This window comes from Erigeron canadensis, chromosome 1 (genome assembly GCF_010389155.1).
Source record: "Erigeron canadensis isolate Cc75 chromosome 1, C_canadensis_v1, whole genome shotgun sequence".
Lineage (NCBI taxonomy): Eukaryota > Viridiplantae > Streptophyta > Magnoliopsida > Asterales > Asteraceae > Erigeron > Erigeron canadensis.
Genome location: NC_057761.1, coordinates 24,278,840 through 24,349,858, shown reverse-complemented (window position 1 = coordinate 24,349,858; position 71,019 = coordinate 24,278,840). Strand labels below are relative to the sequence as shown.

Sequence of the window (71,019 nt, the reverse complement as noted above, 5' to 3'; positions counted from 1 at the left end):
GTACCATAATTTTTAAAACTCATAGAATACACCATAATTGTTAAAACTCATATAACCCGAAATAGGAACACAACTAATAATTATGGTTATGAAAAATGCTTAAAGAAAGAATAACATTAAGTTTAATAATAAAAAACCAATGATAAATAGTTAATAAGTTGAATCTCTTTATATAACTAAGAGAGGATATAAAAAATCCTATGTGTCACTTTTATTTAGCTTACCAATAAGATTTTTACTTAGTTATCAATTGTTAGATAAATTGTAGTTTTTAAAAACTTAAATTAATCTTATATGGATACTTAGTTGGCATATTTATATAATAAATAAATGTAATATATGTGTACACATGAGCATCATATATCGACGTGGGATTTTTTTTTTTTTGATAAATATATATAATTAAATTATAGATGTTTATGAATATTTGGTAATAATTATACGAATAAGACTTATCTAATGGGTATGATTTTTAAAAATAAAAAATTCACATAAAATAGAATATAGCTTTTTATTTATATTTTGATTACATTATATTAAATATTAGATACAGATGTACATTTATGCATTATAATGAATTATGTGTTAGTTAAATTAAATGATATTTATTCATCATATACTATGTTGCACGAGTAAAAATTATAAAACGTTTTACCCTTTTAATTAAGCAATGTATTTTTCTGAGGTAATGATCGATAACTACATCTCTCTATATAACTAAAGAGAGAATAATTTAAGGCTAATGTGACATAAGTGTTTATACATTAATTCAATGATAATCATTAATATGATTGTTTATTATAATATATTTAATTAATAAATAATAAAATTACAATTTATAAATATTATGTTCATTGTTCATGATTTAACATATTTGACATATATGATATATAATAATCTCTTAATATAACTAAATTAAGTGAGAATATGTTTCTCCTATGTGACACTTTTAGTTTTTTATCACAATGGATTTTCAGTTAGGTGCCATTTTCTCATTTAAATTATTAAATCTATGTTGTCATATGTGATCATAATTAATCATCAATTTTAATCTTAATCATCAATCATAATCCTGATCATTAATAACTTTTTTTTTTATATATAAGTATAATTGTATAAAGATGTTTATATGCATTATATTATGTTTTTTTAAACTAATTCAATAATAAAATTGCTTATTATATTATTTTTATTTCTTTGAAAAGTATTCATTATATCATATTTAATAATTATATAACAAAAGAAAGATTTTATGATTTATAAATGTTTATGTTTCATTAGTCATATTTCTACATATTTGACGTATATCACATATTGATAAACTATAATTTTATTGTTTGTAATAGTCGAAATCTGACACAAAAGAAAGATTTTTATGATTTATAAATATTTATGTTTCATTAGATATAACTTTACATATTAACGTATATCATATATTTCATAAAATATAATTTTATTGTTTGTATCAGTCGAATCTGACAGTTATTTATATTATCATAAACTATGAATAATATGTAATTATCAGTTATTTTTATTTATCTTCTCAGTTATCCCGCACAACGTACGGGTTTAATCTAGTTGTGTATAAACGAAAAATTTTTTTATATAAAAACGATATCTCTATCATATATAACTCGAATGGATGGTCACCTTTTTAAATGAATGATGATAACTCATAACTCTCAATGATTTAAATAATCATAACCAATTTTTTGAAATATGTTAGAAAAAGTTGGAGTACAAATAGGAGAAAAAATTTTATTTGAAAAAGAAATTATGGGAGAATAGGTTATAGTGGCTTCGAAATTGTTTAAATGAATTAATTTAATTTTATTAATAATAAGTATATTTATGACATCATAAATTGATTTTTTAAAAATAAATTAATGAATGAAAAAATTATAGCTATGCCAAATCAGATTTCTTTTAGCTATTATTTAGGCAAGGACTTTAGCTTTATATATAAAAAGATACTTTTTTTCCTTTTTCTATATATTTTTGTTCTATGTAGTTAAACAGACAAATTAGCAAATCATGACAACAAAGGACTTCGTAAACTGCACTGTAATTTTCAACCCATAACACATATTGATTTAAATGCATTAATCACAAACTCAATTTAAGTTGTTTATTTCTAAGCTAGATTTCGAAGCCAATCAGGTGTTTTCTTACATGTAATGTTTAATTTGGCCTTTACTAACTTCGACATTAATTTTGATAATACAAATATATAATGGATATGTTAACACAAAATTTTATAAAACAAACCACTCATTTAAAGAGTGTCTCGTAGTAACAACAACAAAAAAAAAAACATAATGAATTTTTTTCCAAAATGATGTAGTAGGTAAAATTATTTACCAAACTAGTATGGTTTCAAAAGTATTTACCAATATGGGTTAAAACTTAATTTTATTTAGTAATATATGTTTATTAGACTTAAAAGTAAAAGAAAAGATCTTTGGCTGCTTAAACAAAACCCTTTGTCTTTCTCACCTATCCGACTACATTTTCCTTCTCTGCCAGGTTAGTTTTTTTTTTGCTTTTTTTTAATGTTTGATGAATACCCCCTCTTTGTTTATCATAACAAAAACTAATTATCTATCAAAATCTTAGTACGCATGACCATCTAAATCTGATGATTTATCTTGTTCTTTTAGTTACTTACAACCTTAAGATAACTAATATATATCTACTTGATATATACGAGTATCATCTTTCTTTCTGACGCGCACAACACTTGTCCGAGATTTTTAATAGTGTACTTAAAGGTGCTCGTTTCTTACCAATCACAGCATGTGTTCAACTTACATTTTATAGAGGTTCACTATTTTGATGTGAGGCGTCCTCTGGGGTCTAGTGCTCAAGCAAATGGAGATATGTATACTCCTTATGTTACAGCAAGACAAGTTGCTTTAATGTCAAAAGGTAGTGCACATTCTTTGCGATCATTCGACTAGCAAAAAAGAGTATTTGAGCTGGTAACTCAAAGGGCGGAAAATGTCCAGGTAGTTAATCTAGAGCTACAAACTTGTACATGTGGCAAATGGGATATATATAAGTATCCGTATTCTCTTGTTTTGAGTGCATGTGCTAAACTTTCGTTGAACCCATGGCAATATGTTCATGAAAGTTACTCGATTTATTTAGCTTTTAACCCATATTGGTAAATATTTTTGAAACCATACTAATTTGAAAATTAATTTTACCAACTACACCATTTTGGAAAAAAACTCCTATTTTGATTACGTAAAATTGGTTTTCACAATTATTTTTTAGCAATAGAAAAATTATGGGTCAGTTAATAAGTTAATGGGCAAAAAAAGAGTAGTTTGTGATGAAATAAATAAAAATAAGAGGATTACTTTAAAACAAAATTGGTATTATTATATTATAAATTAATTAATTTATATAGTTATTAGCAGTTATAAACTTATAATAATTAATGTTATTTGGATAAATATGATAGTTATAAGGTTTGAAACGTGTATACATGATATTAAGTTGTTTAAGTGGGTAAATTTGAGAGTTTCAAGATTTAGATTGGGTATATATGATATTAAAGAATTTATATAGGTAAATACATTATTTTAATGTTTAACAAGGATAAATATGATGTTCTTCTAAAAAAATAAATAAACTAATTAAGTTTTTTTTATTTCTTTATTTACGTGTTAATGAAACCAACGATGTGTCTTCCAAGATACAATCTCAATATTCATTCCATATATGTTATGTTAATAAATTATTTGTGTTTATATACCATTTTTTTCCGAACGACATGTTTATATACCATGTAGTTCAGTTGATTAAAATGGATAAATATTTAGCCGTCAAAATTGTAAATTTCCCGTGAAATAAATATATATTGTATATAGACTATAGAATCACCCGGTGTTTGTGCAACATTTGCTATAATTATTACACTAGCGAATTTACCCGAGTTTAACCCGGACGTTTTAATTAAAATTATAAAACTATAAAATATGCATGTAAATTTTGTTATTAATTATAAATTGATATAAAGATGATGAATTGAATAACATAATAATTATAAAAAAAAATTTCTTTGTTTGTAATAAAAGATTAGTAACTTTAAATAAGTATTTAGTGAGCTATTTTTAATTAAAAATATTGTAAATTATTTATGAGATCATAATCAAAATAAAGAGCTTTTAAAAAAAAATGTAAACTTGCCACATCACATTTTTTCTAAAAATACTTTTAAAAGACAATTGTCTTTTATTTAGTATAGAGATTTATACTTTGTTGATCTGTATAATATATTTAAAAGTTAAATATTAAGGTAATGTATTAAACGGTGTGATACTTATTGTTTGAGGTAGAATTTTTACTATTAGGATCCTGAGTTAAATTTACACTTCAGTCTTTCTATAATAAACATGTGATACTGTATAGTATTGGAGGATCCTTGATCCTACTAAGTTCAAAGTTCCAGCTTACATTATATTATTATCCTGATACAATAGAATCTTGATGTCTACAAGATATATGATTACACTAACGGATATATGTCTAGTATATTAGATATTATTTGCAGAACTGAAGTCAAAAACATATTTTATAAAGAAAACGTGTTACAACGGATAGTCTACCACTTCGTCCACAAGAATCGGGATTGACAATAAATTTACTTGATGAAGAATAGTTCACAACGGTCAGATAAGCCATTTTCTTCAGCGTAAAGAGCAAGTCCAGGGAGATCCCAGATTTTTCGGAGATATAGTTCAACGTCTAACTCTATAAATAGAAGAAGCCATTGATCAGAAGAGAGAGTTCAAGCAATCATTCACACATCAACAACACTGAAAGAATACACACTCTGCAATCATCGTTCAACAACAACTTACTTAATTAGCAATTATTAATTGTTCGTCATTCATTCGGTTGTTCATTCATTTCGTTGTAATCATTCAAAAACCAAAATAATAATAAAAGAACAGCTGGAGGGTCGATTGCATCCTCCTGGGGTTTTTTTACCTAAGATCACTTAACTGGATCAAGGGTTTTTCCTCGTCAACAAAATTCTGGTGTCTTTATTCTTTATCGCATTTCTTTAAGATTTTAGTATTAATTTGCATTACTTTACATTATCTTCAACCGTTTTCTTAATTACTCAAAGTATTTGTATCTCAAAGATCTTCTTAAAACTCTTTTTAATCCTAAACTCATAGTTTAGTTATTTTTATTAAGAAAACTTTCCGTTTTAATTGAAAATCCTCGAACACCAAACCCCACTTACAAAGCTTCGGTTCTTAAGTTGTTAAAATCCTTTCTAAAATTATCTTAGGTAATTTTTGATCGAAACACTTATATCAAATTCCTTTTTGTTAAAACATTTTAGAGATTTTGAACGAGTTTTTTTAACAGTCAATCGTTATTCGACATCAATGAACATCTCACCATACAATGATATGTTGGAACCACGTTAGTGTGACTGTCACTGATCATGTATCATTCCTGATATGATAATTGACGATAATGAAATCCCTATGTCTAGGTAATATATGATGAGCGTATTTACTCTTAGAGACGTAGAATAGGGTTTCCCATTAGGTGATTGTAAATAAGAGGACTAATGGTATACACATTAAACACCACAAGGGTTGAATGTGTAATTACTAAAGGGTGGTAAGTGTAATTACTCTCATTATAAATAGAGGGTAATTAACCCTAAGTTAAGGTTAATCACACACACATAATCCCACACAAATTCGTGTGTTTACTCCTCTCAAATTCGTGCATAACATCACAGCCGAATTACCCATCTCATCCTAACTCAATCACCTTGTTTTGGGAACCCGAAATCAATGACAAACATGTTTAATGCCTTTACAGGTTCCACAGGATCATCTGGTGAGTATTTTCCCTTGAATCAAACCATGTTTATTCCAACATGTGGTATCAGAGCCGCGTTACGAAGTCCTGTTATGTTTTTGGTTCGTTTCGAGGGTTTTACACGAACTTAGAAGCTGCAGAATGAAGAAACTCGTGCTGACGTCATCACGAATTCGTACTGACGTCATCACGAACTCAAAACTACTTCGTGCTGACGTCATCACAGTTTCTGCACCACCTTCGCGCTCATGTCTTCGCACGAAGTCAACTATCTTCGCACGAACTCGGCTATCTTCACACGAATTCATTACTACTTCGTGCTGACGTCATTACATGAACCAGATTGTCTTCACGCTGACGTCATCACGAACTTCGTGTAGACTTATGACTTCTTCGTGCTGACGTCATCACACGAACATCGTTTTGTCTTATGTTACCTTAGTGCTTACATCATCACGAACTTATGGTCTACTTCGTGCTTATTTATTCAGGAGTTATAACTTAAGTTCGTATTAAACTAAAGATGATTTTAGCTGATGAATGAACTCGTGCTTACTAATTTTACCTTATAACTTTGTGGCTAAATTTGTCTCTTATTTTCGAAAATTATTTTTTCTGAGACATTTTTACCACATCTCGATCCCCGCCAGGGGCTGCAGCCACTTGGACCCCGCTCCCAGGGGCGCTGCCCCCGGACCCCCGTAATGTGTGGGGGCTTCGCACTAATGTACATGGTTTCATCATTTGTGCCCAAAGGTCAAATATGATTCTCATGGTGCGTTCTTTTCCTTTTGGATAATGAACACTAAGTATATTGATTCTGCCCAAAGGTGATTTAATACACTTTGTGTGCTAAAAGGAATATTTTTCATGCATAAGATACACGATTCTTAATTTTGTGCCCACAGGTCAAAAGATAAGCGTTGTGCCGCATGACCCTAATGCTCATGTCTACTTAGATATTAGTTAATCCTGCCCAAAGGTGATGTAAATCTAAGTAGAGCCTTATGTTAACTTATTGTTTTGGTGTTTACAATAGGTTACCTATCACTGGCTTCATTAGTATAATGGTCTTAGTCTCATTACTTTTAGGAACATTACTTTAGCCTCTTACGTATTTAGGCATTACGTTAGTTCCATTACTTTTAGAGACATTACTTAATAATCCTTGGATATCTAATTATGTTATTATAAGGAACATTATTATTAGCCCTTAGTTAAGTTTAGGCATTACTTTAGTTCCATTAGTTTTATAGATATTGCTTAGTCTGCTTTAGATAGCTAATTATGTCACTATACTCTAATTGCCCTTAGTTTTAGGCATTACTTTATTAATCTTCTATTACTTGTATCCTAAATCTATATCCTCCTTATTTCCACTGTAGCACCTACTCTTGGCATTCAGCCACTTACCGATGCAAACTACACTGCTTGGAAAGATCAATTAGATCTTACTCTGGGTACCTTGACCTTGACTATGCCATTCGTAATGATGAACCCGCTGCTATTACTGCGAACTCTACTGCAGAACAGAAAGCAGCATTTGAGAAGTGGGACAAGGCGAATCGGTTATCACTTATGACGGTCAAGAACTTTATTCCCCTTGGTCTTCGAGGAGCTATCCCTGAGTCTGACAAAGTCAAAGATTACCTCAAATCTATTGAGGATTACTTCAAGGGATCGTCTAAAGCGCATGCAAGCAGCTTAATGCTAAAGATGCTTACTCTGAAATATGATGGAAGTAGCGGTGTCCGTGAACACATAATGAAAATGAGTGACATGGCGAACAAGCTTAAGACTCTCGAAATGGAAGTCTCTGATAATTTTCTTGTGCATTTCATAATGACATCATTGCCTGCTCAATTTGATGCCTTCAAAATTAACTATAGTGCTCAGAAAGATAAATGGAAGATGAGTGAACTGATTGCAATGTGCCAACAAGAAGAGGATCGCCTTAAGCTCGAGAAACCTGAAGTTGTTCACCTTACTACCACTGCTAATTCTAAGAAGAGGAAGGTAACAACAGTAACAAGACTGGAAAGAAAGCTTCAAAGATCAGTCCTGGTGCAGTTGCCTCTATCTCTAATGTCTTGAACATCAAATGTAAGTTCTGTCGTACTCAAGGGCATGTTCAGAAAGATTGCCCTAAGTTCAAGGAATGGCTAGCTAAGAAAGGTAACGTACTTTATGTAATATTTGATTCTTTTACTACTGATGTTCCTGTTAATACATGGTGGGGTGTGATGTGTATTTTCTAGTCTTAAATTTATAAACACGAAATACCTAGCTACTTACTACTACACACTTGCGGGCAGTGGACCCGTTCGTATGCAGTATAGTTGACTTGGTAAACCGAGGTCGAACACAAGGACTTAATAAGCAATTGTTACAATAAAGTGATTCTGATTAAAAAGGGGAGGGGGGGTTGTGACCGAATTGTCACGTTGCAAAAGTTAGTAAGAAAAGTTAGTAATCCCGTAAGATTAATCGCAAAAGAATATTTGATTGTTGAATCTTAACATAGATTTAAAAGGAACACCTACTTGGGTCAGCTCACATGTCAATCATCGGGTCTAAAGATTACTTGCATTTGTTGAACGACTCAAAGGGTAGACAAGATGAACTCCCGTTATACTTGAAACTTTAACTTCTCAAAGCATATTATTGCTCCCGCACTTAATTTCTACTCTAAACAGTTAAGCATTAAATATCTGAGTTGATTTTATGATTTAATCTTTTGAAAGCTTTCTCCCGAACTGCTTATTCGCCTAATCAGATCCCTCTATCATAAGCGTTGACACACTCGAAATGAATTTAATGGTTTTTAATCTTTATCGTTGATTTCTCCCGAACTCCAACGATTTTAGGTTAATTATAGACTGATTAACCATTTCATAAATCAATTGACAATGACATAGATTTCTCCCGAACTTCTAATTACAATTATCAATCAATTAATATAAAAGTTGAAAACAATATTTAAATCCAAATAAATGTGGATCTTCGATTAAACATATAAACCTTGTTCAACATTCACAAGCAATATTAATTCGACCCTATGACATGCTTACTACCCAAGCGGGTGCTAAGGATTTAGATACTCATATTAAAAACACAAGAACAAACAAATAGAGAAGAAATCATATTATACCAAATGATTGAAGATAATCCGGCAGCAATGATGATTACAATCCAAAGCTGAAAAGAGATAAAACCCTAACAACTTGTTTGCTCCAAAGTGTTAAAAGCTATAAGAAAACTAATAAAAATTTGCCAAGAATTCGTCCCTCAAAGCAGAACCCTAATCGTCTATATATACAAAATTCGCGTGTAACGGCCGTTAGTGGAGTAATGGCCGTTACCTTTGAACTTCCCTTGTAACTGTCGTTACTCCGGTAACTACCGTTACACTCCTTTGAAAAACTAACTGCCGTTAGTGGAGTAACTGCAAGTTACAGGAGTTTCATAATTTTCCTTTGTAATGGCCATTACTCCAGTAACGGGAGTTACAAACTCCAGGATTCGTTTCCTTCGTCTTTCGCTCGATTTCAACCGAATCTTCCTCCCATTTCTTCCATATATCATCGAATTCAACCAATTCATTCTTCTAATCAATTTCCAACCTGAAAACACTTAACACACATTCAAAGCATCAAAAGTTGGATATAAAACTATAAAAATAACGAATAATTGGTCCTAAAGTCACGTGGGAAATGGTATAAAATATGACACATCAAATCCCCCCACACTTAAGCTTTGCTTGTCCTCAAGCAAATCCAAACTGAAATTCATAAATTACCTTGGCATATCATGGAACCACATTTCAGTAATCAAAAAGAAGCTCAACCATAATCAAGAATGAGAATAAATGGTTAGGCAGTTTTAATCTTAAATGAAAACCGGAATGTTTGACCATATTTAACCGATACACAAGCCTTAATAACACGACTAAGCACAAATGAAACAAAATAGTGACATCTCGCCTATCCTACTCCAACTAACTTACTCTTGGGGTTGAATATTTGAATAATCACTCAATACCAAGTCGTGATGCATATTCTTTTAACCATAGGCTTGTACTAGGTCCGTTCCTACACCGCCAAGGCGCTCGCGCCCTATAACGTCTATCAGAAGAGGACTTTAAGGGTTGTATCATTAATGAGGCTTAACAGGGTAATGGAAATTTGAGTAAACAATTAGTGTTAACAAAGAACTAACACAACATTTAACAAGGTTTTCACATATAGTCTAGTCCAAAACAAACCCGTGTCATTAGTTGCCAACGGTCCACATCCCAAGAAGTTCTCCTGACCATAACCCCAATAGAACGATCCAAAAACCGACACCATTGTGGTGTATGACAATAAAATAACTTATCAACCAAATCGAACCAATGTTGACTTGAACAAAGTTGCCAACCTCATAATAATACTAAAGAATATAACATTACTCAATCCTCTTGTTTTGTAAATGATTAACCAACTTACAAAAATGATTTGACCAAAAATGAGAAATACCAACTGACAGCCCAAGCTTCTTTTTCGATTTTTTCTAACTTTTTTTTTTCTGTTCTTCAATTCTTTTTTTTCTTTCTATTCATTTTTTTTTTGAGCTACTTTTACTCTGACTAATTGGTATTCTGTTACATAACGAAGAAACAGTGACAAATCATTTAATAATATGCTAAGATGAACAATCCAGACTTAATCCAAAATCATGACAAAATCAAACTACCCCTATAAAATGAGAATATCCTAACCCGACATAACAAGATATAACCCAAACCATCCACTAGCATAGGCAACCAATGACCCACCAGGACTTCGACTATCGGTATGGCTAGGAAAGGTGTATATTTGGTGGATTTAATACAAAGAATGGGCTAATGACAACATGTTTTCTATTGTTTCTTGCACTAAAAGTGAGTGCAACACAAGGGTTTTAAACGGGTAGTTCACTAACCAGTGTAGTTAGCTACTAAGCACATTACAAAACATGCACATATAATAGATTTTTACGAAACAAGGGTGAAACATACAAAGAACAAAGGTTTAATTCTAAATTTTCCTCTTCTTCATCTAGAAAACCACGGAATGATCAACCAAGACAAGTTCTAGAATTAACGTTATCACCGGCACACTCATAGCAAATTAAATAATCCGGAAATGGAAAACCAACCTCAAACTTGCACATCATAGTTCAGAGCTCTAAAAGAGACCCTTACTTCCGGATAAATCCAAAAGCCTAAGAGAGGTACAAATTTACAAGGCTAATAGTTCCAGGACCGTAACACCTATCATATCTAGTAATGAATTAATAATCTCACAATTTTGGTGTTTTGGTGCAATAAGCATGCTAGCAATGTTATTAATCCAGAAGGGATGCCAAGTTAATCAGTCAAAACACATTCCACATATTAAAATTTTGCCAAGGGTTTACTTACATTGCTCAATTATATGTATAATTAGGTGACAAAGCAATTAACTACAAGGACAAGCAAGCAAAAGTTTCAAAATTCCTCTAAAATACCCGACTACTTTTTCCTATTTAGCCCCCCCCCCCTTAAGTTGGACAATGTCCTCAATGTCCAATAAACTAAGGCAAAAACTAAGGTAAATAGGGGAAAGTAACGAAAAAGAAAAATAAAGAACATGAAAAACTTGCTGGGTATGAATGGTGTTCCATGCGTAAATGATGCCAACAAAATATAGTGCTGAACTGGCTGCCAGCATATGCATATGACAAAACTTGCTATTCAACATGAACACACGATTAAAAAGACAACGGATATATAATAGAGTCCTGCATTATTCGATCCTAATTATTCAAACAAAAACAAGAAATAAAATACAATGCACGGGTTGTCTCCCGAGAAGCGCTTAATTTATTAACGAGTCTTTAGCTAGACTCATACCCCCAATAATTACCATGGTGAGGTCTTAAACGCCCCCACACTTAAAGTATCGGGCGGTTTACGCGAATAAGGTGAATAGTATGTGAATCCAATCTTTACCATTACCCAATCCATTTCTTTCACCTTGTCACAATTAGCTTTTAAGATGTTAAAATCATTTGTTCCCTTTTTAAAACTCATCTTAAAAATCCAACCTTTCATCATAACATAAAAGATTTCAAGACGTTTGTTATGGCACGGAATTTTTCAAGTAGTTCATGTCAAGGCTTATATCCGTCCATTTAAAAGAGTCTGGAGCTAAGGAGTCCGGGGCTAGATTAATGAGTAAGAAATAATCCATGAAATTACTACTAACCACGTTAATGCATTCAAAACTGTTTAAAGCATAAGAAGTTAGAAAGCTCCTTGAATAACCCGAGTAGGGTTTCAAATCATCTTGACTTGTGTTCTCGCATTCATCTATGAGAAAAGTCGTATCATCCTTATCCGGCTCCTTCTTTCATGCCATGATCTTCGTTAAAGATGTTAGCGACTTTGGCACTCCTACAAAATGAAAAGAAAGCATTTTAGTATATAATAAATCAATTAAATTCGAATGCTTACCTGAATGATTACAAATGGAATTAGCTTCGGCTTTCGTTGGGTGAATCATAAACTCCCCCACACTTAAAGTGTCGGGTGGTCTAAACTTGAAATGTGAGAAATCCTCGAGCAAGTCATTGGATTTCTCCCAAGTGGTGTCTCCCGTATCTCCATTATTAGCTTCAATTACGGGTAGCAAATTCCTTATGGTGGATACAAGCTTGCTTCCCATGGTAGGAGTAGTCACCATTTCGTCATCCCATGTGATTTCAAGCTTTCCATCCCATTCAGCTTCATCCGAAATGACTTCAGCTCGTTCCTCCAATTCCACATCAGCACTTTCACTCTTGTCCTTATTACCTGACTCGTGTGGTATGTCATGATAGTCCCTGTACAGATCAACATGGTCTCCTCGTCTTGGAGTTGAGTCTTCTTGCTGCATGTCAACTTCTTCTACATTCTTTCCAAAATTATGTCACCAAGATCGAACTCACTTGGAAATGACAAAATATCTTTTGCATAGACAACGTCATCCAAATCCTCTATGCCCTCTTCCGGAGTCTCGTACACTTCTTGCGACATTGTTTCATTGTTGGGCTCATACACAAATTCGTTATAGTCAATGAATTCTTCTATAAAATCAAATACCTCATCGGTATTCATCCCTACTATTCCTTCATCTAGAATTTTGTATGATTTATCATTTAGACCACAGAAATATATGTTAACAAGTTCACCAACAAAAACGTTGTTCGTGGTTAACTTATCAACTACGTATCTCATCCTCAACCATGCTTCATACCAAGTTTCATCGGGCAATTGCTTAAAGTACCGAATCTCGTCTGGATATTCTGCCTCCAACTCATAGTCTTGATCTGCCATGGGTGACGCTAATACTACAAAACAAATATTACACACCCCGTGAAAAGCACAAATAGAAAAGAAAAACTAACAATAAAATGGACCAGAACTAAATAAAATAAAAATAAAAATTAATACTAAATTACGTTAATCTAAGAAAGCAATTAACTTTCTCACAAGTGATTGCGAGAAAGGGTCGAATCACAAAATTGAACAACTACTTAAACTAAGTCCCCGGCAGCGGCGCCAAAAACTTGATGTGTATTTTCTAGTCTTAAATTTATAAACACGAAATACCTAGCTACTTACTACTACACACTTGCGGGCAGTGAACCTGTTTTTATGCAGTATAGTTGACTTGGTAAACCGAGGTCGAACACAAGGACTTAATAAGCAATTGTTACAATAAAGTGATTCAGATTAAAAAAGGGGGGGGGGTTTGTGACCGAATTGTCACGTTGCAAAAGTTAGAAAGAAAAGTCAGTAATCCCGTAGGATTAATCGCAAAAGAATATTTGATTGTTGAATTTTAACACAGATTTAAAAGGAACACCTACTTGGGTCAGCTCACATGTCAATCATCGGGTCTAAATATTACTTGCATTTGTTGAACGACTCAAAGGGTAGACAAGATGAACTCCCGTTATACTTGAAACTTTAACTGCTCAAAGCATAATTATTGCTCCCGCACTTAATTTCTACTCTAAACAGTTAAGCATTAAATATCTGAGTTGATTTTATGATTTAATCTTTTGAAAGCTTTCTCCCGAACTGCTTATTCGCCTAATCAGATCCCTCTATCATAAGCGTTGACACACTCGAAATGAATTTAATTGTTTTTAATCTTTATCGTTGATTTCTCCCGAACTCCAACGATTTTAGGTTAATTATAGACTGATTAACCATTTCATAAATCAATTGACAATGACATAGATTTCTCCCGAACTTCTAATTACATTTATCAATCAATTAATATAAAAGTTGAAAACAATATTTAAATCCAAATAAATGTGGATCTTCGATCAAACATATAAACCTTGTTCAACATTCACAAGCAATATTAATTCGACCCTATGACATGCTTACTACCCAAGCGGGTGCTAAGGATTTAGGTACTCATATTAAAAACACAAGAACAAACAAATAGAGAAGAAATCATATTATACCAAATGATTGAAGATAATCCGGCAGCAATGATGATTACAATCCAAAGCTGAAAAGAGATAAAACCCTAACAACTTGTTTGCTCCAAAGTGTTAAAAGCTATAAGAAAACTAATAAAAATTTGCCAAGAATTCGTCCCTCAAAGCAGAACCCTAATCGTCTATATATACAAAATTCGCGTGTAACGGCCGTTAGTGGAGTAATGGCCGTTACCTTTGAACTTCCCTTGTAACTGTCGTTACTCCGGTAACTACCGTTACACTCCTTTGAAAAACTAACTGCCATTAGTGGAGTAACTGCAAGTTACAGGAGTTTCATAATTTTCCTTTGTAATGGCCATTACTCCAGTAACGAGAGTTACAAACTCCAGGATTCGTTTCCTTCGTCTTTCGCTCGATTTCAACCGAATCTTCCTCCCGTTTCTTCCATATATCATCGAACTCAACCAATTCATTCTTCTAATCAATTTCCAACCTAAAAACACTTAACACACCTTCAAAGCATCGAAAGTTGGATATAAAACTATAAATATAACGAATAATTGGTCCTAAAGTCACGTGGGAAATGGTATAAAATATGACACATCAGGGTGACTCTGGGTCTATGGTTCATGTGACTAACTCAATGCAGGGATTCCATACAATCCAGAAGCTACCAAAGGGCCAAAGAAAACTTAGAGTTGGAAGTGGTGATCTTTTAGATGTCGAGGCCATGGGAACTTATATTTTACATATGAGCACTGGAAAATGTATTAGAGTAGTAGATACCTTATATGTACCGAGAATTACTCGGAACCTCGTATCTATATCTAGACTAGACATTGAAGGTTTTGTAATAATTCATGGTTTCGGCAAGATTACTATTACTCTTAATAATGAATTGCTTGGTCGTGGTTTCTTGGATGGATTGCTGTATAAATTAGAACTAGATCATAATTTCTCACAATCTTTGTTATCTTTTAATGTTGATGATATAACTAAAACAAGGACAAAATCACTTAAGCAACAAGAGAATTCCTCCATGTTGTGGCATAAACGTCTTGGTCACATCTCACGAGATTGCATGACATGACTCGTAAAGGATGGAATCTTACCATCTCTTGACTTCAGTGATTTTGAAACATGTATTCAATGCCTCAAAGGCAAAATGGCTAAAGGGAATAAGAAAGGAGCCACCAGAAGTTCCAACTTGTTGGAAATAATTCATACTGATATAAGTGGCCCCTATCCCGCTTCCATTACAGGACATATTTCATTTATTACATTTATTGATGATTATTCACGTTATATGCACCTTTATTTGATTAAGGAAAAGTCTGAATCCTTGCAAACTTTTATTGATTTTAAAACTTTGGTTGAAAACCAACTTGAACGTAAAATAAAAGTTGTAAGATCAGTTAGAGGAGGTGAGTATTATGGTAGACATACTGACGTTGGTCAAGCCGCTGGTCCTTTCCATGACTTTTGTAAGGATCATGGCATAATTAACCAATACACCATGCCTGGTTCTCCTCAGCAAAATGGTGTTGCTGAGAGAAGAAATAGAACCCTAATGGACATGGTGAGAAGTATGCTTGCTAACACTAACTTACCTACTTTCCTTTGGACTAAGGCCTTAAAAACAGCTGTTCATATACTCAATAGAGTTCCTTCTAAATCTGTTCCTAAAACTCCTCATGAGATTTGGATAGGGAAGAAACCGAGTCTTAGATATATGAAAGTATGGGGTTGTCCTGCCGAAGCTAAATTCTATAACCCTAACTTAAAGAAACTTGATCCTAAGACTATTACATGTTTCTTTGTCGGTTATCCGGATAACTCAAAAGGTTATCGGTTTTACTGTCCTTCCCACACTACTCGCATCAGTGATACACAGCATGCCACATTCCTAGAGAACTCAGAGATCAGTGGGAGCACGACAAATTACAACTTCGATTTGCAAGAAGTACAAGAAGCGAGGGGAAACGATTCGTCGGTTATTATTACTCCTCCGATAACTCCTCTTGTACAGAACGCTGCTCCGAATGTCACTGATCCAACTCCTCCTAATGTTAATCATGAGACCACTAATGCTGAAGGATCTTACAAAAATCCCAAAAATCAACTCAGGCGATCATCGAGGTCACGTAGGGCCACTAATTTTGATGACTTCATTACTTATCTCACTGAAGTTGAGGATGTTGGAAAGCTTATTGATCCTACCTCCTATAAAGAAGCTATTAATAGTGATCAGGCCACTCAGTGGAATGAAGCCATGATTGAAGAGCTTAATTCCATTCAGCATAATGACGTTTGGGAATTGGTTGAACTTCCTGAAGGATCCAAAACTGTTGGTCGCAAATGGGTCTTCAAAACCAAATTAGACCCGAAAGGAAATGTCGAACGCTATAAGGCCAAATTGGTTGCGAAAGGCTATACTCAGAAGGCTGGAGTCGATTATCAAGAGACCTTTTCTCCCGTGTCTCGTAAAGACTCTTTAAGGATCGTTATGGCACTAGTAGCTCACTTTGATCTTGAGTTACATCAGATGGATGTCAAAACAGCTTTCTTAAATGAAGACTTGGAAGAAGACGTATACATGTGGTAACCTGAAGGATTCATTCCAAAAGGTAAAGAGCACATGGTCTGCAAGTTAAAGAAATCAATATATGGTACCTTAAGTTTGATGAAGTTATTAAAGAACAAGACTTCATAAAGAATCAAGTGGATCAATGCACCTATCTCAAGATCAGTGGGAGTAACTTTATAATCCTTGTTTTGTATGTAGACGATATTCTACTAGCAAGTAATAACTTGGATATGTTGCATGAGACGAAGCGGATGCTTTCGCAGAAATTCGACATGAAAGATCTCGGTGATGCCTCTTATGTTATAGGTATCGAAATACATCGAGATAGGCATAACGGTATTTTAGGTCTTTCTCAAAGGGCCTATATTGAGCGGATTTTAAAACGCTATAACATGCAACATTGCGCACCCACTGTAGCTCCAGTAGTTAATGGAGATGTATTTGGTACTTTCCAAAGTCCGAGCACTAAGATTAAAAAGGAGCAAATGAGGATGATACCTTACTCATCAGTAGTTGGGAGCATTATGTATGCTCAGGTCTGTACTCGTCCAGATATCGCTTATATTGCCGGTATGCTAGGACGTTACTTATCTAATCCTAGATTAGCACACTGGAAAGCGGCTAAGAAAGTTCTACGATATCTGCAAGGGACCAAATACTACAAACTAACGTATAAAAGAATTGACAATCTAGAAGTAGTAGGCTATTCCGATTCCGACGTTGCCAAAAGCAAGGAAGATAAGAAATCTATTTCTGGGTATATTTTCATGTTAGCTGGCGGACCTATCTCTTGGCGGAGTCATAAGCAGAAACTGACTGCAACGTCTACCATGTTGGCTGAATACATTGCCGTTTATAATGCTACTTGCCATGGGAAGTTAATTAGGAATCTGGTCAGTGGACTCAAAGTCGTCAACTCCATTTCTAGACCATTGAAGCTTTATTGTGATAACTTAGTTGCCGTAACTTTCTCGAACAGTAACAGTTCAACTGGCGTTGGGCTGTATCTCGATACAAAGTATCTGTTTGTACGCGAACGGGTCGAGGAAAATGTTCTTTGTATTGAGTACATAAGTACAAATGACATGCTAGCGGATCCGATGACCAAAGGTCTTCCTCTTAATATCTTCGTAGGACACGTGTTGAAGATGCGGCTTACTAAAGACTTAGTTTAATTTAATAGCATATTGTACTTATTTGGTCATTAGTATTATTGTTTAAAAATTTTCCTCCTTATTCAGATTTTGTTTGTCTATTAATTACACTTTGAGTACTCATATTGGTGTATTGACATTATTGTGACAAAATTTGTCTTAGTCAATTGATCATTGATTATTAGTTTTAAATTTGAGTCATAGTTTGACTAGTGGAAATCCTGTATTGATGTTCTTTTCTACGACTGTACTTATTGGCTATAATTTCGGTTTAAAACAAAATGAGTATTATTCCGGAACTTATTTAAATACTCATAGATAAATGATCGCTCGGTCAAGTGGGAGAATGTTGGAACCACGTTAGTGTGACCGTCACTGATCATGTATCATTCCCTGATATGATAATTGACGATAATGAAATCCCTATGTCTAGGTAAATATATGATGAGCTTATTTACTCTTAAAGACGTAGAATAGGGTTTCCCATTAGGTGATTGTAAATAAGAGGACTAATGGTAAACACATTAAACACCACAGGGGTTGAATGTGTAATTACTAAAGGGTGGTAAGTGTAATTACTCTCATTATAAATAGAGGGTAATTAACTGTAAGTTAAGGTTAATCACACACACATAATCCCACACAAATTCGTGTGTTTACTCCTCTCAAATTCGTGCATAACATCACAGCCGAATTACCCATCTCATCCTAACTCAATCACCTTGCTTTGGGAACCCGAAATCAATGGCAAACATAATTAATGCCTTTACAGGTTCCACAGGATCATCTGGTGAGTATTTTCCCTTGAATCAAACCATGCTTATTCCAACATGATAAAGTCTTGCGCATACTTTAGACTATGACACGGAATAAAAGACCCACAAACTTGTTACCCAAATAGTTAAACCCAAAATAAAAAAACAGATATTCATTTACCTGTTGATCACTGTTTGTGCACCAAATCGCGCTAGGGTTAAAAAATGGGGTTTGAGGGGTTTTGGACTATTCGTTGGCGATTCCCATATGGTAGAGTGTAAGCCTCTTTACTCCAATTAATTATGATTGTTAGCCGATTAAGATCGTGCTATTGTGTTTTGATCTGTTTGATAGAGTTTATGGATAAGTAAGAATGAATGAATCCCCTTGTGAGCTTTTCTGAGTCGCCTTTTATAGGAGGATCGGAAGAAAAACTTGTAGATTGGTTTTTCCATGATTTTAAGGGATAGATTTAACTTCCCAAATTAGTTGGAACTGATCGTCCTTATTTTAGGGAAGAAGAGATTTAGGCAATCTATTCTTTGTTCAAGTATTATTTCCAGTTGAGCGCCTTCCTCACGCAGGTTCCTTCGTAACGCTGCGGGTTAGCACTTGTCCGTTTGGCAGGCGTTTCGTAGCGTAATATGGATACGCCATCAAGCCCCCCAGTCCAAGGGGATGATTTTTGCGAAATAGACATTCCCTTGGACTATATTTGAAATATACTTCATCAAGAAAGGACATGTTGCAGTTAATGGGAACCAAAAAGTTGTTGCACGTATCCCTAGGTGTGTGATCGACTGTTGGGACTTTTTCTCTTCTGTGCCAAAATAGTTTGCTGCGCAGGAATATTTATTGCTTCAATAGAACTTCTGCCTTCAGTCTTTTCACTGTTCCCTTCCAAAAAGTCGTTGCACGTATCCCTAAGTGTGTGATCACTGTTTCTGCCATCTCGTTTTATATCCTTCAAAAATCTTTGTCTTCGTTATTCTCGCCAGATTCCAGAGCCATGTCAAAGAGAAAGGTTACCGACGTCGATGATTACTCTGTCTCGGATAAAGGGAAGGGTCCTGCTGCTTTTCCTCCCATCTCCTTTTCTGGTGATTCTTCTCGAAAATTCATGGAGGAGGAACTCCTATCTGATAACATAAGTGAACAAAAAATCTCTTGGTCCGTGGTATGTGTCGAGAATATGAGTATTCTTAGGATAAGTTGAAGGAGTCCCAGCTTGTCATCACTAGTTTATTTGACCGGGTTGCCTACTTGGAGAAGCGCTTATCTGAGCAAGATGTGGAGATGAAGGTGTTGCGTGCGGGTTTGAAGAGGCGTCATGATGAGCTTTTGGAAAAGGATCTGAACAATGTTGAACTTCGCCGGGAGGTAAAAGTGTTTGTGAAAGAAGTAATTCCCCATATTTGTGAAACTCTTGCTTTAGGGCCAGAGGTTGTTGCTTTGGTTGATGCCGCCATGAATGCTTCAAAGAAGAAATGGCTTTTGTTCAGCATTCCGATCAGTCTCCTGAATATCTCCAGGCGAAACAGGTGTTTGACCAAGCCATCTCAAAACTGGCGAATTACCAGAGTAACTATGTTCATGATCTCACCCACCTGCACAATACTGGGGCGCACAGTTTCCTAGTCGTGAAACCCCGGTTTGGTTAACTATAAGAAATAAATATTTTTAAGACTTATTTTGGTATGCACCTTTTAACCTGTTTTGATGTCAAACTATGGTACTTATATGCATGTTTAACAGATGGTTTAGTTTCTTATTTTGCTTATGATATGTTTTTATATGACCATATTCTGTGTTCTTAGAAATATCATTGTATAGCAAATTTTGCTATTATTGGCTTGAGAACCAGTTTTTAGAAGTAGTTAAAACTTGCTTCTCTTACGTAATTACGTGTATAAGGTTAGCTTATTCAGGCGTCCCTGTTAGCTTGTTCCCTTTTCACGAGGGTAGCGACCCCCCAAGGCAAATATCACCTTGACACTTTCGCCCCAGCCGTACGGGACTTTCTGCGATTTTTCTTTTCTATATATATATGGCCATGTTATATATTTTGTTTGCACTTTCCCGTAGGATTTTGATGCTTGAATGAGGCACTTGGCCCAATGTATGTATGATCAGAATTGCTTACAGGCATTTTTATTTAGTACTACATATATTTTAAAAGGGAAGGGAATTCTAACAGTAGAATTTACGCAAATTTAAGCCATTCCATGTTCTGTCAACCGGAGCTCCTTCGAGCATTTCCAGCTCGTATGCTCCTTTTCCAAATGCTCTCCTTACCCTGTATGGACCCTCCCAAGTAGGCCCCATTTTTCCAGTGTATTCTTTTTTGCTCGTGCTATTCAACCGCAGCACGTAGTCACCAACTTTGAATGTTGTTGGGTTTACCCTTTTGTTGTAATACCCTTCAATCTTCTTTTTAAACGCGGCTTATCTGATGGCGGCAATTTCTCGTCGTTCTTCCAGCAAGTCCAGATCTATCCTTAGTTCGTCTTCGTTCCCTTCGGTATTTATCATCCTGTGGGTAGAGACTTGGAATTCTGCTGGGACGACAGCCTCCGTTCCGAATGCTAGACTGAAAGGGGTTTCTCCGTTGCTTCATTTTGGCATTGTCCTGTTGGCCCATAAGACTAGTGGTAGTTCGTTTATCCATCCCTTGTGGTTTCGCCCTAAGCGTTTCTCCATTCCCTTAATTAATTCTCTGTTAGTTACCTCCACCTGCCCGTTCCCTTGGGGATGGTAAACGGATGTGAAGGATTGTTGAATTTGCAATTGCTTGCAGAATTCTGGGAAGACGCCTTTGGCAAATTGTGGGCCATTATCCGAGACGATTGTATGAGGTATTCCAAACCTGCATATGATGTGTTCCCATACAAACTTCTTCATTTGGTCTCCGTTTATCGCGGCCAGCGGCTTTGCCTCCACCCACTTAGTGAAGTAATCGATGGCGACAACCAGAAATTTTTTCTTGTTTTGGGCTTCGGGAAGAGGTCCCACAATGTCGATACCCCATTGTATGAAGGGCCATGCCGACGTTACGGAGGTCATATCATTCTTAGGTTGTCTCGGGACGTTGGCACGTATCTGGCATGACTCGTAGTTTTTCAATAATGTTGTGGAGTCCTGATGCATTGTCAGTCAAAAATATCCTAGCCTCATAGCCTTCGTTGCGACGGATCTTGCTCCTGCATGTGCTCCGCAGATTCCTTCATGTATCTCTCAGATGATCATTTTTGCTTGGTTTGGACCTACGCATCGGAGCCATGGCATGACGAAGCCTTTCTTGTACAGCTTTTTATCTTGGATTTTATATTGCGGGGCTTTCACTCTTATCTTTCGGGCTTCGTCCTTGTCTGCGGGGAGTATTCCGCTTACTAGGTACTCGTAAATGGGGGTCATCCAATTTTTGCCCTCTTCCTCCACAAGGTCAGAGACTTGTTTTTCTACGATCGATCTTTCCTTGAGGACTTCTACCAGTACTTGTTTCCCTAGGTGTCCGAATGTGAGCGAAGCTAGCTTGCTCAAGGCGTCTACTTTTTTGTTTTGGTTCCTTCGAATGTGCTCTATTTCGAAGTGACTGAAACATTCCATCAGTTCCTGCACCTTTTGTAGGTATAGTTTTGTAGTATTCTGCTTGGCTTCGTAGTCCCCTTTTACTTGATTTGCGACCAATTGGGAATCGACATATACCTGTAGGTTGCGGATCTTCATATCTCTGGCGATCCGAAGCCCTGCCAGCAATGCTTCGTACTCGGCTTCGTCATTTGTTACTCCAAACTCAAATCTCAGAGCATAGGTAAATTCTTTGCCTTCGGGACTGATTAGCATCAGACCGGCTCCACAGCCATCGGAGCTTGCGGCTCCGTCGGTGTACAACTTCCATACATCATTTTCGACATTCCCCAACACTTCGAGTGACACAGAGTATGTCATCGAGTTTTCACCCTCATGGACTTTGCTGATGAAGTCAGCCAATACTTGCCCCTTAATTGCATTCCTGGCCCTGAACTCAATGTCGTGCTCCCCCAATTCGATGGCCCACTTGGCCACCCGTCCCGACTTTTCTGGCTTAAGCAATATCTGCCTTATTGGCTTATCAGATAACACAACGATGGGATGCGCTTGAAAGTACCTTAGCAACCTATGTGCCGCGTGGACAAGGGCCAAGGTCAGTTTTTCTAACTCGGGATAGTTGGCTTCTGCGCCTTGTAGGACTTTGCTCACGAAGTAAATGGGTATCTGTTGTTTATCCCTTTCTGCCACAAGCACAGCGCTAACGCATTCAAGTGAGGCGGCCAGATACACGTAGAGTATTTCTTTTGGCTTTGGGGCCGTTAGCGTTGGCAGGTCTGCAATATATTTTCTCATCTGTTCCAAAGCTCTCCCCGCCTCCTCTGTCCATGTGAAATCCTTATTCTTGAGACATCCTTTCAATACTTTAAAAAAGGGTAGTTGTTTGTCAGCTCCGCGTGAGAGGAAGCGGCTAAGGGCGGCAAGCTTGCCGTTCAGGCTTTGGGCTTCTTTGATTGTCCTTGGTTCCGAAATTTGCTTTAACTTATTTATCTTGGAAGGATTTGCGTGGATGCCTTTGTTACTTACATAGTATCCTAAAAACTTGCCTTCCTCCACTCCAAACGAACACTTTTTGGGATTGAGTTTCATGTTGATTTTCCTGAGGTTCCCGAAGGTTTCCAGGACATCTTCAATGAGTCCTTCTTCATCCCTGCTTTTGATAACCATGTCGTCGACGTATGCTTCTAGATTCTTTCCTATCTGTGTAGCGAAGGCCTTGTCGACTAACCTTTGGTACGTAGCTCCTGCGTTCTTCAGGCCGAAGGGCATCTTTCGATAACAATAGGTTCCCTTACTGGTGTAGAAGGTTGTCTTGTCTTCATCTTCCTCCACCATCTGTATCTGGTGGTATCCTTTGTATGCATCCAAAAAACACATTAGCTTATGCTCTGCTAACGATTCTACTTTCCAGTCGATCTCCGGGAGGGGGTAACAGTCTTTTGGGCATGCCTTATTGATATTTGTAAAGTCAACACACATCCTCCACCCTCCGTCTCCTTTCTTGACCATTACCCGGTTAGCGATCCAAATAGGGTAGACGGACTCCCTTATTATCCCAGCTTTGAGTAGTTCGTCTACCTCCTTTCTAGCAGCCTCATCTCTTTCGGCGGAAAGGTTGCGTTTCTTCTGGTGAACAGGCTCTATATGCTTGTGTTCCTTCAGGCGATGCTCCATGACGAAGGGTTTTCCTTCCAATGTTAGGGTCCTTGGAACCCCCATCATATCTGAATAGTCCCATGCAAAGACATCTACATTGGCCTGTAACAGTTTTTTAAGTTTGTACTTGCACCCTTCTGAAAGTTGGGCACCTATGGAGATCGTTTGTTCGGGAAAGTTTGGGTTAATCACCAACCTTGTTGCGTCCTCTTCTTCCTGCGTTTTCATGGGGGTAGGTGGGACGTCGTCATCTACCCTTTTCACATCATTGATTTGTTTTGTTGGCTCGTAAGAGGAGTAGATCGATCCTATCCCTGTTTCAGATTGGAATTTAATGACCCTATGGATGACAGAGGGGACCATTTTCATCCTTTGCATCGCAGGTCTTCCCAAAATTATATTGTAGGGGGATGGAGATCGTACTATCGAGAGATCCAACGTCTCCGTTCTCTCGTGTATCCCATCGGTGATGGTCACGTCTAGGTCGACTTCTCCCAACGGCCATGCATGCTCTCCGGAAAAACCTACCAATGGTCCCCGAGGATCCGTCCTTCGGGCTCGTATGGATTCTGGCATTTTGAGGAAATAGTGTTCGAAGATAATGTCACACTCACTCCCCCCCGTCCAGATATACCCTCCGGACGTCAACGTTGAATACAGTGGCTTGGATGATGAGCGGATCGCTCGAAGGTTCGCTTTCTCCTAATAATGGGAAATAAAAACCTTCCGGTTTCGTTTTGGCCACAGTCAAGTCGCTGATTCTTGCTTGTTGAATGGCCAGAGCGGACCTTCTTCCTCTCGTCATCCTGTCTTTTTTCTTTACCATTTTTTACAGCGTAAGATGCATAGAACAGTATATTAATGGGTTTTTCTAGTTCAATGGAGTGGTTCCACGGATGGCGCCAATGTTTGTACACCAAATCGCGCTAGGGTTAAAAAATGGGGTTTGAGGGGTTTTGGACTATTCGTTGGTGATTCCCATATGGTAGAGTGTAAGCCTCTTTACGCCAATTAATTATGATTGTTAGCCGATTAAGATCGTGCTATTGTGTTCTGATCTATTTGATAGAGTTTATGGATGAGTAAGAATGAATGAATCCCCTTGTGAGCTTTTTTGAGTCGCCTTTTATAGGAGGATCGGAAGAGAAACTTGTAGATCGGTTTTTCCATGATTTTAAGGGATAGATTTAACTTCCCAAATTAGTTGGAACTGATCGTCCTTATTTTAGGGAAGAAGAGATTTAGGCAATCTATTCTTTGTTCAAGTATTATTTCCAGTTGAGCGCCTTCCCCACGCAGGTTCCTTCGTAACACTACGGGTTAGCACTTGTCCGTTTGACAGACCTTTCGTAGCGTAATATGGATACGCCATCAATCTGGATTCATTTGCTAAGATTTTATACTAGTAATGGTCATTATCATTTTACAATGATTTTTGGTGATTCTTTAATGAGTTGAACGATGATTAATAAGTAATGCTATCAGAGAGTGAACTGAAGAAAATTTTGAACATGTTACAATTTCATTGATTGCATAGTACGGTATTGTTATCGAATCCATTTTCTTTTTTGTTAACTAAAACTATTGGCATCTAAAGGTGAATGTCTTGCTCAGATTAGATAATAACTAGGTTGCTTTAATCGGGTCTTTCTATATTGTTGCTGAATAGGCATCTAAGGAAAAACCTCACAAAGATTTCCGGAGTTACAAGCGTCAAACCTCAACGGTAAAACTTGCGTGTGTAACTTTTACAGCGAAGTTCAAACATTAGCCATAATTCATTTTAAACTTAAAAAAAACATTATTTCTTTAGTTTAATGGTAATGCACCAAGTAGATTACTCAAAAATTCAAAATCTTTAGATCACATTGAGAATTTCTAATTAATTTAAAGAGAAAGGAAATATTTTGGTAGTAGGTATATATACATAGAGATAACAAACCCCATAAAGTTTCTCACATGTTCTAAAACTCATAGTACAACACTGGAAATTATGTAGACATTCCTTCTTGAGTTCTTGATATTTTATTGCTGTAATTAAGTTAATATTTACATCTTCCATAACCTGACAAAAATCAAAACTCAGAAGTTAAAAAGTAAATTCATTATTTTGTGAGTGTGATGTAAAACTTAACAAAAATAATGGTCACGTATTGATCAAATGAATAAAAGGTCATGGATTCATACTTGGATTGCTTGAAGTTATAAGTCCGGTTCGACTAAAGTCACAATCATAGTCGTGTCGACCCGTGGCTTGGTAATAAACGTTCATGGCATACGCGGCATGGGCATGAACCGAGTCAGGGTAAAAACATCTCCCACCCTCACGTATGGGCTGGCAGTCGAACCCCAGCCCACACACATAGTCAATATTTGCTTGCAAAACCTCTTCACTAGCTCTGGTTTTTGGAACACACCATGTTTTTTGTTCATCAGTTTTTGCAACCGGTGACCTTGTTGGTACTCCTTTCACTGGATCGCCATATGATGGTGATGTCGTTTCAACCTGTAACAACAAAGCCCAAAAAAGTTTTATTCTTGCAATTAATCTGTCAGTGATCCAAATTAACCGTAAAAAAATATAAGTATATAAAAATGTATTTAAAAACTTACCGAGTGTCTAAAGATACCAACATTATAGACAGGTGTCATATCGTGATTGAAGAGCCCGAAATTTCGTTCTGAAGTCGGGCCGGGCTTTAAGTTTTCATTAAAAAGTGCAAAAATATAAGTTTCAAAACTTTTATTGGGCATGAGCGGTGTTCCTTGTCCTGACATAACATGTTTAATAAGTTTGCCATTGAATTCACGAGCACTCTCCATATCAACACCACCTTGACCCGGGTCACCTTTCGACGGCCACCCTGTCTCGGCTATAACGATTTCAACGTCCTCAAAACCTACCTGCTTCATGGCTGTATATGTAGCATCTAATTGAGCATCTAACATGTTTGTGTATTTTTTGTTAGTCACTTGGTCAAAAACTCCAGAGTTTGGTCTAAACATGGCATAGTTTAATGTGTCACCAGAGTATCCGAAAAATGGATATGGGTTGATCATGAATGATGAACCTGTGGCTCGTAAAAACCCAAGTAATTGTTTGATCAAAGGTACATTTTTTTCTTTGAATTTTCCGGATGAAGGTGGGCTTGAAGACGATAAAATGCCTAATGAGTGTGGTGTTGAGACCTTGATTTTACGGTCAAGATCTGCTTGGACTAGAGCCGCGTGGAGTGTCTGCATGGCGGGAACAAGGTAAGATGAGACCGAGGTATCGGTGGTGGAAAGGACTTCATTTCCAACGACAATGCGGACTATGTTAGTCGCTGGGATGTGAGGGGAAATGTTATTTTTGATCCATTGTTGGGAGAAGTTGATATTTGCGAGATACGGGATTAAGTTGTTGGGGACCCCAACAGTGATCGCGATCCCAGTGTGAGCAAACGCTTGTAGGATTTGTTGGTTGGCATCGTAGAGCTTGACACGGTTGATAATGGTGGAATCGAGGAGGAAATGTGCCACTTTTGACGGGGGTGGTAGGTTGTCAGCCACCGTGCCATAGTTTACGCCGATGTTCCCTTCAACATCTAAAACAAAGATTAACCAAATAATGTAAATCACTTGACTCAAAATAAAAATGCAAAGAAAATGATTATTTTGTCAAATGTCATGATCTTATTATTCAGAAGATTGTTTATAAAAAAAAAGTTTCATGACTTATATATTAGCATGTTATATGGGTAAATACATTATACATACCTTGGATGAGAAATGATATGAAAAAAAGTTGTAATAGTGTAATTAGGAATGAAGTTAGAGTTTGCTCCATTTGGGGATATCAAAAAAGATTAAGGTTTGAATGAGTCAAAATGTGATGGGGGGATGGATGGGATGTAAAAACAAGAGTGCATCAAGGATATGCTTTTCTTTTGTTAAAGGGTTTTATCTCAATCTGCAAAAGTTATAAGAGTGTACTCTAGGTAAAGATATTGGATCTTTTTGACTTGGAAATCAAACTTTCTTACACTATATTCTTTTAGGATAGGATTCATGGTATTGGTGCTTTTTCCCCTTGATCAAATGTTACACAAATGTTATGCTTTAATGCCAAGAAAAAGAATTGATGTTTATTAATATTCTGAAGAAAATCATTAAACAATTATTGTTAATAGGTAAATGGAGAAGTTGCTATTCAGTCTATTGGAAGAAAGTTGAGTATATGGTTCTGATGTATACGATTTAAGTGATATTTCGGATACCTTATTCTAAATTTCGTTTGTCTTTCTTGGATACAACTTGTATGCATTAGTTGAGATGATATAAAATAACAAATGATATTTGAAGTGAAACATGCATATTTAAGATAGTTATTACAGATATAATATCTTATAGTTACAGAAATCATAACTAAATCTGTAAGGTAGCAAATTTCTAGATCAGAAAATGCCCATTTAATAATATAATTCAAAACATGAAAAAGTATAATATAATTAGACTTATAAAAAGTCATGCGCATCCGGGGAATCGAACCCCGGTCAGTACCGTGGGAGGGTACTATGATACCACTACACTAGATGCGCTGTTTATTGCCCTTCTTTAAAATAATATTATCATATATGATGTTATATACAAACATCAAGAAAACTAGGTAAACTAAAACAAAATATAATGACTTTATGAGTTACAAACTTACAATGATCTTTGTTTTGAACAGATTTGATACAAAAGAGTTCTATATGTATATCTCCAACCAAAATATACAACAAAATTTTACTCCCTCAATTTGAAGATACAAGATTTTACACCAGGGATAAAGACCATTATATGAAATCTTCTAATTTCGACATCCCAATTCGGCTCTTGAATCTTGATTAATAGATTGATTTACACATAGCTTTTGAAGGTCGATGTACCCAATAATCGTGTCCTCAAACACTACATCTTGCAGTTTAGCTTCTTCAAATGTGGAACCGGATAGTACAGTGTTTTTAAACGAAGCTCCTGTAAGGTCGGCCTTCCCAAAGTTGACTCTATCAAGAACTGCGTTTGTAAAATCTGTACCTGCATTATGAGACGTTTTCTGTTGTATGTTAAGGGGAAACATGGAAATGGAAATCTTTGTCAGAAACAATTCTACGTTTATTGGACTATTTCCTTTTTTTAATTATTTAATAGACATGTCTGTTTATATGGGTCCAACTAATGTCACAAGAAATGAAGCTGTGATTTGGGATCACGGGTACGTGATATGAGCAGAAATGATCAAAACTTAATCGAATAAATAAAAGCTGGGATCACGATTTCACTAAAAGTTCCAGCAAAAGAATCACCTATATCCAGAGGTGTCAAAATGAGCGTCTTAGTTTCAAGATGACACGGTGCATATTTAGTACAGGTTTAAACAGGCTGGGCCTAGTTGATTAATCAGCAAACACTTTATAGGTTCAGCATAATTCGAATCATACTAGAATCTTCGGATAAACGATGCAGGAGGCTGTCAAAACAGACTTTCGGTGACTCTCAACCTATTTGACACATTTTGTATGCTCCACTTTAACTAAATGTTAAATTTGACCCTTTTGAGGTAAGTGATAACAACCACAATAACCTAAATTGACCGATTTATAAATAATTGGTTCGAGATTGGCCCCTCTACAAGTTACACCTCTTATCTTAAAATGGCACCTCCAGTACTCAAGACTTGGAAATTGAAGTACATGTATTTCAACAGGGTATTTAGGTAAGGATTGACAAATGAATAAACTTTCGTAATTTCTAATTTTATTCATATGTAGAACAAGAATGTATTACCCTTAAAGCTAGCTCCAACAGCATAAGCCTTGGACATTATAACCTCAGACATATCTGCACCATCAAATACTGCACCAGACATAAGTGCTGCTGCAAGAGATTTTCCCTTCAGGTTTGTCTTCTCATTTGTGTAGTCGCAAAAACGAAGATCGATTGCCTTGTCATATACACCATTAGCTTGACCTATTGTGTTGCCAACAAATGCACGTTGACATCGTTCAGGGTCTGTAGACAAAGGAGGCAGCCTCTGCAAATCAATTATAAAAGCAGACATGAAAAGCGTAGTAAATTTCAAAGAGGTGTGTAAAGCGTTTCAGATGAATAACTTCTTTTTATAAATGCAAGTATTTCACACGAATCCACGTATATTCACCATCGGAGTAGAACCCACAACCTCGTGGTTAGATCTGTCACTTCACATACCGCTAGGCCAAGGCCCTTTGGTCGAATAAATAACTTCTTATTCTAGATATAGAATCTGCAGTGACAACTACAATAAAACGGATTACCCGAGGTAAACAAATCTTATCTGCTAGCTCATTCTCTTAACCTTTTATAGAAGATAAATATCGACACACCTCTACAATCTGTCCCCAATGACACTGGAACCCACAACGACTTGGTTGATGGGTCACCTCAAATATCCACACATCTCTACAATCTGTCTCATTTTTTCACTTTCAGACTTTAACTTCCAGAGTTCCATTTCATACAACACCTCTCATTTCCGCTCATTTTAACAAAATTAATTTAACTACCCTACAAAATTTACTAAGCAGCACTTTGAAATTCTAACGACGATTTTACTACAATTGATTATCTTAATTGGATTACTCAATATCGTATAATCACTTTCACAATGCACATCCAAATACCCCTGAACAATCTCTGTGATCATAAACTAAAGACATTAATCATGAGTAAACATTGAACCTGATTGGCAGCGATTACTGGTGTGGTGGTAGTGAGTGCCAAAACAGCAAGAATTCCACAAGCGACGTTCCTTATTTCCTTGAACTGACTTGAGTTTTCGTTAGACGTGGAAACAGAATTACTATTTGTATCAGCTGCCACCAGAATAGAACCACCAAATTAGAACTTTCTTTATTAGCACTCCCAAGGACGATCAAAATGTGAAATAGACAAGAAACTGTAAACATCACCCGATTGCCTATCTACCCTAGCATTTCAAGCAATTTCAAAGAAACCGCTTTGTTCTACACACTTCAAAATTTTACACTCATATATCCCAAAAAGGCTGGAATTGGTTTACAAATATATTGGGGGTGGTCAGAGAAATAGTTGGAACAGGCCACGGGCAAAGCCTAATTAGACCGCTACAATGACTCATTCCAAATATATTTTAAATAACAATGTACTTGCCATATCTCTCTTTAACCATTCTACCTATTTGACTTCTAAGAAAACCTAAGAACTTTTGAAACTTGTTCCTTTTTAATCATTGTGTAAACCGATTACCGACAAAAAAAAAAGGGGTAAAATCTAGTTGACATAGATATGACATGACATACATAACTTATAGTTAAATATATTATACTCAACTAAGTTCCTAACAAAGAGCTAGCTATCTACATTCCTCATTAAATATCAAATCAAGATTGTTAAACGGGTGTGATAGATACAACATATATTCCAAATAAATACATAGCAAGTAAGGTAACAAAGATGAATCCAACTTAAAAAAGAACAGAGAAAATTATTATATATGTATATAAATAGACTTAACTGGAAGAGTTGAGGCGGATGGATGAATGAATGTGAAAAGGAATGGAGACCCGACTGGGTTTGACGTTGGGGAAGAAGAGTGACTGAGAATGGGGGAAAAGGGACGCCATTTTTGAGCGTTGAAATGTTGGTTACGATATTTTTATTTAGTGGCTATTTTTATCCATACATACATACGTCCACGATCTTCTGGATTTCGACTCATATCTTTTTCCTTACGTGTCATCACACTTCATTTTATTCTTGAAAATGAAAATTAAAAAAAAAAAAAAAAAAAAAAAAAAAAAAAAAACATATTCTCTTTCTTTATAAAAATTATCCCATAGTATCTTTAAGTTTTTTAGAGTTTAACTGTTTAAGTGCTAACAAGTTTTCTATTCCCGCGTTTTATGGCCGGATATAGATAACTACTCATCATTCTATTCCATTTTTTTTTTTTTTGAAAGGTGAATTTCGGATGAAAATTTTGTCGCGATTCGACAGCGAGAGGTTTAGCATATTTTGTTTTAACTGGGTCCGCGCTAGAGAGCTTACTCAAAGAAAAAATGCCTATTTCAAATACCCAATTGGGGGAAAACCCCTTACTAATCCGCTTGAAGGCACGATGATTAATAGGGGTAAACCCTGCCCCTCAGACTTAGCTAACAATTTTGATATAACAAAATTTTTAAATTAATATCTTATTCGAACATTAACCAAAGAATTTAAATTGGTGGGGATTACGTACCCTAATATAACTCATGTTAGAAAAATATAACTAAATGAAAATCAAGAATCAAGATTTAAAAATTATTTTTGAATTTTGACCTTTGATTTTTATTTAAGGGTTAAGATTTCTCCAACTTAACTCAAGTTAAGGAATTAACCTGAGTGAATCATCACCCAATTTAAATAGCAAGTAAAGCATTAATGGGTGTACACAGGGGAATCTATCAAGGGACCCGTAAAGGCCCGATCGCCTTTTGATTTTTCGTTTAGTAATATAGTTTTATGCGTGATTTGATTGAAATTTATTTTCTTATTGTTATTTTTTGTCCTCGTGAATTTCGCTCTAAATATTTTTTTTAGTGTTATATCTGGGTCTCGTGATTTTTGGCCCCTTCTATTAAATCAGTCAAGATCCGCCAATAGTTGAATGTTGTTACTAAGGAGTTTAATCAGGAAAAATATTTATGTGCTACTATAGTTGATAACAATGAATTAATAATCATGAAAGAAAACTAAAATTTTACATTAAAATTAAAAAGATACATATGTTTGATATGCAATTAAAAAAACACAACCATGTTTATCAAAATAATAATAATAATAATTAAATAGTTCATTGTTCTAATAAACAAACATTACGACCAAAAGTTAAACTATGTATTTTTAGATATTTTAAATAAAAAGGTGAATTAGTATAAAAATATACATGTGATTGATTTTTATATCGACGCTCACGTTACCATAAATTCTATATATAAAAATAGAGTTGTAACCAAGCAAATCCTCATTATTTTGTGAGATCTAAGGACTAAATCTCAGTCTTTGGATAAAAACAGATCTTCATTGTCAAATTTAACCTTGTTGCCTCATAATTTGATGTTCATCTTCATCGTCATGTGCAACGGTATCATCATCTCCGGCAGTGGCAGTATAGTTGTCAGCGACATCTCCGATGATAATCAATTTCGTTTTCCGGTGGATACGGTACGGGTGTTGCTCTTATCCGTTCTAAAAGGGTTATCACCGGACGCATATGGGAATGGTTTGGATTTGATGGGTGGGGATCCAAGAGATGATGACGGTTTGATATAGTACGGGGCATAGCCCTTGCTGCCTGCGTCGTGGTCGGAGATGATGACGGTGGTGCTGATCAGAGAAGATGCTGGTGGCGGTGGTTGTCTCACCGGAGAAAAAGGAGAGGGGAAAAACAGTTGTTGCCGAACGGAGAAAGAGAAAAAGGTGGTGGTGGTGGGGGCGGTGGCGGTTAAGTCGCCGAATAAAGAGAGAGAAGGGAACGCTTGCTGCTGGTCGAAAAGAAAGGAAGAGGAAAGAGAAAGAAGAGAGAGAAAAGGAGGGGGGGTTGTGTATTACAGGGGAGAGATTTATATTGAGGGATAATGTTAACCATTGATAGGGGAAAAATCAAAGGTCATGGTTTGGTCTTTGAATCTCAAAGAAAATCATTGTTTCATATGAACAAACCTCTATAATAATAGTAATAATAATAACAATAATAATAATAAATAACAAAATAAAAGAACAATATAATAATAAAAACTATGTGAGAAAATTAAAATTGTGTCTGAACTTAGGATATCTCCAATGATAAACTTTTTTTTAATATTTTTTACATAACAAATTTTCACTCCAATGATAAAAATTGTAAAATAGATTAAAATTTTTTAAATTACAATTAAATATAAATATGTACAAGAAGAAGTGAAATAACTTGAAATTTTTTAAGCTTTTGTTAAAAAAAAAAATCTACGCTCAATAGTGAAAAATCTTTATAAAACTTTTTTATAATATTATTAAGTTTTAGAAAAAAAATTTTAAAAACACTTTGATGGTTGTTTTATAAAAGTTGAATCGGGTAATGATTAATACTCATAATTCAGTTTAAAATCCTCTAAAAATATAATGTAAAATATCAACGAAAATAGGATTTAAAAAGAAATATTTAATATAATACACTTGTAATTTGAGGTTAATCAATTTTCCGTTGAATCGATAGTGAAAACATCTTAGAAGCCGGCCGGCCTAAGACAATTCTCTCAAATTTAATTTGTGTGCATAGTGCATACTACTTCTCGAAATCCATTCAAACAAATTTTTTTTTTTTTAACTACTAAACCACCACGTGGTAGGTGATTCCCAAATATACACCCCAATCCTCTTCAATTTCCCCCTTTTTTCCAACCCAAAACCCTAATTCAATCAAATCAAATCAAAAAATTCATCAAATTTCAATTGATTCAATTCAATCGATTCTCACTCAGATCTGATCATGGAGAATTCAACAACAACAACTAATAACAACACCAACAGTATCGTTTCTTACGAAAAGCTGGAAGGAATCGCGTACTGGTTCGGCAACAACGTCGCATCCGCTTTTTTCGCGTCTCTGGATCGATTCTCCTGCGTCAACGTCACGACCTCCGATTCCGACGACGAAAACGATGACGATGAATCCAAAGATCGACCTTTCATGTCTTCAAATCAACCTCTTTCTGATAGTTCTTTTCACATCACTCCCTCAACCGTTGAAGATCTACCTGTTTAATTTTCATCCAATCAGGTTGCCTTATTTTGTCTATCTCTATTTCTCATTATATATATATATATATATATGTGATGTGATGATGATTGTTATTTGAGGTGATGATGATGATTATCGAATTGTAATGTTACTATTGTTTTTAACTAGTAATTGTGATTTTGTATTTATTTTTTAATTTTCTTTTTTGTATATTTGAGTTTGATTGATTTAACGAATTCGCTGTTTTAATACATTTTTGATATGATTGTTATTGTTATTATTATTATTGCAACGACTTTAGATTAAAATTAGGTTAATGGATTACTCCAACTAGTATATACATTTTGATCAGCTCTTCTTTTTCCGACTAAACGATTTAATCTAATGTCCATTAAGTCTGATGTTACTCATACCTCGGTAGTCGACACTCAAATTAGGTATTGTTGTTGACGATGACTTTCATCGAGCGCTTCATCTTCTTGGACCTGTGAGTGAGGGATATTCAGACTTTAAAGGTGGGAATTTCAGCAGGAAACACATCTTCATAATGTGTCGGTTAGCATTAAGGATAAAAAGTCGACACAGCCAGTGATTTTGATCAATAGTTCGGGTTATGATTCACCTTCCCAATTCGTTTAAAAGTACATTTATCATGAATTCCATCTCTTAAAAACTTAATTTTTTCTAGTAAACGGATCAACACGTCTAGCTCATGTCATGAACGTGTGCAGGTTTAATATTTCAATTGATGGACGTGATAACTTTAAAGGGTTGGTTGAGATATATGAACTGCCGACACAATAATTTAACACGAGAGTAGCTAAGCCATGTTATAAACGTTTGTGACTTTGTGTGTATTATGTTGACTTTGTTTATCATCATTGTTTCTTAGTTGATCATTTATCTGTGGTTTTCTGTGTGTGAAGGTTGATGTTTGTTTCCAGTATATGTAGTTTAATTAGACAAAAAATGAATGAAACAGTGGAATCCTCTTTATCTAGTTTGGTACCATTATATGCAAAGAGAACCATTCTAGACAAAATTATAAATACAGTTGAAAACCATATAAATGGCAGTAGTTATGTACACTGCACCTACTCTTAATACTCTTGCTAGTTGCTATACATTGCGGTATCAAAATACAACACCAAATCGTGGATTTTGTTAGTTAAGTAACAGATAGCATTATCCCTCGATGCCCATTTAAAGTCATCAAGATCTTTTGCTTTTTACCCCTATTTTATCAGAAGAAAGCTTAGACCAAAAGTAAAGCCACGGGCGCATAAAACACCTTCGCTACCCATTTCATCGTTTAGCTTCGACCCCACTTCGTACTCGATCATTAATTACTGCCAAAGCACCAACGTACTACTACCATAGGCCCCCCTAAAAAGTCACAACCACCAGCCGGGTCCACTTTTCGGATACACAGTATCTTTCACAGACCCCATCGTCCCTGATAACTCCATATCCACCCGGGGGCCAGCAAACATAACTTTCTCGAATAAGCAATTCATAGAATCCCTCAATCAAATATGGCAAGCTTGGCTGTTTTCACTGTACCACATGAGTAAACTGAAGTAGCGTTTGGTTCACAGAATCTGATGGAATTTGATGGAATTGAAATTGAATTCCATTCCTTAGTGCGTTTGGTTGCACAAAGAAGAGGGAATCTCATTCCATAGGAATGTAAACATTCCATCATTTGATGGAATCTACATTCCTTGGGGATTCTATTCCTTCAAATTCAAAAGATCAAAAACATTCCGTCAAATTCCAATTCCTTTGAAAGATTCTATTCCTTCCCAAAACATTCTGTTAACCAAACGCGCCGTGATGGTCTTGTTATGTTCATTCCTTAAAGACTTTCTTGATATCAAACATATGCTGGTAGCCCATAATTTATAAATGATCTGATCCGTCCATCCCACCCTGCGGTCACGATCACCATACCCCATGTGTGACAATTATACGAACTCTGGCAAGAAGATCTAAAAAAGTTGTATTTAGATTTACATAATGGGGATGTCATGTCAGAAGGAAGCTTTTCTTCTGGCCAAGTTGCAGAACCTTTTGGAACCGACTCTAGAAAGTAATCCCGACCCAGAGAGAAGTAACAAGGTGGCAGCTTGTTTGTATGAACTTTTAGACCAGACCAAGGTAATGCGACTGAGGCACGGGCAGAGAAGCATTCATAGGATCTGACGGTCTTCTTTTGCAGAAAGGAAGGTCCTTTCTTGTTGTAATAATTCCAAACATATACATTAGAATCCTCACTTGCCGAAACTATATGTTTTCCGTCTGACGTGAACGATGCACAAAACGGATTTCCAGCATTTCTTTGACCTGGAGTTCATGAAATACAAGACATTAGAACCATTTTGGTTGAATACAATCATGAATCGGATGCAATGTAAAATAGGATAATTACCCTTGAATTTGCCAATCACATGGGTGCCGTGGAGAATTCTAACATGGGAATCAGCACAAGTTACCATAACCTTACTTGAATCTTGCGGGCAAAACTGCAAGATACAGAAACCAAATAACCAAATTAGGAAAAGAGTAGCTAATCACTTTGGGTCAAACATCTTAAAACTATTTAGTCAATGCAATAATATTCCATGTACTTATTATATACAAAAATTATCAAGCAAAAAAGAGTATAGTCAAAAGCGAACCAGTTCTAACATGTTATCCAACCCGCCCAATTGACATTTCTAAGATGAAACCAAAAACCTACCTGAAAGCCAATTATTCTCTTGCAGGGTGACTTCTTTTTACTATTTAGTGGAACTGAAACTTCTAGTTGGAAGCGATGTCCTGAAACGTTAAACAAGAGACTTGAATGAGTCGCTTAAACCAACTAAAAAGTGAATATAGTGATTACAAGAACGAGTATTACCTGAGAGACTAAAAAAACTGCAACAGCCGGTCATGGATCCAATAATACCACCCTGAAAAGGAGTAAACCAAGGTTTCTTTAGTAATCTGTTTGTGTCCAATATGATTTAACATTCAAGACAGAAGAAAGGCGAACCTTTCCGTCGGGATTATAAGCCACAGCAGTAACTATTTCTCTTACGTCTATCCAGTCAACAACCTGACAGCCAGAAATAGACCAGATCCTAACTTTGCCATCAATTGAACCGCTTACAAAATAATTTTCATCCATGGGCTGGAACTGAACACATGTCACGTAGTTGCTATGCGGGAAAACTTTCAGGCATCCTTCACTCCCAACTCTCCATAACCGAACAGTTTCATCAACCGATGCTGATAGAAGAAACTGCAACAATAAATAAAACAATACCTTATAATTAGCTTCAATCACATTTGAAACAGAGCGTATATAGTAAGTATCTAATCTACTTACATTATCTTTGGACCATGAGAGATCAAGTACATCCCCTTTATGTCCATGGAACTCATGAACGGGTTTCTCCAATATCCGAAATACTTTAGGAGGGAAGATAACACAAGCTGAGTTTTTAGTCTTTTTCAAACTTTTCAGCATGCTAATTTTTTGTTTTTCAGCCATTAATGGTGCTAATTCAGAAAGGTTGTTCACACTGAAGTATAAACAAGACGGGTCAACATCTGGGATGTCAATTGCATTTGATCTTTCATCTTCCACAACTTGCCAAACACGCACAACCGCATCTTCCCCGGCACTAGCTAAATAACGCCCATCAAGACTAAATTTCATTGTGAGAATTGAACCTTGGTGAGCCTGTATATCTTGACCAATAAAAACTGCAGACAGTTCTTTGAAGCTCTTCTTACTTTGATTTACTCTGACCCTCTGAACTTTCGCCCAATGGTTCAACCCGTTTTCAAGACATTTCACACTATTCGGGCTTCTTTGTTTATCAACAATATTACACGCCATTGACCGTAAACTACCTAAAATTTGACCTTTAACTTGACCCTTTACTTTGTTCATCTTTTTTGCCATTGAATCAGCAACCTTAATACGTCTATCTACAAGTTTCTGAACCAATGCAGCTGACCCAATCTCCGATCGGGTCAATGACTTTCCTCTATTTCCTTCACTATTACAACTTTGAATTCTGGAACCCGAACACGAACTAGAGGAACACTCTGAAGAATCTTCTTTTTGTGTTGCAGCTCTCAACACAGCTCCACTCGTCTGCATAACCCTATCTTCAATCACCTCATCAACCGCAATCTCATCAAGAGTTTGATCTTCAGTGCTTAAACCCATCAACTTCAAAAAAGTATTTTTCCTATGGTGAACACTTTTAGGAGCCATAGCCCAAATATCATATTGGACATCATTCTGCACCGAATCCTCATCGTGTTCAGAAAACGACCCGATACTCAAGCTATCTTGAGCATCGTAAAACCGACACTCATCTTCCTCACACAAACTTGACATTTTTATTTAGGTGTTCAAATTTCAATCCATGAATGTATAACCCAAAGAAAAACCACTCAGCCAACCCAACCCTTTAAACCCTAAGGCATATATGCATTGTGCCTTATTCTCTCACTAATGAACATACCTAACAAATGATACAAAATCAATTATTATAATATAGAAAAATAAGACCCAAATAAGAGATATCACAGCAACCCAGATCAGTATAAAGGCAATTATATATATTCCAACAGCTAATTCTAACAAATCATTATTATAATAACAACAAGAATATACACACACACATATATATATATAAATATAATAATATATGTATATGTAATATATCTGTCGTGGATCCAGATCCAATGGCCATTGAATCTTTCTTGCATTGATAAATGGAACATAAACTAAACTAAACTAGCGTAAAACTGAAACCCCTTTTGAAGAATGATGACGACATTGATTACATAATGCAAATTGTTACAAAAAGATTAAAACTTTAACATTATCCATGAAGCAAATTTCAAGAAAGATTGCTTTTTTTATGTTGGGGTTTTCATGGATATTATATATACGGCCATATGGATATAGATATAATAATAATATAAGAATATAATATATGCAAATTGGTAAATTATGTAACTTTTTACCTTCTTCCATGGAATGAGGTGGTTTAAAATTGGAATGAAGAAAGAAGAAGAAGGAATTGTTGTAGAAAGGGAATGAATGAAAATTCTTGATAAATGGTGAATGAGGGAGAGATGAGAATATGAAAAAGTGTTTTGAGAATTTTCTTGTGTGAAATTTGTTGTTTGTTTGTTGTTATTGTTGTTGTTGTTGTTTATTACATTGTCTCTGTTCCATTACTTTTTGTGTTTTTTTCGGTTTTCATTAAATGGAGACAATAAAAACCATCATAGATCCCTTAGGCTATAGCCTTTTACTTGGGTTATATTTACCCCATGGAGATTGTTTCTTTTTTACTCCCTTTTAATTTAGGTTAGATTCGTTTATCCTAATTTAACTATAGGATGTGATGACGGTATTTATTTGATTTGATCGATTAGGTTTGTTTTAGATTGTTATCGTTATTTTACATGTAGGCTAGTATTCATCTATGCAAAAGAAATTTAGCTAAAATTGTGTTGTCCTCGTATACTCATATCTAATAAAAGATTAAAAAAAAATTATAACTTTTTTTTTTATAGGTGTGAATCATTTGCTCACAACAGACAATCTAGCTTACATTATTCAAACCGGGTCTTCAACCAAATAGTTTTTCATAATTAAAGTAAAAACAAATAATGTAAACAAAATATGCCGAATAATCTAGGCTTGTGTGAGAGTGTGAGACTGCAAAATGTCACAATGTGTCCAATTGAAGAATAGGACGATTTGCTCAATATGGTTGATAAGCACGGACCTTTACAAATACTTCAAACCTTCATGTATACTTTTAATTGAAGATGCTTGAATAATCGATTGTGTCAAACGAATATAAACCTAGAAATCATGGCTCATTAAATCACGTTTGAATTGCCTTTATCAAAATTAGTGGGCACATTACAACAAAGTCGATGTAAGTCTCCAATTATATCCATTCATGTGACTCTAAGTGGTGGATCAAGGATCAAATACTTTCAGGTTTTTAAAACATATAGACTAGTTAAGTTTTTGTTAATGAGTTGGTGACCCATTGGTAAGGACTTTGACCTTGAGAAAATAAAAAAAAAAAAGTATATAATATTTCTTTTGAGAAAATTTAAACCACGAGGAAAAAATTTGTATACTTCACGTCCACCCCAAATACACTCTAGTTTCGTGAGTAAGTACCACTAGAAGTACCACTACCACATAAACCATTAATTTTCATACTACACAAATTTCGTCCAAAAATCACCTATTTTTCTTATAGAGATTAGTCACATTGTTAAAAACAAAATTTTAGTTAGAAAAAAATAGGTAGCCACTGAAATTGTTGTCTTGAATGAATTGATAGTAATTCAAATTTTTGGTTCTACTATTATATTTTCCAGCTTTAGGCTCATGTTTAATAAAATAGTTGTTAACTGCATAAATCTCGTCGATTATGCAGTATTTAATCATTAACCTTTTTCTTTTTCACATTTTTTATAAGATTAAAAACTCGAGCTATTAACCTAAAACATGAAAATTGTTACCAATTAGGTCTACCTAAAAAACCATACGATATGCAACATGCAAACATGCACCACGTACACCTTCGAATCGAATTCATACGTTCCTTTTAGCTCTTTTTTTTTCTACAGTAAGTATTATTATTATCAAACAAGACATATGCTTATGGTTATTGAAAAATTAGTTAAAAGATGAAAAGTACAATAGATGTTGTCGGTTTAAGCAATTGACAAAAGTATGTTAAAGACTTAAAGTAGCTAGTTAAAAGCAATGTGTCCCCTCTTAACCTTAATCTCGTGATTCCCCAATCCGACCAAATTATTTATTAGCACCTTTATTTCTACAAACATGTTTCTTTGTTTTTAACTAATTCTTTCTATTTTTGTCTTTATTGCTCCTTAATTTTTTTAATTTTTTTTTAAAATGAATTTCGTTTAAAATTTTGTGTCATAATTCGACAATGAAAGGAAAGGTCTAGCATACGTTGTATTAACTGAGTTTGCGCTAAATAGCTTCATCGAAGTACAAATGTATATTTCAAATACTCAATGGAGGAAAGCCCCTACGAATCCACCTAAAAGCACGACGATTAATAGAGGTCAACCCTGTCCCTCAGACTTGAACCTGAGTATACCCAAGTAAAGCCCTTATAAAAGGACCACCTACATCTCAAAGTTGACTGAATGAGAATTCGAACCTCGGGCGTATAAAGTCATCAAGAGAAATCCAAACCACTACACCAACTCATCATTGATTGTTCATTCCTTAATTAACATGCCTTTTTAACTTAAGATCGGTAATTAGTTTCAAATACAATGCAATAGAATGGAATAACGCCATTCCCAAGTAAGGTTGGCATAACAGGTCACACGAAACCTATTAAGACACGAACCTGTTAAGGTCAAACACGAACACGACCTGTTAACTAATCGTGTAATTTTTTTCAAACACGAACACGACACGAAAATTAACAGCTACACCTGTTAAGACCAGTTAAGGAACCTGTTAATATGTATATTATAGAATTCTTGACTAATATTGGAAAAAAAACCTTAAGGATACCAAAACTATTATATAGCGACAATAATCCTTACATTACAAAAGTTCATAAACATCTTACCTTATAAAAATCATATATCAAATCATAATATCAATTCTTGGTATTATATATATATATAATCTTAACATGTCTTAACAGGTCCTAACAGGTCCGGATCTGTTAAGACGCGAATCTTAACAGGTATTAACAGGTCCGGACCTGTTAAGATACGAAACCTGTTAAGAACAGGTCGTGTCGTATCGTGTTAATAGGTTCCGTGTCAAAATTGCCAGCATTATTCCTAAGAGAAAACTTTTTTGAATGGAATACCTAGAGTAGCTTTAGTATTTAGTTTTTTCTTTCCCTGCAACAACTTGTTATGGCTTTGATTGTATGTTTGTTTCTCATCTTCTCTAGTATTTTGTATTGTAACTTTTAACATCTTGCTAGTTTCTTTTATATTAATAAAGTTGGTGAACTTTCAAAAATAATAATAATAATAATAATAATTTCACTTTTATTATGCTTCTTTATTTTAGTAATTCACTAGATGTATTTTGTTTTAATATTAAATGGATGATGTTTATCGTGTTTCTAACTTAAATACACGTGGTCTAATATATCAGGGTATTTAAGGGTTCAGAAAACCATCAGTGACGATCAGAGTATAGCGGTAACACTATCGCCAGTTTATTTGGGAAGCGAACCGGGGAAGTTCACTGAAAAGAGAAGGAAGAGAGAAGCATATGGGGCCCACTAAGGGCTAAAAATATGGTCGTAGCTCTCCTTCTTTTCTTATTATTTTTAATTTTTTTTGTAAGATGTATGTAGTGCAAGAACGAGATGTTTATATGTATGTATGTATAGTTGTAGCATAGGGGAAAAAAAGCACAGGTGACAGGTTTTTGTTCTTTTTCTTTAATATTTTTATTTTATATGTATATTTATATCTATATATATAGGGATGAGAATATAAGGCGAGTATCTAAGCTTAGGTGTGGAACACTCATATATTTTTTTTAATCCATAAAAATTATGAGGGCCCATGCATTTATTCATTAAACAATAAATAATAAAATATTAGTATGTGAGGAGTTCCACACCTAAGCTTAGGTGTCGGACAACCTTATATTCCCTTTTCTTTATACATATATATAGGGTAACACTCCAGTGAGAACACTCTTAAAATAAAACGGTGAGAACACCTTAAAAATATCATGCTGATGCATTAAAAGCCCATAAAACTAACATATTGCATAACTAATTATCATTATTTAAATGTTTAACAACTCATTCATCCGCCAAAATCGAAATAATCATGTTGTTTGTTTTGTGCATTCATCTTGGATGCATATTCATCAAAATGATGCATCCAACAAAAAACGTGATTTTTTCGATTTTGATGAATCAATGTGTTATTAAACACTTAAATAATGATAATTAATTATCCACTATGTCGGTTTTATGGACTTTTAATGCATCAAAATGATGATTTTAAGTTGTTCTCACCGTTCTTATTTTAAAACTGTTCTTATTTGATTGTCTATATATATATATATATATATATTTCTTTTATATGGTTTGTGATCTCATGTATTATATATATATATATATATTAGAAAAAAAGATGATGCGGATTTTGAAAAAAAAATATATAGTTTTATGAAACCATTTCAGTGAAGTTTGTGAAAAAATGGGGTGAAATGAGTTGTAAGATTTTTATTGGATAATTACGATGTGACAATTTGAAAATGTGTCAGAAAGTGACCAATCTCTACCTCCTTAGTAACCGTTTTTGAACCTTCCCTTGACGTTGTCAAAGTTATACTAGCCTAACAAGATTCAACTCATAACCTTTCATAAAATCCAAATACAAAACCTCTTATAAATATTTCAAAATGTTAACTATTATACGTAATTACGTTGTAGCCTTGTAGGTGGTTGTGTTTTTTGTAAATAATTTTTTTGTCAAAATGATTAAATGAATCTAGTTAAATTAGCTACTTTTGAAAATGAGTCATGATATACAGGACTAATATTCATGCTTAAACATAGCTAATCAGCTTAATTATTTATATATGGATTTTATTCTTTCTTTTTCTTTACGTTCAATGTCCTCATGTATTTTAATTTCGACTTTTAGTGGTTTTGGGGGGACTTATGAATTTTAATCATACAATAATACTATATAAATTAATTACCTCGATAAAACTAATAATTTGTCCGGTCCCAACTTAAGACCGTTACAAAATTGGACACTAATCAATAAAAAAATAAGATAATGATTCCTTTTAAACCCCAAGATAAATATATAACTCCCATCAAAACTATAGATTAATAATTCCTTAAATGTTCAAAAATTTTAATATTGTTTAGTAAAAATGAATCTATAGTCACTTTGTTTTTGAACTTTAAATCTATGTTGAATATATCTTTAAAGTTCTGCATTGCACTTAAGAGTTGAGATATTGTCGCAACAAAAAGTTGTGAAGAGTTGTTAGTCGCTTATAATGCTTCTTTCCGAGTGATCAATTTCAAAACCTCTGTATCATCCTCAACTAGATTTAAACAGTATCTATCACAAATTCTTTAATGCTTTGAACCTCATAACATTCATTATTTTCACCAAGATAATTCTACAACTCATTCATATCCGTTTTGTGCTAATAATGCATACCCGTAGTCAAGCTCTCAGACTCACGAATGCCTTCTCCATAGTTTACATCGTTCAAGTTACTTGAGCCAATTGAATTCATGGAACGAATTTTATCGTGTTGGGAGTAATTTGCTTTGGATTTTTGTGTCATTTAATATATGAATTTACATTAGATATGAAATTTTTTTGAAAGTGATACATGAACTTCATTAAATTAATAATTTATTAATTTATCGATATAATAATATCTTGATAATTTAATAATATATTTCGGTTCCAACATTATTAATTTATAGAGGTTTTACTGTATTTATCACCTTTACAAACACATACATGTTTTTAGCCAACACAAATTTTTCTCCCTTTTTTGTTCCCCCCACCTCCAACTTTTTTCTTTCAAAAGAAATTCACATACAGTAGTTATTTTTCAAAGAAGGCAGGCCATTCTAGCTTCCGAAATTTTCTTTTATAACAAAAAAAGTTTGCAAACCCAATGCAAAATTGGTTGGAGTTCCCCAAGTTCCTTTTAAAAGTTCTATATCAAATTTCTATTTCGAAATTAAGAAAAAAAGGAAGAAAATTAGAGAAAGCAATAGAGGAATCATAAAGTCAGAAATGGTTTGCGTATGATGTCTGTTTTTAGGGGTCATGTCCGTTGGGTAAGGTTTTTACGGTTTAGTGTTTACCAATTACCAGTAATTTTCATGACACATGTTTCGGAACATAAGAAGGTCGTTGTTTCATATTAACAAAAGGGATGCAACTTGAACATTTTTATATAACTAAAAGTAAGTAACTGCTCAGTGCCGCTTTCTGCGGGTTTTGAGTCCTAATACCTCGACGGTGTATGAGGGAGGTTAAGATGTAGGCAGACCTTACCTTTACCTAAGTAGAGAGGCTGCTTCAAATTTTTACCTAAATGGTAGAAAACCAATACCTCGACGGTGTGTGGGGAGTTAAGATGTAGACAGACCTTACTTCTACCTAAGTAGAGAGACTACTTCAAATTTCTACTTAAATGGTAAAAAAAGGTCCTCCAACCTTTGCATGGGATGAGGATCGAACCCATAACCTCTGTCTCCAGAGGCGAGGGTGTTTATCACTGATCCAACCATGCTGCTTTTATTTGAACATTTTTATATAAAGGGTCAAATTTTTTGTTTCTCAGTTCTTAAAAGGGGTCATAATAAGATAATTAGTTTTAGATCATTTATAAAAAGATTACTTTCTTCATAAAATTCAAAATTTACAAATAAAAAAATTAGGATTCATCACTAGATGATTAACAAACTTTTCATTTTATACATGGTTGTCCAGTAAACATTTTTATTGACATATATGCCTCACAAACTTGTAAAATTTGTACATGCTTAACCAATTTTTGACCTGTTACCCTTAATAGTTGGTTAAATACAGTTTTCTTTTAATAAAATTGTGACATGGAAATTACGTGAAAAACTACCAACGAACTTTTTCATTTGTACATGGTTGTCCAACAAACTTATAAAATTTATACATGGTTCACCAACTCATAACCTCTTTTTTAGGTGATGCGACACTTAGTTGTATATAAAAATAGGTCAAAAAAATAGGTGAACCATGTACAAGTTTTACAAGTTTGTGAGGAATATATATCAATAAAAATGTTTACTGGACAACCATGTATAAAATGAAAAGTTTGTTGGTTATCCAGTGATTAAACCCTGAATAATTTTACCCTTATATTACATGGAATAAATTTTTAAGATCCTTAATATCAACAAATTTACTATTACGTTAGAATACATTTACATAATCAGTTTCATATATAAATATTTCAATAACGATTTTGTATACGACAATACAAAGGTAGAGGTCTGTGAAGCCATTGGCCACCGTTACCGTTTGCTGCATATACTAGTTGCATTTTGTTTTAAACAAGTAATTCTATCTGGGCGTTGCCCTGTGAGAAAAACAAAACTCTTGTGGCAAAAGTTAAAAAAATAGAAGTTGTGGTCAAAAGTAAAGAAAATGAAACTTCGGTAATGAAATTTAGAAAACATAAGTTAGGTGGTAAAAAGTAAATAAAAAAAACTTTCTGAGCAAGACTTAAAAAACAATGTTATGTGAAAAAAGTATAAAAGTAAAGAAACTTAAAGTTGAAAACAAAGTTTATCTGACGAAAGTTTAAAAAACAAAAGTTACGTTGCAAAAAGTAAAATGAGAAATGTAAAAAAAAACTCCGTAGTGAAAGTTTGAAATGTAAAAGTTATTTGGTAAAAATAAAAAATAAATAAACTTTTGATGGAAAATAATTAGAAACCAAAAGTCATGTTGCAAAAAAGAACTAAAACAAAACTTTAGTTACAAAAATTAAAAACTTAACTTGAAAACAAACTTCGTTAAATACCCTTTTGTAACTATCGTTAGTTAATCAAGTAACACCAAACGACCGTTAAGGTCCGTTAATTTTTTTTGGATGTGCAATACAAAGTTGTACCATTTGCATAAAGGGTGGTACTATTAGCTACAGTACCACCCTCTCACACCGCCGACTTTGCAAATTAGTATATATATATATATATATAATTTCAATTAGCTTGATACTACTAAAAATTTCCATTATTATATATTGTGCGAGTACACTTATAAATTAAAGAATCAAACAAATAACAATAATCCCTATAAATATCATATATGAAACTTCAATTCCACACTCTAAATAAAGTCTTAAACTTTTATTTAGCGCTTAAATTTAGTTAGCAACTCTAACTGCATTTCAAGCTATTTTTATGAAACATACGCTATAATTGCTAATTAGATTAAACTCATATGAAGTACGAGTAAGGAAAATATGTTATAGTGATTGTGTATGAAGATATATTTTATATAAGGAAAAGACTACAAACATTTATAATCTCATAAAATAACTATAGAACAGAATTACAAAACAAAAAAAATAAATGAAACCACTAAAAAGATATTTAATAAATTGAAAATTAGAAATCTGCTAATACCTTTTTAGAAACCACATTAGTTGTAGTATATTATTGTCCAATTCTAAACCTTCAAGCCTTTCTTGCTCTTTAACTCTCGAAAGAGCGGCATATAATTGACCATGACTAAAAATGAACTTTTAAGATATAATCCAACTTCTAAGAAAGTTTGTCTTTGACTTTTGTTAATAGTCATGACGAAAGAAACAGATATAAAAAATTGGAGTCTTTGAAATCGAATTGGGATTCGATTATCAGAAGGTGTTAATTTCATTCTCGCTATGAACGTGATATTTCCAATTTGGTTCGCAAATAATCTCTACTTCTATCATCCATTCTCCAAGTTTACGAGATCTAATCTTTTATCGTTACACAATGTAGCTGGTTGGTCAATATTTGTAAGTAGCATAGTAGGAAATTCTTTTATCATATTATTTTATCGACATGAGTCTCATTTTGTATCGGTCCGAACTCCCAAATTATGACCAAATAACTTATTAATTTTATATAGGTTGGTAATTTATCGAGTATCAATTTATAGTGGTTTTATTGCATCAAAGAAAGTTGAAAATGTGATTAAAAATAACTCCTATTGTTCTTGTGCTAATGGTGGATTTGTCCATGTGGTTTACCCGTTTTGTGGTTTACTTTCCCACATGAATTCTTTTTAGTGAAATACATCCAAACTACCAACATTTGTTGTAACACCCGTCATTTTAAAACCTGAATTTTTAAAAACTTTGACAAACGGCGTTTAAACGTAGCGGAAAATGATCACTTAAAAACCGCCCCATCCGTAAGGGATGGTACCTTTCATAAAATGGTGTTACCAAGTGCATCATCGAAACAACATAAATGAAATCCAAGTTATGGCACCAACATAAATGCCTACATTATTACATAAAACACAAGTCATAAATAAAGTAGTCAAACAACGGCTAAAGGTGAAGTCTAAGCATTGGGACACTAATGTTAATCTTCTTTTATTCTTCTACCCATCTCACGAGCTAAATCTCTCTCTAGTTCAAACCTGCTTATCCTGAAGGATATAACATTTTCATAAAAGCAAGTGTTAGCTAATAAATTAGCTAAGTGAGATACACACATTTTAACAAAACATTCTTCATTTTACTTTCATAAAACTTCTTCTTATTTTATATATCAAAACATGATCATATTACATATCATCCACAAACATCGTAAGATAATCTTATATTTACTTATTCCCACATCCCAACACATTTCAAATCATATATATTAACATATACATACAACTTAATCAATATGTCACGTCTTACATATCTCACATAAATATATCACACATATACGTCTATCACATCTAGAGTATTTACTCCTAATTGTGCCTATCTAACGACATATCATTCTTATCAACATATGTTATTATCATCTTGATCAACTTAGTCTCACGAATCACATCTTTAAAACTTATCTTAATCAATTTATTCTCGCGTCTTACATCTTTAATAACATATTCTTATAATCAACTTAATCAACTTATTCTCACGTCTTACATCTTTACGCACTAGCATTACAACTATCACGATTTCCCACGTATTAACTTTTTGGAAAGGCAATGTCATTTCCATAGTATCCCGTCATGCTTTTAACATTGGTGGTTAGTCACTCCATCCGGAAATACTAGTCCCACGTAACAATGCCGCAAGGAGCCACTCAAGCGACCACGTACCACTAGCTTTACAACTAGCACGAGCTAAGCTTAACACTTCCCACATCAATCTCACATATTTAGCTATAGCATTTACCACGTATTTATATCTTTCTTACTTTTTACGCACTAACACTAAGGCTAGAACGGTTTCCCACATCACACATTTTACTTTAACATTAGGTACATTCATTACCTAACTAATTAATCCCACGTCTGCTTTAACGTTTCATCCCACCTACGTGCACAACTGATAACATTTCTTACGTGTATCTAGTACTAGACATTTCATACTTAAGTCTCACATATAAGCCATCACATGTCAATAATTAAAGCAAATCAATGAAATTATCACTATCACATAACAAATCTTGAACTTAACATGGCAACGTCATTATACATATACATATCATACTTCATATGCACATAAATACTTCTACTTTACACGTCATCGTATCAACATATGTCATTTCAACATACATATATTTCCATATAACCTCCCGCATAACCCGGAAAACACAACACACATACGATAATCCGATTAAGATGTTAATTAAAGAAAGCTACATTTTGGTGTGCCTCCAACGTGAGAAAAGTCATGTATCTTACCTTAGACGGGATCACAACAACTTAAAGTAAGCTTACGGTGCTTGATACGTACTCCCGGAAACCTAGAACGAGCTAAGCATTAAACAATGATTTCCAACATAAATAGGCTAGGTGCGTCGCACCCATATCCATGGTGCGCCGCACTAGATGAAGGAACAACAAGAGGAAAGGTAAGGTGTGTCGCACTCCATAACGCACCCTCTATCGCACCCCTTCTCGGCAACACAATGTGCGTCGCAGCTACCCTATGGTGCTTCGCACTAACTGATGAAACATTAACTCACTTCCCCTAAAAATACTTGGTACGCCGCACCATTTTTAGAGGTGCGTCGCACCTACTGGACAAACCGGCACTCTTCACTTCATTTCTCCTCAATCTCCTTCCAAATGGATCCCAAATCTCCACCACGACTTATACCCATTAAATTAACATTAATTAGGTCAAAATTAAGCCTTTAAAAACATCAATTGATCCTTGAATCTATTGCAAACATGAATCCCCTTTTTGATAATCAAAACGACTCGAAACCGCAATGTTTTGTACAAATACACAATTGAACACACATGGATCTAATTAAACACGTGGGATTCACTTATTTATATGTATACAACATAATTCAACATTAAAGTTTGCATCTTGCTATAGTTAATCAACTCAATTATTGATTTTACTCAAGAAAACGTCGCTTTTAATCGAAAACATCAACTTTAAACAATCCCAACCCTCAAGGTCGAATCTACAGGGACAAAACCTAATTTAAAACTTAATCAACATTCAATTAATAATATTTACCCGTAGGGTTGATTAACGGATCGAAAAGCAAGGGAAATCCCTTCCGAAAACCCCCAAAATCGACTAGAACTTAAAGAATTGACCTAGGGTTTTGTGTGTGAGAATTTCTTAGGGTTTAGATCTGATTAAAAAGCATTATGGTCGACCTCCATGCCCTATATATACTGGAGAAACTTTGAAAATTTTACATCTAGACCCTCGCACTTCGTTACAACTCGTTTCATCATTTGACTGCTCGTTTAACGTGTACAGGAACACTTAATGACTCTTATATACCATCAGGAACACTAAATGACTTTATTAATCATTATGTACTTTAATTTCATTACTTTTAATCACTTTAACACATATCTCACGTTAATCATTTAATTTAAAACACATATTAACTAACGGTGCTCACTAATGACAAATTAACGATCAAGGTCAAAATGTTTTGGGATGTTACATTTGTTGCAGGATTCATCCTTTTGACCGACGAAGTTTCTTTCGTTTTGTGAAGTGGTGTCACATGCCTATCAGACAATGACATTTCATACCGTATTTTTTTTAATATAAAGATCCATTTATCCAAAAATAAATTTATCTATTTATCAATATTTTCCTTGTTCATTACAATTTCAGCTTATCACCATATTTAATACAATATAATACAATATTTCTTTAAATACGGAATAAGTTCTATAGTTTATACTTAAATTGCTAACTAGAACGAAAAGTTTTTCCTAGAAATTCTAAAACTTGAGAATTTGAATGATAAAAAATAAATATTCTTCATTAATTTCGCCAATTAAGTATTGTGTTATTTTTTTGTGTGATAGATATATGTGCGTTTGAACCACATAAATTTTAACTTAACATAAAATATAACTCCCATCCCAATTATATTATTTGGTGAGACAAATGGAATTTTTGTGTTGAAACTACAATCACCATATCATAGAGACATAGAGTCCATATATATGTCGGAAACTAAGTTAAGAGAAGAAAGAGTCGGCATAAGATGCATGTATTGTATGGCATGGAAAATGTCCACATGAATGGATGCATGATTGACTCCATAATCTACTACCCAGCCTTTTATTATTTTAAGTGTGAAATGCACCCACCCCATATTCTTTTTAAACAATATCAAATTAGTTTCTTTGAAAATGGAGATAATATTTGATACGTGTGCAGTATCTAATATAATTATTTTATTAATATAATGATAATGAAGTGACAAGTGTAAGTGTTTTCACTGGCCCCTGTGGGTTCCTAATCCACTGTATTCATTTTTTACGACAACAATTAAGTAACAAGTTGATTTTGACTTTATTGACATCTTCCACCGAAGTTGCGTATATAAACATATACGAGTATAATGCTTTCTTTCATATCATTTTCTTAATGACAAAGATTTACTTAGCTTTAATATTAGGAAAATGATTAATCCTCCTAACTAAATAGCCTAAAGATCCTCTTAACTATTGGATGATGACATATGAAAGAATCAGGGAAAGATTAAGAAAAAAAATTAGTAGATAATACATGTCATTTTTTAAAAGTATTAGGAAGATTTTTATGCTATATTGTTAGAAGAATTAGTCATTTTTCTTAATATTATTGTTTTATGCAAGCGTGACATTGAAAATGTCACTGAAAGTGCAATACTAAATTGTATATTAATATAAATTATCATTGTCATTTTTATTATTATTTGTTATATATGTCGATATGTCATTTTTGATAACATTATGTGCAAGATCGAGCAAATATAAGGTACACATGTACTTTGCTTTGATGTTGTATATATCATAATTAGTATTGTACGTTACAAGTTACAGCTTTTGGCAAAATTGTGTATGGAATTGATGTTATCAGGAAATGTGATTATTTTGGTGTAACTTTGACAATTGGTTAAAACAAATATATTTTAAATTAATCTTATTTTGTTTTAACTAATGGATATAGTTTTAATTTGATTAGAAAAATGTTAAAATAAATTTGGATTATAATTTAAAATTTTAATACACTACTAAAATCCTTAAATAATGTAGCATCGGATATATCATCTGTCGATAAAGTGCTATTAAGTTATTTACATTTATGTAGGACGACAATGTTTGATGGTATACCCCCTGCGATACGCAGAACCTGCAACCCAGAGCATCATTAGAATGCGCTACGGCACGAAGGGATATCAGACATCTGCGAATAATAAAGGAAAGAAGCTAAATCACCCATAAATCAGGGATTTAGTTACACCTTTACAAGCAGATAATTTAGGAAATGGTTGAGGAGGATCGAAGACCTAGGAAACCCTAGGGAAAAGTCCATATGGCGCCAAACATTTCCCGCCCAATTCCCTCTTATAAATAAAAGATTAAAAGACCTCAAAGAGGGCATTACGATCAGATCACTCACAGACACACATATTACCTCCATCTTGTTCGATCGGCGTAAAGAAGCTAGAACCCTACATTCGGGAAATCGCTAACGAACAACCTCAAAACACCCATCACACCATCTTCATCCTAGCCTCGGTTCGGTGCACAAACATCTGGTGCCATCCGTGGGACCCGACATTCAAATCCCAAAATCATAACTCTGTTTTTCACGAATCTAGTCTTAAAAAAGAAATAGCCAATGTTCCACCCAGTTCTGAACAAAATATCCGGGAAACGGTCGAAAATGTCCCAGGTGGCAACACTCCGTCTGGGACAGGACCAACAACCGAGATACCCCGCGACGGTGATCAGCAAACTGGTCACCAGGCTAATCAGAACTCTGACCGGTCGACTCAAACGGGTGAGGGGAACGAAGGACATTCTCAATAGGATCCCCTCGCAGAGACCCACCGTTATTTGACCCGGACTACATTCTCCGAAATTATGATCATATCCAAAAAACCATGAGGCACCTGAGGAGAATCGGAGCCCTTGGCAGTACTAGCAGGGTGCTAGATTTCGATGAAGCCACGGAGGACGAATACGATTTGATAACACCGTCGAGGGGACTCCGGAGACTCCCCCAAGACGGATTAAGGAATACCTATGGTTTCGGTATCAATAGTGAAGGCCTCTGGATCTGCACTCCTTCGAACCAAAGGCTCCGAGCGACACTATTCGTGAACCAGAAAGGTACCCAGATCTCCAAGGCCCACTATATGAAGAAAATATCCGTAGGCATGGTTCTCGAGCGCTCGGGATGTTGTCCTCGGGCAGCCGTCCTCAAGGGATGCCAAGGGGACGCATAGACTACGATCAAGGCTCTGCCACACAGGCCCCAGAAAGTCCCCGTACCATAGGAAGGCTCGCAACTGATTAGGATTTTATGACCCACCGAGACGAAGGATCCAAGTCATTCAGAACCCTTTGGAATTGCAGACGGTCGGCTGTAATGTCGAAGACTCTCCGTTCGTAGCATGGATACAAAATTATCCTCTACCATAGGATTTGAAGTACCCTTCACACTTGGGTACGTACGACGGAAAGAGCGACCCTGATGATTTCCTGGAGGCATTTGAAGGAGTATCGGAGGTGAAGGTTTGGAACGTACCCGTTGCGTGTCGAGCATTCAAACATCTTCTCAAGGGAGATGCCAGGGAATGGCTAAAGAGTATGGCGAAAGGATCCATCACCAGTTTCGATGACCTTAAAGAAAAATTCCGGGCACGCTTCAGCCAGCAAAAGAAGCATCAGAAACTCCACGTAGCCGCCCATAGGATATAGCAAGGAGATGCCGAAGGAAGCATGACCTTTTTTGACAGATTCACCCATTAAACTGAAGACATAATGGACTTACCTGAGTCCCAGAGGATCTTGGCTCTGCTGCATGGCCTGCGGAGCCCAGGGCTGGTTGAGTTCTTATACAAAGACCTGCCGAAGACTTACAAAGCAGTTCAGCAGAGAGCATACGTAAACCTAGACGCTAAGGATACCGCCTCGAAGGGAAACGCCAGTTCTCCACAAGACAAAGAGTCCCCTACGGGACGGAAAGGGAAATGGGGAATGACAGGGATAACAAAACCTCCCGGTACAACCACTATTACACGGAAGAAAAGTGACAAGTCAAAATTAACCTTCCGAAGATGTATAAAAGCCCCAGGGAAATCCTACTCACAGAGTCCGTCGCGAAAACCTTTCCAACACCCTCTAGGCTAAGCGGAAGGAACAGAAGGGAACCAGAGAAATATTGTGAGTTCCATAGGGATAACGGACACGACACCAACTGCTGATAGCTCCGAAGGGCCATCGAGGAAGCAGTCAACGAAGGGAAGCTATCACATTTGGTCAAAAACTGTGAGACAACAACAAAAAAAAGAGGATGATTTGGAATAAAAGAGGAAAGGACCGGAAAAAATCATTTACACCATCGTCAAAAAGAAAACAGGAAAAGAACCTCTGTTCCCGAAAACGTACTGGGGGAACATGATGCACATCACATTCCCCTCGATATGCAATACCCGAATCTTCAGGGACCCTCTCGTAACCTCAGCATTTCTCGAAGTTGCAAAGGTAAAACAAATATGTGTGGATACAGGAAGCGATTGTGACGTTCTTTATGAAAAGGCCTTTTGGAAATTACATCATGTGTCGCGAATGAATTTCAAGAGAACTGACACCCTGGTCCAGGGGCACTCAGGAGAGACCGGAAGGCCCATCGGAAAACTAACGGCGAAAGTAACCATTGGGAAAGGGTGATGGGAACGCACGGAAAAAATATCACTCCTCGTGTTGCAGGGAGATTCACCCTTTGAAGCAATCTTAGGAAGGCCTGGGATTCAGAAGTTCGAGATGATCCCTTCCGTAGTGCATGGGATGATTAAGTACCAGTCAGACGGAAGAATTGGAACCCTATCAACAAAATCCAAACGGATGACTGAAGGAGGACTGATGGACCGCGCTGGCTTTCATGGAATGAAGGACCCTACTATGGACGACTAAATGCGTAATTTCTATCTCGAAGAATGTGTTTTCTATTTTTATATATAAATAAAAAAGACTAGAGGCTACGGTCTGTAACCCCCTTTCTTTATTAAATAGAGGCTTGTTTATTTTTTGTTTAATATGAATAATGCGTGCCAAGAGTACCCAAAATGGGGACGCCCATATAAATTGAGAAACTCTGGAGAAAACTTACGAGGACAAGAATTCATTAGAATTCTAACATGTAGTCCCCTTATAAATATCTACACCACCACCGGATATATATCCATAAAAAAACATGCTCACAATTGTAGGTATCTGTACAAAAAGAGAGAGTACAAAAAGTGTTGACGTCATGCAATCATGATCCGCCCAAGAGGCAGAACAAGAACTGCGAAATATAGCCATACAAAGGTTGCACTGCAAAATAAGCAGGACAAAAACTATAGTATTAGCAAACCAAACGGCTAAAATTAATTCACATACTTAGTTCAGAGTAACCCCTAAAAAATGTCCACCTACAAAATAAAAGCAGGAAAAATATCCACAACGCAGCTACCTAACTGCGCAACATAGCAAAGTAAATTGTTTAAACAGCATCACAAGCTGCAGAATTAACAAAGATGTCTAAAATGGCACAAATGTCAGGCCACGACACGCAGGCCAACAAGTTTTTACTGAGGATCAATTTCAGGGACAATAGCATCAGGCACAATCTTGAACATGTCATCTACAGGGCATTTGGGTCAGCAACAACCTTAACCAGGTAAGGAAAGACATCATCTCTCCACTTCTGGTCCACAAGGTCCACTTGGTGACTAGCATCAGCAACATAATCAGCTCTGCACCTGACATCACACTACCCCACTAGTGGGGTCAGAATCGTTTCCCCTTCAACAGGCAACCTAAAAGACGCTATTTTACCAGGATAGTATTTATCAACAAATTTTTCTAACCTCGACCGAATAACGGTCGATTCAGTAACTTTAATGCCAGTTTTCGACATCAAAACGATTACAAGAATGGCAAAGTTTAAAGGGCACAAGCTGAGAGAAACGTACCTAAAAGAATGATCGGAAGAGGAGTACACCAGAAACCCTAGGAGAGAGAGTGAGAGAGGAAAATTTTGAGTGTTTGAAATAAAATAAAAACGAAAAAGGAAAATCAATTTATATATGCAGCTGCATGCGATCCAGAACCGTCGATAAAGTCACCCTAAGATACATGCACATCTACCACACTTAAATATCTTTCAAATCAATTTAAATCAAGTATTACCGAGATTTTTACACGAAATCCCCTTCAAATACAGGAAACGTCTTAGAAAAGTCCAAAGCAACTACTATTTTGCAAAACTCGTCCCTTTGGACTGGGGGTCTTGATGGTATACCCCTCCTGCGATATGCAGAACCAACCCAGAGCATCATTAGAATGCGCTACGGCACGAAGGGATATCAGACATCTGCGAATAATAAAGGATAGAAGCTAAATCACCCATAAGTCAGGGATTTAGTTACACCTTTACAAGCAGATAATTTAGGAAATGGTTGAGGAGGATCGAAGACCTAGGAAACCCTAGGGAAAAGTCCATATGGCGCCAAACATTTCCCGCCCAATTCCCTCTTATAAATAAAAGATCAAAAGACCTCAAAGAGGGCATTACGATCAGATCACTCATAGACACACATATTACCTCCATCTTGTTCGATCGGCGTAAAGAGGCTAGAACCCTACATTCGGGAAATCGCTAACGAACAACCTCAAAACACCCATCACACCATCTTCATCCTAGCCTCGGTTCGGTGCACAAACATCTGGTACCATCCGTGGGACCCGACATTTCATCACTTCTGTGGAGGATTTGGTAAGTTAAAACTATTTCATATTCATCATTTCATGTTTCTAATCATGTTTCTAGTTATAGTCAAGTGTTCTTGGGTCTAATTTCGAGTCAAAACCGGATTTGGGGTCTAGCTAGGGTTTCAAATTAGGTTTTTGTTTGATTTCATGGGTTTTGAGTTATAGTTTTGATGTTTGGATCGAATCTATGATATGGGTTATGTTTATTCATGTTGAAATATGTTTATTTAAGCTTCAAAAATGAGTCTTGAAACTTCCTTGGTCGATTCTTGAGTCAAAAATGATGATTTAAGGTGAAATGGGTCGTGTTTTTCACTCTTGAGTTGCTGCTGGTTTGTGCTGAACTGGGACTCATTGCGGGGCAACAAAAATTTCAGAAATTCTAGTTGCGGCGCAACTAGCTGTTTTGCGGGGCAACACTATCAATTACATTTTTTTTCGTTTTTGACTCGTTTAAACTTTATCAAATCATTTCTTAACATCCTCCTGAACAGTAATCAATCCAACAACATTATTTTGACTCTTATGATCAATCATGTCCCGAAATTTGGAACGTAGGGGCGTATATTGATGTGTATGCATGTGTAACTATAGGTTGTGATCGTGTGACGAATATTGCTCGCTTGTAGATTAATCTAAACTTGTTGTAGCTGCTCAAGGTGAGTTCGTAGCCCCTTTCTTTACATGATTTTGGGGTAAAAAGTGTACATCGTGTTTCATGGTTTCGTTTGATCGTTATGTGTTCGTTTATGTAAGTAATCAAGGTTATGTGATTGTTTGAATTGTGAATGAAGGTTGTATGATTGTTTGGCTAGTTCATCAAGGTTATGTGATTGTTTGAATTGTGAATCAAGGTTGTATGATTGTTTGGCTAGTTTATCAAGGTTATGTGATCGTTTGAATTGTGAATCAAGGTTGTATGATTGTTTGGCTAGTTTATCAAGGTTATGTGATCGTTTGAATTGTGAATCAAGGTTGTACGATTGTTTGGCTAGTTTATCAAGGTTATGTGATCGTTTGAGTTATGAATCAAGGTCGTATGATTGTTTGGCTACTTTATCAAGGTTATGTACTCGTTTGAATTGTGAATCAAGGTTATGTGGTTGTATATGATCCAATCAAGGTTTCAAGGCTTGGTGATCATTTAACGATCCCAATTATGAGATCATTTAATGACCCAATCAAGGTTTCAAGGTTGTGTGATCGTTTATCGATCCAAATCAAGGTTCAAGGTTATATGATCATTTAATGATCTAATTATGTTCGTATCAAGGTTAAACGGTCGTTATCCCGACACTTGTTTCTTATAGTCAAAACCTACGAACTCACCAACTTTATGTTGACGCATTTTAGTATATTTTTCAGGTAATCAAGTGAACCAAAGACGTGATAGATGATTGCATTGCATGTGATAGGATTGAGCTTGGACTTTTGTGGATCCGTGATTCATTGCACCCGTTCATGGCTTATGCCTAGGATCGTTAGCCATCATTTGAACTATCTTTTGTAAACTATTGATGGTGTTGTGCTCCTCGTGCATTATTTGATCCGAAACTTGTAATCGTATTTGAACTATGTATGGATTGCTCAAATCCTTTAATACATTTAGTTGTCTCTACTTAATTTCCATGTCGTGCTGAGCTTTTCTATTAATACCCCATGTTTCCGCCTAGTTGGGGTGTTACAGTAGTCGTGGGGATTATTGTGTGTGGGTGGTAAGTTTCATCCTGAACATGCATGTTTGAGCTTCGCATACTGTTCAAATGGATGTTACTGTAGTGCCTTAAATGGTAACTATTAACTTTTAACTATTTACTCGTCTAAAAAAAGTTGATTAAAAAGTAATGCAACAACAGTTGAAATAAGTCAATAATTATTATCCTAATTCGTAGCAATTATATAACCAAACATCCAAACTTATGATTAAAATTAAATATAGGACCACCCTAAAAAAAGAAATAAATAAAGCACAATACAAATGAAAGGTGTAGGAGTGTAGGGTGGTCCAAAGAGTCCCTGCAACAGCAAACCTCATAGTAGTCATCGATCAAAGCCAAGGATCATAGAAGACCCTACAAAATCATTATGATTGTACCTTCCAGTATATATGTAAGTATAAATATAAGTTATATAACAGTTTTATTTGTATACATAAAATAAATCAGCTTTTGCGAACGTAAGAGAAACACATGTAAACTATTATGATACGTTTTTAATGTTTTTTAATGAATGAAACTAGATTTGGAGACGAGCTATGTTGGTGCTCAGATATTTCTAAAACTTTTATGGAAAGGTAGCTAGTAGGATTAGATATATATTGAAAAAGATAACAAATGAATCTCAAATCGGTTTTTATATTCAATATAAGAAGTATAGACCGAATTGGGTTATGTTATTATGTCAAAGGGTTTTTTAACGACAATTTATATAAAACTAGTCTTAATAATCGTACGATGTATTTATTTATCACTAGATATAGTAAACAAGACTACGAATGCAAATACTATATATCTAGAATAAACGACAAACAACTTTATTTTAGACATATCATAAGATTTAAATTGCGAGAAAAGCAAAAAATTAAAAAAAACTCGCATTAATTATGTCAAAGTTTTAACACACAGCATGCATTTGTTTATATATAACTAAATCACCGTTCCGCATAAAATGTGCGGTAAATTTATATAACTATTTACATGTAAATTTTGTTATAATATCGTACATCTATGTTTTAATAAGCTACATTGAAAAATGAGATCATTGTAATTATGACCGTATTTTGTGTTAAGTATTGAAATTATCATATCTCATAAAAAATTCGAAAGTTTCATAATTCAGTGGCATAGTTATATGAGTTTTTGATTATTATGTATTAATACTTTGAGCCTAACATGACATTTGAAGTGTTAAGCATTTCATATTATTCAATACTGCATTAATTAATTAGGGGTTGGATATTGTAAAACAAGTATTAAAGTAAAATAAATAAGATAATATCTTGACCCTTAGATCATGGTTAAACTGATGCACGAAGATTCACGAAGCAATTGATGTATGATGATTTTTATGATGCACGGTGATTATCACTGTAGAAAAACCTATTGTTTTATTTGTTTTACTTGTTTTACATTAATACTTGTTTTATTTTACCTAGAACCTAATTAAGTAAGGTTGGACAAAGGACACTTAGCTAAATATAAGCACCTAATTAAAAAGAGAGATATTATAACAAATTTTTATATTGCCATATAAATATTATTATCCATCCTTATTAACAATTAAAAAAAAAAGAAAAGATGTCCCTAAATAAAATAATTTACATTATTAGTCTCTTAGCTAGCTTCTAATATATATCTACACTCTTTTTGGATCAATTTTCTTAACATGAATTAGCACTACGCACCACCCGCCGTAGCCACCATTACCCCTCGTCGTCATAACCACCGGTCGCTGCTACCACCACATCACCATCCTATTTTGGGTATCCTTCTATCTTTTAATATATTTCCACCACCTTTACGTCGGTTACATTTACATCAATCTATATTACTCGACACCACCATCATCACCAATAGTTGCCACCATCACCACCGGCCCATTGCCAACACCACCTGACCATCGACGCAGTTACTGCCATTGCATTACGTGAATATATACCGGGATAGTTTAAAACTGATCCATATACATAATACATTTCAACCATAAAGCCTTTAATTCAAGAATGGGTCTAGGATTAACAATGGATTAGAGCTTTGAGTATGAGGAATGATATTCTTACAACATAATTTTACCATCTACAATAAAGATATAAATTTATTGCACAATGTACAATCATATAAAGTAGACATTGTTGTAGATTGACATTGTACTAGGAAATATCATTTCCCTATTGTCTATTATTCAAATATTTTATTTATTACCTGTAATAATCAAGTGTCATTTTTAGTACAAATTAAAAGATGGAATAAAACGTATTAGTCACCGGTATAGATTCAGACATTCAGTACATAAAAAAGAACATAGCATAGCGCAGGCGCGCAGCCTATACTTTTAATAATCAATTAGTTGACTTACGTAAAAATTAAGGTGTTTTACGTCAATAGAAAGTGTACGAAATAACAAATAAGATCGTTAATTGAAAAGACATTTGAAAGCAAATTCTAAACATTGAAAAATTTGTGTTCATAGTATATAAATATGTTTTATAAATAAATATAACAGAAAACAAAATAAATTATGTAGAACATAATTGAAATATTTAAGAATATAAACTAAGTAAAGCATATTTCACCCAACAATAGCTTGACATAGAATGATGCCAATGTGGTTAGTGAACTATTAGACTGAAGGGAGTAGTCCGTTTCCACTCTTAATTTTCGTGAGGAACGCCCCGGAACGCCTCACTTCGGCCCCAGGAGGCGTTCCACTCGATGAAAATGCGTGCCCCTTCCCTTTTCTAACGCGTCCAGAATGTTTGTTTTGTAGTGAGATTTGGCCGTTGGAGCTTGGAAGTAAACAAAAAAATAATTTTTTTTTTTACATTTCACTTTATATATATATATATATATATACATTCACATATTCTCACATAACTAAACAAATTCTATCTATCTATCTTCATTCTTTCTTCAACTTTTCTTTCAAAAAAATACATACACATATTCTCTTATAAAACCACCATATGGATTTCGATGATTCATCTGGATCTTCTAACGGTCACGACGATTACGAAGATCGTTTCCATAATGTGATTCTTCGAGCTGCCCAACTAGTTCAAAGGCGGCTTGTTGACCAACCTGCCCCAATCATTCACCAAAGGGTACCAGTTGACCGTAATCGTATTGAAGCACATGCGCGTTTGATGCATGACTACTTTGATGATCAACCGCGATACGACGCGAGACTTTTCAGGAAAAAGGTTTCGTATGACAAAACCTTTATTTATGCGGATAGTTGGTGATTTGGAGGCTAGGTACCCATATTTTCAGACGAGATATGACCGGGCTGGGAGAAGAGGGTTCGCCGGGGTACAGAAGTGTACATCTGCAATTCGCCAATTGGCATACGGCGTGAATAGTGATTTCCTTGATGAGTATTTGCAGATGTCTGAGCGAACTTCAAGGGAAGCGTGTCTAAAATTTTGTATCGGTAATATTTTTTACAGTGTATATATAGTTAATTATTTATACTATATATATATTTTTTACAGAGTATTGATACTTATATATATATATATATATATCATTCAAAGGTATACGGGAAATTTATGGGCCAACATACCTACGGAGACCAACTCCGACCGCTCTGCATCGTATGTACTATGTCCATGAACAACTTCTTGGTTTTCTCGGTATGATTGGTAGTATTGATTGTATGCATTGGCCATGGGAGATGTGTCCAGGCGCTTGGCGAGGTACTTACACAAGCGGTCATGTGGGTAGACCGTCATTGATACTGCAGGCGGTAGCATCCAACGATCTATGGATTTGGAATGCTTATTTTGGACAGCAAGGTTCGCACAATGATATCAATGTGTTTGAAGTATCGCTGATTCTTGAGGAAATTATTAACGGCTTGGCACCTAGTGGTAAAAGTTTAATGATAAAAGTTTAATTATTAATGTGTAATTGTAAATATTAATTTATTATTGAGTCAATTTTTGTATGTTTTATTTGTATTTGCAGTTCCGTTTTCGGCAAACGGAAACCATTACGAGAAGGGCTACTATTTGGGCGACGACATCTATCCTGAATATATTACATTTGTGAAGACGTTTTCCGACCCGATTGATGAAAAAAGAAGGCTTTTTAAGAAAAAACAAGAGTCGGCACGAAAGGGTATTGAGCGGGCTTTCGGTGTGCTTAAAAAACGATGGAAGGTTCTAAAACATCCGGCGCTATATTGGGACAAAAAATCCATTCAGGATGTTTGTTATGCTTGTATCATATTACATAATATGATTCTGGAAGACGAAGGCAAAGCCGTGTGCCAAGACTACAATGCTCAAGAACCGAGCCTAAATCCCGATTATTGGAGTCACCAAACTCCAATGGAAGTTTGGATCCAAAATCTGCATACCGTCAAAAACCGAGAAACCCACAACATGCTAACGGCAGATTTGGTTGACCATCTTTGGGCGAACACACCACATGACTTCGAGCCTCCAGCCGATCCCTTCGTCGATCTTCGAGATTATGTTAGCACCGACGATGACGACTCTGATTAGTTTTATATGTTTTTTTTATGTAATGTTTTTTAGTGTGATGTTTTTTTTAATAAAATATAGTATGTTTTATATAATTTAGTTTTAAAAAAAAATAGAGAATGTCTCAAAAGGCATTCCTCCACACCAAGGGAATGGAGGGAATGCCCCAAATGATTGGAGAGTGCCATGTGTCAACATTTGGATGGAGGAGGGGCATTCCTTTAATGGGCTACTCCTCCTAGCCTTAATAAAATCTTTAACCGAAGAGAATCTATTTTATTTCAGTATATTATATATGTAATTTAAAAGTAGGTAATAAAGTAGTATGCCATTTTTATTTTTTTTTTAAAAACTCGACAATGATAAGCATTGATAACCTATAAAAAAATAATAAAAGAAAAAGTTTCTATTTTCATATTTGTTAAAAAGCACTAAAAAAATTTTTATTTGTTCATGCTTGATTATAAAAAATGTGATGAATTTAATGAGTTTAATCACATATAAAAATATTTAGAGAAAAATTACATTTAAAAGTATAAATAAATTTCAAAAGTTAAAATTTTTTCACACTTATAAATGTTTAAACAAAATGTTAACACTTAAAAGTGTGAACAATTGTCAAATATTTTCACACTTAAAAGTGTGACAGTCAATCATGATTTCTTCACACTCTCTATGTGTGAAAAAAAATGTGTTACAAGTTAACTTTCACACTCTTAAGTGTGAACAATTAATATTTTTACACACTTTTAAGTGTAAACTTTTCTTTTCTACATGTATAAGTGTGTAAATATTGTAATTTTTTAATTTATTCACACTTTTAATTATAAATTATTTTTATACATTTTTAAATATGATTAAATTAATAAAAAATTTCATACTTTTTATATATAAAAAAAACAAATATAAAAAAATAACATATTTATATACACACATGTTGTGCGCAACTAATGTGACACAATGTCACATTACCCAAACAAACAAGGCAAAACCATATTTAAGCATATAGCAGAGTTCGCAAGTTATATATTGTTTGTAACATACATATTCTTTTCGGTAGAATATTTTGAATATAGTATATTCTATGATGCAAATAGAATTTCCTAATAAAGACCAATTTAATATGTGTCATGCTAAAGCTTGGGCTTTCGATGATGCAAAACGTACCAACCAGGCTTAGGTTTCTTTGAACATAGCAAATTAGATAACCATCCTGAACGACCAAACAATTCAAGAAGGTTTTGAGCAAATATAACTAACCATAACTTCACCTCCTCGAAAACATTTGGAAAAAACGTCGTATATACAAAAACACTTTGGAAAATAAAACTTTGCAACTTGAAAGGTAAAAATAGTTATTAACTAAGTTGGTGTAATAGTAAAGCACAGCTCGTTCTTTAGTGGTTTTATTAGAACCCGGGTTTACTAGTAATAGTACTAGCCTTGTACCCGCGCTATGCGGCGGGCCATAGGAAAAAAAACGTTGGTCAAGTAGCGGGTACCGTGTAATTACATGAATGTATGATTCAACTCAAGTGTTTCTTAGTCCGGCTGAAATTGCAAACCGCGGTTGTTATTTGAGCGTGTTATGTCTTTCGCCAAATTTTGATGTTAAATACGATTAGGTTGTTTGTTGTGTACGATAAAAGTAATAAAAATCAATTGGAAAAATATTCAAAGACATAAGAAAATGCTCTAAAAATTGTAATAGTAATTATCCAAAATAAAAGTGTAAATAGACTCTATCTCTTTTATAAAAGAGATAGGGGAATTTGAAAAGGACATAAACAATTCATCAAATCAATGATATCATTATTTAATAGGATTTTGCTGCAGAAATCGGGAATAAGATATTTTTAAGGGTATTTTTGATATTTCATGGATAAAATGGTTGAGAGTAGTGTAAATTATAAGGGTATAATAGACATTTTAAAGGTAGAAGTGTTTAAAGGGGGTGGGGTATCTACCAATATATATATAACAAAGTCCTAAATTCATTCCTAAATAAATAGGAACCTTTGGATTAATTACAACTTTAATTTAGAACCATTAGATCAAATTTAATTATTTCATCTTTATTAAATGACGATATCAATACTTTCACTTTATATGATTTGTTAAAATATACCCTTTCTAATTATTATAATATATTATAAATAATATATAAATAATATGATAATAATAATATATTGATCGATTTCGATGTTCTTGTTAACGTTTTCTAATGATTGTATTATAACATACCATAAACAAATATGTTGATGTCAGAAAACAATTTTGTAACTAGATGTGGGTTTTTTCTATGTTATTTTTTTTTTCACACTTCTTAAAGACTTATTTAGTTTGTAGTATAATAACTATTATTATAGTCTATTTACCAATATAATAATAATAATAATAATAATAATAATAATAATAATAATAAAATGTTGAAGAGTTTGATTATGGCTTTTAGGAGGGTGTTTGTGATTACGTTTTGAAGTGATTAGTTGGTTATTATGTTTATAAAACACAAATAATTTGAAAAAATTGTTTGCATATGATTATATGTTATGAAAACGCAATTTTAAAGAAGCATGTCCTTACACGCTTTTCAAAAATTGAAAACGCATAATATTTTTTGGAAATGCAACATTTGTTTTGTAAACGCAATACCAAACGCCCTATAACATTGTTCACAAATGGTAATCGAGACTTGAGAGCGATAATTAATTTGAGAAATTGAGAGCGATAATTGGTCAATAATTATTAGGTCAGATGTTTTTAGTATCATATTAAGATTAAAATTAAGTTCAAATGTTAAGATTGCTTTAAATTAAAAGCTAACTTGATTAGAATTTTTTTTTAATGTGTCTTATATTAATAATTTTAGTTTAATTAGCCTAAAGTTAAAATTACTTATAAAATATCGAGTAGTTAATAATTTTAAATATGAATTAATTTTCAAGACCATATATTATTTTTAAACAGATACCCGTATAAAATTGACCATAAAATGTAAAAGTTATCGTTTTATTTTTATAAATTATATTAACCTCTATATTTATTACAAAAAGAGTATAGTTAATAAGTAATCTAAATTAAAAGAATGTCAAGTAAGTTTTTGAATCTTGTAGAGGGGGCATGATTTTATCTCAATTAAATGTCGTGCCTTTGGGCGGTTTAGTTGAGTGTTTCTCCTTTTGCTAGGTATTGAGGGTGAGGGGGCTCTCTAGCGCGGACCCGGTTAAGACAACGTAAGTTTGATCCCCTGTTGCGAGCAAATGATCCACACCTTTAAAAAAAATTAATATTTTTTAAATTTGATAAGACTAAAAAATCAAACTTTATTTCAATAAAACTGAACATTTTAATGGGTTAATAATTAGTTAGAAAAATTGTATTTTGTTATATGTAAAGATAAAAATATTTACTTGGTGGTGGTCATTATAAAAATATCGCAATAATGTACAGTTTTGGGATAAAAATGCAGCAAGCTATGACCTTTATTATATTGTATTTGTTTTTTTTTTTTTTGAGAATAGAACACGTTGTAGCTATTTTTCTTTCCTTGGATTGTGTAGCAAATCAGCTTGAGGCATTTGACGTAATTTTCTTTTCCCCTGGTGCCTTGTCATAAGATTTATAATAACAAATTTAGTCTTCTCAATAGAATTTATTTAAAATTGATACCTTGTCATTTTAACATCTCTTATTTATATTTATCAAAATATCGGTTTATCAAATATTAACATTTTAATAGATTTATAAGTATTTCTTGCATATTACGCGGGAAAATAATCTAGTTTGTTTATATATGGAATATAGATATTAATGAACACAGTTGCAATTTGCAAATTATTTTTGTTATATTTGACGCGTATATTATTAATAGGGAAAATGCTAAATGAAACTCAGCATAAAAATATTGTACATTTTTATATCAAAAGTACACACTTGAATGTTATGATAAGTGTATAACTATTTAATGCACTAAAAAACTATAACATTGTTATTAAATAAAGATATGACGATATGCTCCGTATGTCCTTTTGCTTGCGTACTTTATTGGTAAAGAAAAAAGTGACTACAATACACATCATGACTTCATATATGTAGAACTATACTCTTTGTAAAAAGAAATACAAGACTATGTGGTATGAGGGGTTCTCTAGGCGTTTTAGGGCCGGAACGTTTTTGGAATGCCTGTTACATTGCTTCCGGTAGGTGTTCCGGGCTAAAAAATGGGTGTGGACGGTTGGGCAAAACCGTGGACCAAACTTGAACTTTTTCCCCTTTTCAATGCCAAACGGCTACTTTTCTAATTATTGTTTATATATATACTTTTTTGTTTTCTTTTTCTTTTTCTTTTATCCTCTATAACTCCATAGGAGTACTGATACATGACGGAAGATGCCCATAGGTATGGGCAAAGTTGCCTCACCCCACACATTTTTGGAGAATGCTTTGGAATGCCTTGTTTGCTTATGTGACGTCACATGGCAGAAAACCCCCCACCCATGAAATGCCTCATACCACTTGGTCTAATACTAGCTAAAATGCCATGTTACACTCATCGCTAACTACTAACTAGTTCAAGCAAGGTTATAAAGTAACAACAGCTTTTTCGACCACATAAAACAAAATAAAAGCTACCATCATTATTGTTAGAGAATTCATATTAGTACCAAATTATTTGATTATTTTACCACATCGGTGCAGTTAATACTTATACAGTCTGCAATGATACTTGTATATAGTGGTAAGAAAATTAAAAAGAGTGGTACAAATATCATCCCCTTTATTGTTATCTTTTGAAATGAAAGTCATACTAATCATAATAAATCATAAACGTATATAATAATTTTAACACCCATACGATTTATAAATATACAATTTTTTTTTTTTTTGAAGGGGCGAAAGAAATGTCTCCACCTGCTGCCAACAGTCTTTCTTCGAAATTCTACTTTATATGTTTTTATACCGTAGATAATAGGAAACGTTAAAAACAAAATTATTATACATCAATCCATCAGTCAATTTTCATTTATGTAGTCGTTTTGAAAGCTTTAAATTACTACTGTACAATTCAACGCGAACTCAGGATTTTAGGTTTCAGATGTGAGATGTCAAACAATTTGCAATCTAAGTTTATGTTTTGTTGGGGCCAATCAAGTTTGTACTAAAATTCATACATAAAAATAATTTTAAAAATGTAGATATTTATAAACATTATTATAAATAGTCACGACGACTCACACGGCTACCTCTTTGCTTCCAAATCGCTCCGCAAATGTAGTCAAATGATTAACGTCATATTTACACTAGCGATATTTGCAATAGTATGTGTCGTGAATTCAAATCTTGATTAAAAATTGTATTGTATAAATTATTATAGGTAGTTGAATTAAGTATCACCTTTAAAAAGAAGAGGTCTATTTAAAAGGCATTAATATCAAATCAAATCAACCCTAATATTTTAAAATCAAATCAAGACCAAAAACCAAATCTAGACAACCTATAAGCTTAAACCTAAAAGATTATAAATTTATGTAATATTATGATCTTTAACTTAATCTTTGTAAATCATTTGATTTGATTCAAATCCATAAAACGATCGATTTGATTGTTTGCATCTGATTCTTTGGGTTAAAAAATCAAAGATCGTGAATAAGGTTGTGAAGAAAATGATTAGAAAAATGACTAAATTACAAATTTAAACTTTTCATGCATGCCAACATGGCATAAGCCAGCTTATTTACGTGTTGGAAACCATTAATTATATCTACGACGAATAATTCTTTACAAGCTGATGGATTTGAGATCATAATTCTTTAATGGCAAACATTTATAGCCATTGATAAAATCCAAATTAAAAGCAAAATGTGACACTTCGTTATATATTTGGTTTCTTATATATATTGGTTAATAATTATCAATGCCTTTGATAACAAATATTTTAATTTATCTATCTATAATCCCATTTAAAACAAACTAACCTCCCTATTTTAAGAAATTCAATATTTTTTTTCAATATTTTTAAACTACTCCTAAATAACCCTAACAAATATATTTAAAACGGTTAATTTTTGCACCTTATTATTTTTTGCATATAATCATTGACTTATATTTAGAATGATAACTACGGTTAGATGTCTCATCGCCGCATCTCAAGAAAGTAACCTAAACAGCTTGTATTACCGGTACGACATCTATTTCGTTACAAACTGTTGCCGCTGCAACGCGTGGACACCTTTCTAGTTATATGTGTTTGATGAAATGGCTACTTGTGTTATTTTTTTTGGTTTTAATCTGCTAAACAAAGGACTGTAGTTAAGGTTAATTAAATTTTTGTACGTTTATCATAAGATTCAAGGATGGATTTTGAATATGGAAGGTACAGTATATATATATATTCCCATATATATATGGGTTAAGTATTGTAAAACAAGTATTAAAGTAAACAAATAGAACAATATCTTGACCCTTAAATCATGGTTAAATTGATGCACAAAGATTCACGAAACAATTGGTTCACGATGATTTTCATGATGCACGGTGATTTTCAGGGAAGAGAAATCTATTATTTAATTTGTTTTACTTTAATACTTGTTTTATTATTTACCTAAAACTTTTATATATATATATATATATATATTTCATACAATTAGAGAATGTCATGTAGTTTAACATCTTATATATGTCTATGATACTCTAAAAATTTCAGTGTTAGTATTGTTTTGTAGGTCAGTCAAAGCTCCATGAGACCCTTTTGAAGCATTGATCATTTGAGAGGTGGCTTTGTTATGTCAAGTTTGTTAAATTAATTCTTGTTTTGTTCTAAAACTTTAGGAAGTTT

General features: G+C 34.4%; 5 protein-coding genes and 1 non-coding gene across 6 annotated transcripts; 2 read left to right on the top strand and 4 right to left on the bottom strand.

The window, feature by feature from the left end:
- Positions 1–3,000: 3,000 nt before the first annotated feature.
- On the top strand, positions 3,001–7,945 carry LOC122587744. Its single transcript, XM_043759910.1, has 3 exons — positions 3,001–3,008; positions 7,245–7,875; positions 7,919–7,945. Exons 1-3 carry the CDS (start codon positions 3,001–3,003, stop codon positions 7,943–7,945), a joined length of 666 nt encoding a protein of 221 aa, XP_043615845.1.
- A 17,988-nt stretch (positions 7,946–25,933) lies between these two features.
- On the bottom strand, positions 25,934–27,970 carry LOC122585337 (glucan endo-1,3-beta-glucosidase). Its single transcript, XM_043757467.1, has 4 exons — positions 27,862–27,970; positions 26,716–27,689; positions 26,290–26,608; positions 25,934–26,167 (listed from the first exon to the last, which is right to left on the bottom strand). The coding sequence occupies exons 1-4, from the start codon at positions 27,929–27,931 to the stop codon at positions 26,145–26,147; spliced, it is 1,386 nt and encodes a 461-aa protein (XP_043613402.1). The 5' UTR covers positions 27,932–27,970; the 3' UTR covers positions 25,934–26,144.
- Positions 27,971–28,611: 641 nt separating this feature from the next.
- TRNAG-CCC lies at positions 28,612–28,682 on the bottom strand. The gene has a single exon. It is a non-coding gene; the product is annotated as a tRNA-Gly (tRNA).
- Positions 28,683–28,817: 135 nt separating this feature from the next.
- LOC122579985 (thylakoid lumenal 17.4 kDa protein, chloroplastic) lies at positions 28,818–31,816 on the bottom strand. Its single transcript, XM_043752254.1, has 4 exons — positions 31,661–31,816; positions 30,847–30,980; positions 29,914–30,160; positions 28,818–29,163 (listed from the first exon to the last, which is right to left on the bottom strand). The coding sequence occupies exons 1-4, from the start codon at positions 31,767–31,769 to the stop codon at positions 28,937–28,939; spliced, it is 717 nt and encodes a 238-aa protein (XP_043608189.1). The 5' UTR covers positions 31,770–31,816; the 3' UTR covers positions 28,818–28,936.
- A 4,060-nt stretch (positions 31,817–35,876) lies between these two features.
- LOC122589688 (WD repeat-containing protein 44-like) lies at positions 35,877–40,089 on the bottom strand. Its single transcript, XM_043762016.1, has 7 exons — positions 39,944–40,089; positions 38,283–39,435; positions 37,947–38,195; positions 37,812–37,863; positions 37,650–37,729; positions 37,338–37,431; positions 35,877–37,252 (listed from the first exon to the last, which is right to left on the bottom strand). Exons 2-7 carry the CDS (start codon positions 39,306–39,308, stop codon positions 36,783–36,785), a joined length of 1,971 nt encoding a protein of 656 aa, XP_043617951.1. The 5' UTR covers positions 39,309–39,435; positions 39,944–40,089; the 3' UTR covers positions 35,877–36,782.
- A 22,568-nt stretch (positions 40,090–62,657) lies between these two features.
- LOC122587732 (protein ALP1-like) lies at positions 62,658–64,202 on the top strand. The gene is made up of 4 exons (XM_043759895.1): positions 62,658–62,899; positions 62,949–63,124; positions 63,228–63,563; positions 63,661–64,202. The coding sequence occupies exons 1-4, from the start codon at positions 62,658–62,660 to the stop codon at positions 64,200–64,202; spliced, it is 1,296 nt and encodes a 431-aa protein (XP_043615830.1).
- Positions 64,203–71,019: the final 6,817 nt, after the last annotated feature.

Bases quoted from the DNA above. Each gene is read 5' to 3' on its own strand.
- LOC122579985 (XM_043752254.1), bottom strand. From the start codon at position 31,769: ATGGCGTCCCTTTTCCCCCATTCTCAGTCACTCTTCTTCCCCAACGTC. The intron at 30,981-31,660 runs GTTAAGTCTATT...TTCTGGTGGCAG, and splicing joins CATCCGCCTCAACTCTTCCA to CTGATACAAATAGTAATTCT. The intron at 29,164-29,913 runs GTAATACATTCT...CTCATAATGCAG, and splicing joins TGTTGGAGCTAGCTTTAAGG to GTACAGATTTTACAAACGCA.
- LOC122587732 (XM_043759895.1), top strand. From the start codon at position 62,658: ATGGATTTCGATGATTCATCTGGATCTTCTAACGGTCACGACGATTAC. The intron at 62,900-62,948 runs GTATGACAAAAC...TTTGGAGGCTAG, and splicing joins CTTTTCAGGAAAAAGGTTTC to GTACCCATATTTTCAGACGA. The intron at 63,125-63,227 runs GTAATATTTTTT...TATCATTCAAAG, and splicing joins GTGTCTAAAATTTTGTATCG to GTATACGGGAAATTTATGGG.
- LOC122589688 (XM_043762016.1), bottom strand. From the start codon at position 39,308: ATGTCAAGTTTGTGTGAGGAAGATGAGTGTCGGTTTTACGATGCTCAA. The intron at 38,196-38,282 runs GTAAGTAGATTA...TTATTGTTGCAG, and splicing joins TCTCATGGTCCAAAGATAAT to TTTCTTCTATCAGCATCGGT. The intron at 37,864-37,946 runs GTTCGCCTTTCT...ACTCCTTTTCAG, and splicing joins CTTATAATCCCGACGGAAAG to GGTGGTATTATTGGATCCAT.
- LOC122587744 (XM_043759910.1), top strand. The intron at 7,876-7,918 runs GTAACAACAGTA...TTCAAAGATCAG, and splicing joins CTAATTCTAAGAAGAGGAAG to TCCTGGTGCAGTTGCCTCTA.
- LOC122585337 (XM_043757467.1), bottom strand. From the start codon at position 27,931: ATGGAGCAAACTCTAACTTCATTCCTAATTACACTATTACAACTTTTT. The intron at 27,690-27,861 runs GTATGTATAATG...TCTTTGTTTTAG, and splicing joins CATATCATTTCTCATCCAAG to ATGTTGAAGGGAACATCGGC. The intron at 26,168-26,289 runs GTATGAATCCAT...GATTTTTGTCAG, and splicing joins TATAACTTCAAGCAATCCAA to GTTATGGAAGATGTAAATAT.